This window comes from Talpa occidentalis, unplaced genomic scaffold (genome assembly GCF_014898055.3).
Source record: "Talpa occidentalis isolate TD23 unplaced genomic scaffold, MPIMG_talOcc4v2.1 talOcc4.12, whole genome shotgun sequence".
In the NCBI taxonomy this organism is placed as follows: domain Eukaryota; kingdom Metazoa; phylum Chordata; class Mammalia; order Eulipotyphla; family Talpidae; genus Talpa; species Talpa occidentalis.
Genome location: NW_023601212.1, coordinates 33,434,437 through 33,506,525, shown reverse-complemented (window position 1 = coordinate 33,506,525; position 72,089 = coordinate 33,434,437). Strand labels below are relative to the sequence as shown.

General features: G+C 42.6%; 1 protein-coding gene across 1 annotated transcript; it reads right to left on the bottom strand.

Annotated features, from left to right (window-relative positions):
* Positions 1 to 19,396: 19,396 nt before the first annotated feature.
* On the bottom strand, positions 19,397 to 58,726 carry LOC119239969 (uncharacterized). The gene is made up of 6 exons (XM_054693238.1): positions 54,252 to 58,726; positions 53,699 to 53,758; positions 37,168 to 37,274; positions 35,653 to 35,709; positions 21,256 to 21,382; positions 19,397 to 20,653 (listed from the first exon to the last, which is right to left on the bottom strand). The coding sequence occupies exon 1, from the start codon at positions 58,241 to 58,243 to the stop codon at positions 56,912 to 56,914; it is 1,332 nt and encodes a 443-aa protein (XP_054549213.1). The 5' UTR covers positions 58,244 to 58,726; the 3' UTR covers positions 19,397 to 20,653; positions 21,256 to 21,382; positions 35,653 to 35,709; positions 37,168 to 37,274; positions 53,699 to 53,758; positions 54,252 to 56,911.
* Positions 58,727 to 72,089: the final 13,363 nt, after the last annotated feature.

The window sequence follows — 72,089 nt, the reverse complement described above, 5'->3', positions numbered from 1 at the left end:
AATTGGTGAGGAATTGACCCTTTTCCATTCCCCCAGAAAGAATCCCTGTCTTGCTCTTCCATTACAAAGGGCCATTACTTCTCACAGAAGAGACTGTCCAAGTTCTATATAGGATGATTTTAAATTGTATCCAAAAAAAGCAATGAGATCTTGTGGAATAAAGGTAGAAGGAGTACAGAAAACAAAATTGCTCTAACACTGTAGAAATGAGTTTTGTTAATGGATTCCCTAAGAATTTTTTCAAATGTGGGCCGACAGGGAGGCATGAGTAGAAAAACTCGTTTTCTTTTCATCCTAATACAACAAGGCAAGTTAGGATTTTTCAATAGGAATGGTATAGAGAAAGCGAAAAGCAAAGAAAATACAAAAGGATACAAATTGTTGAGCTTACAGAGCACAGACTTCTCAGCCCAAGAATCACCTGTGTTTTCCCTGTCTGCATCAACTCACAGGTGAGAATGGTGTCCCTATATTGGTATTCCACAGGGCACCTGCAAAAAAGCATTACATATGCATTTCAGGTCTGCTCCCTCAGCAATTCCTACACCAAGGAAAAGGCACTGTTATCACAATTCTAATTACTCATAGAATTTTTTTTTAAACCCAAGTTTGCTTTGTTTGTTTGTTTTTTTTAAATTTATTTACTTATACAAGAACCAGGGTACAGGCCAGATGTGCGGGAGGGTACAAGGATTCACCAGAGACAGAGCTGGGAACAGAACAGGAAGATTGACAAAATACACTGCTGAGGGGAGCAGCGAGCAAGACAGGAGAGGTCTGCCATGCCATGTGGGTTTCTCCCCAGCAGCCCTACTCAGAGAATTTTAAGTGATGTTTCCAAAGAACCCATGAAAGAGGTTAGGCCAGATCTGAAAGTAGGGAGACCCATACCCCTCTGGCTAGTGAGAGGAGAGATAGACAAACCTCTGCGGAAGTGTTTAGAGGTCAAAAACTCTATTCTAGTGCAAGACATGTATGCTATCCATGAAACTTTCATAGAAAAACATCAGTTGTGACACCAGATGTGAAAGGGTGGCTCTCACAAGCCTGGATACAAGGTGTTTACAATAAAAACTCCCATTCTAGCTTCGGGGAAGCCTGAAAGACATGTAGAGTAGTGCCTGCCCAGAGGTAACCCTGTCTTCTGCATCTCAGTGTGTGAGTTGCACTACCCCTGAGGCATTTCCTGTTCCCCTTTCTGTGCCTACACTGTGACCTAGGACAAGACAAAGAAGCAGGCTGAGAAAAGAAAGCACAGAACACAAAGCTTATGGATTGGAACTACAGGATACCATCTCTCATTTTCCCAGGGTTAAGAGTAATGAGCATCATCCGCAGAAACATGGATGGAGCTGGAAGGGATTATGCTCAATGAATTAAGTCAGAAGGAAAGAGAAAAATATTGGATGTTTTCACTTATAGGAGGAATATAGGGGAACAAACAAGGGATCAGAAAAAAAGACAAAAACTAGCAGGCAAACTATAAATCTAAGACATTCACCTGGGGAGGGGGAGAGAGAGGGATCAAAACAGGCGAGAAGAACACAAGGGACTCTGGTGACAATTCATGGGGGTCTGGGTGGTGGTAATTTTATGAGGATTACACCTGAGAGGAGAATGAATTACAACGTATAAAGTATATAAATTTAAAAAAAGAAAGAAATGGGCATCCATCCTCCTGCAGGCTCCATTGACAAAAAAAGAAAAGCAACACCCCATGAGGATTCAATTAACAATAGTATCTTGGACTTTATATTTCCCTTGTCATTCCCTACAATTCAATAAAGTGAACATTCAATCTTCCTCAACCATTTTGTAAAAACTCTTAGGAAGGACTCTGTCTACTCCAGGCAGAGGATGTCAAAGGGGTCAGCGCTGCCTTTGGGCAGCTTTGCTGGCAACGAGAGCCCACACAAGGAAGGCCCTAGAGCAAGTGAAATCAGGCCAGAGGGTCAAAGGTCCACCAGGATATTTTCCTCCCAAAGCAAAATTTGGAATATTTCTGAGTTGTATTTGTTTTGTTTTGTTTTTAAAGATGTATTTTATTTATGCAAGAGCCAGGGTACAGGCCAGATGCGCAGGAAGGTGAGAGGATTCACCAGAGACAGAGCAGGGAGCAGAATAGGCAGACTGATGAAATACACTGCTGAGGGGAGCAGTGGGCGAGAAAGGAAAGGTCTGCTCGCCATGTGGGTTGCTCTGAGGCCGGGGGGGATCAAACCAGCACTGCAGAGGCTGCGGACAGCCACCAGAGAGGGCCATGAGTTGTATTTCTTAATGAAAACAACTCATTTTTATGCCTTATTTCCCAACTTGACACTTTTTTGCAAGACTGAATTAGTTGGGATTAAATGATCTGATAATATTCAAGGTTGCTGAATAAAAAATCAGGTCGTATATGGTTCATACAGAGCTTAGGGCATTAATACTAATAGTGTGCAGATCTGACCCTGAACAAGAATCCATGGAAGGAGTGGGCAGGGAGGGAGGATGTTACACAGGGGCACACATGTCCAGATTGCTGGTAGAGGTGGCCTGGAGTGAGGGCCAACACATAGGTCTGTAGCAGGGACAGCACTGCCTTGAGCCCGGAGCTGGCTATGAGAAGGGCTGGGGGCATGGTGGGCATCTTAGTCTAGTCAATGCAGGCCCTGAGAGCCCATCTCAGAGGAAGCTGTGAGAGAAGGAAAGAGACCAATCCAAGTGTCAGCGGCTGCAGCCTTGCGCTGTGCCTGGCACGACCCACATGTAGAGCAGCTTGCTATCCAGCTCTTCATGACCCTGTAGTGTTAGTCATACTTCCATACCTTCCAAGTCCCAAGACCCCCACCAGTCAGATCTGCAGTAGTTCTGGTGAGTTCCGCCTGCTTCCCTAAGTTCATCTACTGACTTCTCCTGAGTTCTTCTACTTCCCACTTCCACTGCCCTTTCCTCTGGATTTGGCAAAGTGACAGCTCAGTTGATCAAGAATTTGATGGATTTCAGTATATTACTGATTTTCTTTTCCCAGATCACACCCCTGTAACACCTTGGCCTGCCAGACCTTGAGGCCTGCACTCAAGGTCTTTATTTCTGAGAGAATTTTTGGTTCAATGATAACTCTTAGAAGATTGAAAAATGTGGCTGCTCAAGTCAGTCTCAGTTGACTAGGTTTAAATCCTGCAAGAACCGGGAGGCCTTCAGGCTTCTTACCATGATAGAAAAGGTCATTCATCACTGAATACTAGATTCCCCATGCACCTCCAAAACCCTCTGCCTGCCTCTTGCCTCTGGCTTTTGGCTCATTTTCAGCACCCTCTTTTTTCCACAGTGGTGATTATGTTTGTTTTGCTTTTGCTTCTGTGCTTGCAAAAACAAAACAAACACCACCACAAAAATTCAGACATGTTTATTTTACAGTCTACCTTTCCCAAAATATGAGGAGACAAAAGAGTCAGTCATGGCAGATCAGTTAGGAATCTGTTCTTGTGCAGATAAAAGTAGGTTTAGGATTTTAATCACTGATTCATCAGGCAATGTATGCCTGGCCTTTTAAGCCTATTTAAACTGTTACATATTGAGGAATAAATCAGAATGCAGCCAGTTATCAATCCAGATTTTCCTCCATGCAAAACGTGTGTCTTTTGGGAAACACAAAGAGGCAGGGGTACTGGAAGTTGAAACTTAGACTGACATTTTTCACCTGCTGCTCCCCTCAGCAGTGCTTTTGGTCCATCTGCCTATTCTGCTCCCAGCTCTGTCACTGGCGAATCCTCTCACCCTCCCGCACCTCTGGCCTATACCCCAGTTCTTGTATAAATAAATAAATCTTTTTTTAAAATCTGACATTTTTCTGAATGAAAATGATTTCTAGTATGTTCCAACAGAGTAATACTTAAGATTCCAAAATCACTAGCTATAAATTTTTATATTCACATGTGGCCAGGGATGCAGGCCCCAAAGAGAAGTTAGCCTAGAAAGCAAAGAAACAAGCTTGTGTTTGCTCTCTAAGGCAAGATGAGAACGTAAGGTGATGAAGTCAAGACCAAGAGAAGTCCCAGCTCAATCAGGTATTCAACTTTCTTACCAATGAAGAGTCCAAAGAATCAGGGAACATGGTCTCTTTTGAACATGGTCAAAAGAGAAAAGGAACACTCTGTAGTATAAGAAAATATGACAAACGCTATTTATTTTTACTTGCCTCTAGAATGACTGGCCCAATCTGGAAGGTGTGATTTTTACCAATCTAAAATTATCCAATATCCTGCAGCCTGATTTATCTTCCTCAAGAAAAATATCAGATAATGTCAGACATAAAGCAATCTTCTAATTGCATTTAGAAAAATCCACCTTCCCCAAATCCTGTCACAATGTGTCTTTACTGGGAAATGAAGAAAGGAAAACAACCAGCATGAGGAAATGGAGACTTGACATATGTCACACTCATTAAGTCAAAAATTCTCTCAAGATATTTACCAAACACCTCACCTTAACATTTCACCTGGAATTCAACATCTGAGAGAAATGAAATCTTGCAATCAACCAGAACATTTTTGTTCTGAAGAACTGGAGCCTGGTTTGTTGAGACCCAATGCCCATCTCTATAACCAAATATTCTCTGAGTCTTTTAAACATTCCAGACATAAAATTCCAAGATAATCTAACTACAAATACCATTCAAAGGTAAATAAAAGGGAAGCAATTTATAATAAAATAATCCCTTTTAAGATTTAACAATCATCAGGGATGTGGGACAAATCTCTGTTATGCCAGTTCTCCCAGCAGTGAAGGCTATCCAAGATCCCCCTCTCAGGTCTGCAAAGCCAACGGCACTCCCAGTCCAAGGAACACCAAGCCCGCCCACAAATTTCTAAAAGACCATCCCTACCCGCTCTGCAGAGAACCACACCCAGTCTGCAAACACTGCCTGTCTGCTCCTGAGCCTAGGGCTAACCCTGCACCTGTTGATATAGCTCCCCTCCCTCCAAGGAAGAGGCCCTGCCATCCAGCAGCTGCTGGGCCTGCGCTAACTTCTACATCACTCTCCCGTGAACTTAATTAGAATTACGCACGTTGATTTCAACGATGAACACCCGAAACCTAAGAAACATTCCAACACAACGTCCAGTCACTACAAATAAACACATTCTGTACTGCAATCAATCCCACATGTGGGAAAAGTCGGCTTCTGCAGCAGAGGTTTGCATTTTCTTTACGTTTTCTAACTACTTATTCCCCAGAGCAATCTTACGTTCCTTTGAGATAGGATGCATTTTCAAGAGAGCACATCCTCACGTACTTGTTTACATATTCATTCATTAGCATTTATTGGCTACCTCTTACAAACCGGTCACCCTTCCAGTCACACAAAAATTAAGGCTAGGGTGCCTGCCCTCAAGAAGCTCACAGTGCTACCTACGAGTTGGACATGTAAAACTTTAGTCATGTCCAATGTTTCAATAAAATAGGTTACACAGAGGCCAGGACAAGTGGAGGGTTTCTATGAAATCTTTCTGAAACTGAAAAGACGTGGAGAAGCAACTACCCTTTCTCTATATGGAAATTCTTGGAGCGTTCCCATTAAATAACCAATTAAATAACACATCAAAAGTAGTTACACTCGGGGTATGGTAGAAGCAGAAACATCACAATACCTACCAGCCTGGGTGGAGTCGGTCCAGGGAAGGGGCTTGGAGGTGCACCCTCACTTAAGCAAAGGCCACACCCGCACAAAGGTTCAGCTGAGGCAAAGCCTCCGGGACGCAGAGACCACGCCCCATGCACAGCCGCTAATGAAGCAAAGGCGCCCTGCACGCGAAGGCCACGCTGATCCCGTTTGCACTTTACACTCTAAAAGTGGAAAAGACTAATTAATACAAAGTAAAAATCAAAATCAACAAGCAACTACAAACCAGAGACACACTACGGGGGGGGGGGGGATGGAGAGAGGAAGGACTAGGGTCAAAATAAGGGAGGGTGCAATTGTATGGGGAATATAAGCAAAATGATAATGCATACATTGTGCAAAAATGAAAAATTATGTAAGAATTATATAAAATAAAATAATTTAAAAAACAAAAGTGGAAATCCTCTCGGTTTATCTTTCCTGTTACCGCAACCAACTACAAGTTAGGTCTACAGTAAAAGCGAAGTGACTTCATGTGACCTTTCACAAAGCGGGGCAAACCTGTATACCGAGTTCATTGCCAACAAGAGGAGTTTAATGCAAACGTTCTGTTAGAGGGAAATGATGTCCTGAGCAAACACCATACAGGCTTGTGGACTCTACCCCCACTCCTTCAAGATACTGGGAACTACCAATCCCATGACCACCAAAGGGAATTGCGTGTGTCTACAGTTTAGCATTAATAAGTCCCCTTTAAGCAAGCGGGTGAGGACCGTCAGGCAACCCGTTTTATATCCTTAACAGTTCTACAATCAGGCCTCCAGGCTCAAACCCCAGTCCTTCATTTGGTTACTTCATGGTCTTGAGCGATTGGCTGTGCCTCATTTGCCTCAGCTATTAAAGTGAGAACAATGCAAGCAATAATTCTGTCCATTTCCTGGAGTATTTGTGAAGATTAAAGGAAATATATGGGACGTATTTAGACAGCACTCATTAAATGCGTTAAGTGGTAGTTGTTATCGTAAAAGATGCAGAAAAAAAGGATTTTAATGTATTTTTTTTTTAAGATTTATTTATTTGTTTATACAAGCACTGGGTACAGTCAGAAGCGCAGGAGGGTGAGAGAATTCACCAGAGCCAGAGCAGGGAGCAGAGCAGGCAGAAGGACTGAAGTACACTGCTGAGGGGAGCAGCGGGGCGGCAGGGGAGGTCTGCGCGCCATGTGGGACCCTCGTTGGGGCCGGGGATCGAGCCAGCGCTACAGAGGCTGCAAGTAGCTTCGCAGCCCCGTGCTCAACCGCTTCGCCACCGGGGAGGCCCGATTTTAATGTAGTAAAGGACAAAGCAAAGGTTTTTCTGGAGATTTTGCTCATTACCCTAAATAAGGAAAGAGTTTCCAAACATAATGTTACGTTCCTCCCAGTTCTTTTGCCAGTTATTAAGTGTTGTGAACAACAACAAAATTTCATTTAAAGATGGTGAGATAATCTGATTAGTACTTAATAAGAGAACAATTAAATAAGTTTGAGGCCTTTTATTCTTATTCACCACTTTATCTCATGCTAGCAAAGGGAATCAATAATTATTTATTGATTAATGAATTGCTGGATCAATGGAATATTATTTAGCCACAATATACATATATACCCTTATTTAGTATAAAAACCCACTTAGATAGTAAATGAAAAGTGCTTGCAAAACAGAAGAGTACGATCCCTGTTTTTGTCTTTAGAAAGTTTCCTTATATGGGTATATATACATAAATTATGAGAAAATTATATTTAGTGGTAAAAACACTTAGCAATTGGATGATGGTTGGCCTTTGCTTTCCTCTTGGTAATTTACTGAATTTCACTAAATCTTTTTGAAATGGTGTTTCTTTTATAAATAGGAAAAAAGGGAATAATACTTATTTAATGGGTCACATAATCAACTGAATGGCAAAAGGTAACAAGAAAATATAGTAAATAAAGGATTAAAATTATTCACATGAAGGTCACTGACCTAATGCAGAATTGGTTATTATACAAATAAACTTCTGAAAATGAGGATGAAATTATGTATTGTTAACATTTCTGCCTTTTGTAGCTAATTAAATCTCTACCTGCCTGATGTATCCACTTTAGTTCCCTTAAGAGCTGGTCTTTCAACCATCATTACACTATTAAGAATTTAATATTTCAAGTTCATAATAATTGACCATTTTCAATAGATTATCCATCTAGATTTAAAAACAGAATGCTGAAGCTTGAATAATTTTTAGCCCTTGAAGTGACTTCTTTATGTATTTCAGAGCTTCCCTGTAGCATGGATCAATCAATATCTTTATCCTTATTTACATGAAAATTATAAACTAATTGAGCCTACGGGTTTTCTGGCAGTGCTATGGTAAAATTCCCAAGGGTTTGCTGCATCTTCCTAGCAAATAAAAACTGAACTGCATGACCTAGCTTGTAGGTTGAGGACAAAGTATAATTACTATGAAACGACAAGTCAACTAGGAATAAACTGTAGCAGGGGAATTTGCATTTGAAGAACTCTTCTATTAGAAGTTGCATGCAAGGTGTATGAAAAAAAAGGTCTGGATTTAAGTCTTGAATTATTGGCCTGTTGAACACTGCAGTGAAAGACTGAAGTAGAACATTTAAGGAAGAAGCATTTTCTTTGTAAAAAGCAGCATCTTAACAGAAATTTCCAGTGCATCGTGCCACACAAGGACATCCAGCTTGACAGAGCAACAAATGCTTCTCTCCGTATGTCAGCAGAAACAGTGTTTTGACAGTTCATGGCATATTTTGCAGGTCTACTGAGACCTCCAGGAGAGTACTGAAGGAAAGATTTAGTCTTTGTTTCTATGGAAACCATAACCACTCATAAGCCTGTTAAACAAGACAGCTTGCAACATGGTATCTTATTCAAGATGAATAGTCTTTGGAATACATCATTGATAAATTTTTCTACCTGGATTCAACATGTGCCTGAGAAAATTCTTTATCTGTGATGACTGTGCAAGAAAAGAATGTGCTGGCCATGGTGCAAACAACCTCTGTCACATTCAAGTCCATATGCTGGAAATCAGGGTGCCTTTTATTTGAAGGGAAGAGATTCTGCCAGGAAGCCAAAAATAAGGATTTTACTTTGACACTGTGAGGCACTAGCATTTTCTTAACTGGATTTTATTTGTATTTCTTTGAATTTCTCACTTTTTTTCACTATATTTAAAACTCTTCTACTCACAAGCTGTGAATATTTAGGCAAGTCCACAGACGACATCTTTTACTTTCAAATCACCAGCACCTATCAGTGTCTAGCACATAGGTGAAAAAGTTATAAAATATATAGCAATATCAGCCACCATTTTAATTGATCAACAACTATGTTCCAGATAAAGTGCTTGATGTGTTCCATGAGTTATCTCATTTAATTCACACTACAAGTTTGATGAGTACTTTGATTAGCCCTAAAACACAGACTTTTTTAAAAATCCTGAAATTTAGCAGAGCTGTAAAACTTGGCCAGTATAAAAAAAAAAACCCTGTAAAATAGCAGAAATGAAACTAAAAGTTTGGTCTATCTGATTCCAAATCCTGTGATCTTGACATGGTGCTATTTCACATAACGCTAAATGAATAAATAATTCATGATGTAATTCCTCAGAGCCTTTATTCCCTCATCTCTAAAAAATGAGAATGCTCCCTGCCTTACAGGGGACTTGTAAAGATTATATGGTTACTTTAAACCATATAAAACTACACAGATTTTCACACTGATATGTTATTGACTCTCTGCATTTACAAACCAGACACCATCTGGATACAAAAAAGAACAGTGCTTGAACTCCTTATATTTTTTGCATGTGAGTGTTGCTTTTAATAGTAATGTCTTAAATGCTTCAAATATACAGTGAATTGCAAAGAAATATGAGTAAGTTGGATATTAGCCCCAATGAAAAAGTAGTTCTTTTATATATTAGTTACCTTATCTTTAACCAAGTGTCTACACATCTAAAGATTTGGAAAAAACCACCATAAAATTGAGAGCATCCTTTAGCCAGAGCAGGTTACCACTGCAAAGCCAAGTGACACCAATGTTTGATAGTATTCAATGTGGAGGAACAGGGTTTCTGCTGATCAAGAAGCTCAGACAGAGCTGTGAAAAGTAATGAGTTTCACAATGATGCCCAACCAATATTTGTTACTAATGGATGACACGGCTCATGTGACATGTCTGTATGTACACAGCTGTTTGAGTGCCTGAGACTGTCCTTCATTTCTGGGGACAACTGATGTGTAAAAGAGCTTTCACTCTTTGCAGATCATTGTGCTATGAGAGTGGACATCAAGAAGCTATGGTGGAACCAGATGACCCAAGACCTTTACAGTCCCACCTTGACTGTCCTCAACTGCATGGGACTGTGAGCAGCAGAAATTGGGGGACAGGACCCAAAATGTTGAAACAACTATTGAAACAGATCCAATGTCATATCCCACTTCTATCACTAACTAGCTGTGAGGTCATGGACAAACTACTTAATTGTTATACATTTTGTTTGCCTAATTTGTGAAGTAGAAATAGTAAGAAATAAAAGCAGAAATAACAAGCTGTGTTAAACGAGGGCAAGAAGAGTACAAGGGACTATGGTGATGGTGCAGGGGTGATAGTGGTGGAAATTCTATGGGGAATACACCTGAGAAAAGAAGGAAAATGCTGTAAAAAAAAAATGAACAATGATATAAAACATAAAAATAAGTAATTTTTTAAAAAAATAACCTATGTTAAAGATAAAAGACAGTGTCAGAAGTCTATGGGAAAAGAGCTTATTTGACTACTAGTTGCCATTATGGTTATGAATTGCCATATTTTAAGTTCTCAAATGAATTTTTTTTTTAAATGAACACCCTCTTCATTGAGGGTTATTACCAAATACATGAATTAATATTATAAAAACATTCTTTAAAAGGGTGTTTGATTTTCCCATGTCTTTTTTTTTAAAGATTTATTTATTTTTGCATACAAGAGCTACGGTACAGGCCAGAGATGCAGGCGGTGAAAGGATTCACCAGAGACAGAGTGGGGAACAGAATAGGCAGAATGACTGAAATACACTGCTGAGGGGAGCAGCGGGCAAGACAGGAGAGGTCTGCTGCACTGTGTGGGTTGCTCCCTGGCCAGCCAGGGATTGAACTTGTGCTGCAGAGGCTGCGGATTGCTTCATAGTGCGGCGCTTAACTCCTTGCACCACCAGGGAAGCCCGATATTCCCATGTCTTGCCTATTATACATTCTCTAATATTTCTAGGTACTGTGGACATAATGATGAATAAGACTCAACCTCTTCAGGAAACTCATGGCAATACAGAAAAAATAGTAGAGACCTACTCATGTTTATTAGAATGTTTATTAATGCCTATTAAATTTATTTAATCAATGTTTATTAAATAAATGAAGGAAAGCTTTATTGAGTTTTCTTGGACTCACTGGAATAAATACACATTAAGACCTAAAACCAAATTTAATAAAAGATCTTACCATTTGCTAATGTCAAAATGAATTGCTCTGAATGGAGAAGTCCCTCTTTTCACACTCATGGGCAGTATTTCTTATCCATGGGTATAAGAGGGAGCCAGGGTCAGCAGTAATGCAATGCAGAGCTGAGTATTTTGCCACAAAGACCAGTTGACTCAAATTCAGAAATGACTGTTCCCCTGTTTGCAGGTGATGAAAAAGCAATTCATGGCATTCATCACACCAAGAAGCTCAAGTCAATGTCATTAGCACATCATCTTTGGAAAGCTGATATTGTAGAAATTGTTGTTCCTGCATCTTTACTTACATAAATCACAAACGTATAGTGATGAAAGGATCATAAGGATCTGTTTTAACAAGCATCCTCAGTTACAGATGAGCAGTCTGCAGCCAAAGAGCTTAAGAGATTTCTATGATCACTCAACTAGCCCAGAGACACAGCCAGGACTAGAACCTGACAAAACAAATAATGAAACTACTGCAGCACAAACGCCCACGATACTGCAGGCATCACTATTTGAGGAAGCTCTCTCAGCCACAAGATTCTTTTTAAAAATTAGAAGTAAAGATTTAGTGAAAGATCTTGTCTATGTCTGTGGGGATAAAAGAACTATTCTTGATATGACAAGAAAATATCATGGATTTCCTGCAACTGGTTCTTTGTCAATCTGGGCTTCATGGTTCTCACATAGTAGAAACTGCTTTCCCTTAAATATTTGTATGCCCTTTATCAGACAAGAGAATCCAAACAATTCTTGCATAGCACATGCTAATTTAAAGGGAGTGCAGTCTGGGCCTCCCTGGTGCTGCAGCAGGTTGAGCACCGCGCTGTGAAGCTGTCCTCTGCCTCAGCAGTGTGGGTTTGATCTCAGCCGGCCAGGGAGAATCCCACATGATGCAGCAGACCTCTCCTGTCGCACCTGCTGCTCCCCTTCGCAGTATATTTCTGTCGTCTGCCTGTTCTGCTACCTGCTTTGTCTCTGGTGAATCCTCTCACCCTGCTGCGCCTCTGGCCTGTACCCCAGCTCTTGTATAAAAATAAATAAATCTTTAAAAAAATAAAATAAAGGGGGTTCAGTTGTAGAGGATTTCACTGTTTTCAAAGTGGGAAGGACAACATAGAATGTGCTCACACAAGCACATCTGACCAGATAAAGGAAATAAAGCTGGGAAGTCAAAAATCACTCCCTTTCATCTCCTATCCTTATACATGTCCACCCTTCTGAATCTTTACTGAAGTCCACTACATAAGCACTACTCAAGTACAGACTGCAAACCACAACATGCTGTATGACACTAATTGCAAAAGACAAGTAGGATACTATGCACTTTGTTTTAAAATAAAGTTAGTTTTCAGTTAAAAAAAAAAAAAGATGTAAAAAAAGAATGTCCTGGAATGGCTTCAAAAAAAAATTAAGAGAAATGGGGTGAGGAAGGTTTATTCTACACCAAGACTCTGCTACCCTGTGTTGTTGGAGACAGCTTGGAAGATCCTCCATTGCCTCCAAATGTGCTGACGCCTCCTTAAGTGCCCACCTCTGGGAGGCTCTGGTCAGTGTGGTGCTGCTGGCACTCATGGGAAGGAAACTGCCCTGAACAGGGTTGTCCAGTCTAAAAGAGATCGTGTTATAGCAGGTAGACCATCACTGTCTTGCATCAGTCTTCTTTTTTTTTTTTTTTAAAGATTTATTTATTTATCCACACAAGCACTGGGCACAGTCAGAAGCACAGGAGGGAGGGTGAGAGAATTCACCAGAGCCAGAGCGGGGAACAGAACAGGCAGACTGACGAAATACACTGCTGAGGGGAGCAGCGGGCATGGCAGGAGATGTCTGTGTGCCATGTGGGATCCTCACCGGGTGGAATCAGCGCTGTAGAGACTGTGGGCAGCTTCCCAGCCCAGCCCTCAACCGCTGCGCCACCACCACCTAGGGGCCCCACATCAGTCTTCTCAAGCATCTCTCTTCTACAGCCATAAGGAAAGACGGAACTAGAGATGCTTTTCATCTATTCAAATACGGGGGGGGGTTCTTTTTAGATTTATTTATTTATGCATACAAGAACTGGGGTGCAAGCTAGAGGTGTGGAAGGCGAGAGGATTCACCAGAGAGAGTGGGGAGCAGAACAAGCAGATCTACTGAAATACACTGCTGAGGGGAGCAACAGGAGAGTCAGGAGAGGTCTGCTGCACCATGTGGGTTGTTCCCTGGCTGGCCAGGGATTGAATTCATGCTGCAGTGGCTGGTGATAGCTTGATAAGTGCTGTCTTTAACCCTGGAACCACCAGGAAAGCCCTCAAATATATTTTATTGCATCCATTTTCAAAAGCCCAGTGCTGGGTTATTTTTATCTTCACTCCAGTCATCTAAATCTTACTCCTTACCTTCCCAACTACTTTTGGACATCCCTCTGGGGTACAGGCCAGATGTGGGAGGGGTAGTGTGAGAGGATTCACCAGAGACAGTGTGAGGTACAGAACAGGTAGAATGACTGAAATAAACTGCTGAGGGGAGCAGTGGGCGAGACAGGAGAGGTCTGCTGCACCATGTGGGTAGCTCCCTGGCCAGGGATTGAACTTGCGCTACAGTGGCTGCAGATAGCTTCACAGTGCTGTGCTTAACCCCATGTGCCACCAGGGAGGCCCACTCTCAATTTTCTAAAAAACAGGGAGTTCTCTGGTCTCTGTGCTTTACAAAGTTTCCATTTCGAAACATATCGTCAGCACATTTATCCCATCAAAGTCAAAACACAGGCAAGTCTTACAGTCCCACAGGTCATGCGGATGCCATTTCCACATCCCACCGCATCTCATGTCTCAGAGGCAAACAATTTAACTCCTAGCTGTTCACACTCATTAATTACCTCCACTGTCCTAAATAGCTTATATATACTATTCTCTCTTGAATTTTAATTATTATCTACTGATTTACAGACTAGAACACACAGAAACTAAATGATTTTCCCAGGTCATTAAACAGTACGGAATAGAGCTGCTATAGGAAACAAGGCAAGCTGTATCTAGACAGTTGATGCCCTGGACACTTCATGAAGTTTACCCCTTAATTCTTCCCCACTAATCTCTGTGAGGGCAGTCAGTGGCCAGTCTCAGATACCATTTCTTTCCCATGACCTAGCCCAGAGCCTAACACTTAGCAAGTTCCAAAATAATATTTGTGAAATAAGTAAAAAGACAAACAATTTGTCTCATTGCAGTCTTCAGTTGGCCTATGTTATATATGTGACACAGCAAAGCACACAAGTCAGAGAGAGGTTATCACTTGATTTACAGTGTCATCTCTTCTAGTCCCAAAGTGAAGAAGAAAAAATCTCATACATAGAACAAAGAGCATCACCTTGTTTTTGGTAGATCTAAGGCCTAAATCTCCTGGGTCCTTGGCCAGTGTACCATCCAGGCTCCTGGGTGGGAGGTACTGGTCTGAAATTCTATGACAAGCCCTAGGAGTTAGAATACCTGCTTTAAATAGTCATTCACAGGAATGTAAGGGGGAGAATCAGGTACCATGAATTCAGTCTCCTACATGCCTTTCATCTTTTTATCAACTTGGACAGAGAACTGTTAGTTTCACAACAATGTCAACATATAAAACAATTCTTTAAAAATCCTTTCCTGAATACAGTTTCATATCTTACAGCTCTGCTTCCTAAATGTGTCCTCATTGACTTTCTGCTGAGAAACCACAGTGCCTTTATATTCATTGCTGCTCTACATCCTAAAAAAAAACAGGATTGTACTCAATCTTTTGGGAATAAAGCTTCGAGTTGTCTCATTCTCAACCCAGCTGAGATTTTATCGCTTTGGGTCAAAGATCACTGTGAGAGTCGTACCCATTATAGGATCATTTTTTAAAACCCCAGCACATTTTCCCAGATGTGCAAATGTAGATACATATTTGATGAGTTCCTACATTATTTAGAGCAAAGAAGAAAAGTCTAATCATGATTTAATAACAGCCTCTAAGACATCCAATCGCTGCTCTAGAGATATGACCTACAGGCTGGCACCCTGGGATGGGGTGGGGGTTAAACTGGATCAAGGGAGAATTTAAATGAGTTGAAAATAAACTCTGCTTCACTACAATCCTCAACTACCCTTTGCTTGCAGCCCCTCCGCTCCACTTCACGCCTTCACTCAAAGCCTATGTTAACAGGGGTAGTACAAAACACATCTTGAATTTTTTCCCAAGAGATTCTCTATTTCAGCACTTCATTTTATAGTCCAAACTAGCAGAGTATAAGTCTCAAAATGTCAAAGCATGATTAACATACCAATAGAGACCATTAGTGAGGGTAGAAAAAGAATGATAAATTCAAAGAACTTTTAAAAACGAAGATTTGTATTATGAGTGGGAAAAAAGAAAGATTGAAATTAGACTTCGACATTAAGTACAAAACTGGTTACTATCCTTCAGGGCAATAAAATCAGAACCTTTGTTATCATCTGCTCTGTAGAAAAGAAAAAAGGTCATCTAAAAATGTTCATACCTTAGTAAGTTTACAGAATTATTTAATCAATAATACAAAGTTTATTCTCCTAAAGAGTCACAGGATATTTCAGACCCACTAACCACTGCTCTTGGCATGGAATTAAAATGCCGTATAATCAGCCTTTTCTCTCAATTTTGTTGATGACTTTCAATCAAAGTCCACCAAGAATACACTGATAGTTGAACGAGCCATGTTTATTACTCATTGTAGGGAGGGAGGACTCTGGCCATGGGGAACTGTGGAGAGTCTCAGTTAGAGAATATGATAAGGAAACTATTACAGGATTTGAGGTTTTGTTGTGTAGTTACAGTAGAGGTCTAAGACAGCCAGGATTTGCTCTAGATTGGTGCTGTCAGGAAACAGGGCAATTCTAAGACTGGGTGGCTCACTGAGCCTTATCCACAGGAAGGGAGACTAGAACAAGGACAGAAGTGAGACTGGTAAAGAAATGATACTCATTTTAGCCAAAAAAAAAAAAAAAAAGTACTTGGTATTTTCTGAATATCATAGTGTTCTTGGTTTTATGTGTACTTAAAAAACTGCGGTCTTGTTTTTTCCCTTCTTATCAGAGTAATCTTGATATCATTCATCTGTGGGTAACCTTATCTAAAGCTGAAACTCTGTGAGTTTGTTTTTATCTAATAGACTAACTTGTGATGTAAGGCCCTCTGGAATATCAGGAGTTGATTTTTTTTTCTTTCTCATTTTCAACTTGTGAATAATTTTTCTTAGTGCCATAAATGCATGAATAAATGAATGACTTGCAGGAGTAAATTTAATTCAGGAAAATAAAGTAACATTTGATACATCCAGGAATGATGACGTAAAATTCAAATCAACTAATATTATCACATCAAAATCATTATCTATAATAATTGCCTTTTCAACATCTCATCACCTCAGGGAACACCCTAATGTGCAGCAGCAAACAAGGCACAATACAGGGTAGGCTGCTGAAAATTCCTAATAACTCCAGCCAATTGCCATGAAATTTCCTCATCTGTGGGATAGGACATGCCTTCCTGAGTGATGCCAATAGCTAGAGATGGCAAGACAACGTGGGTTAAGGTGATTCTAAAAGTCTCTACCCTGGCTCCAGCAACAGCACAGTGGGCATGCTCAGGGCTCCAAGAGTTCTCAATCGTTAAGTCTCAACACTTTTACTGACCATCACAGTAGAACCTGGAGAGGTGCTCACTACTCCTCCAGCCCCTAGAGGGCGCTCCCTACATCACCATCACTCCTACCCTATTGCAGTTTACTTCATTCACATATGACTTATCACATTGATGTCACTAACAGGAAGAGGCAACTGGGAACCTCTAATGCACTACATAATTTTTGGGATCTTCTTCAAGACTTTTGTGACATTTGGCTGGCTCCCAACTACATGCTTGACTTATGCCACCATTCCCATTATGTTTTAGTTGGTGAACTCTACAATTTATCTTGTTGAGAGTTCTAGGAACTGTGTACCCAAGATCACACAGATAACAGAGTCAGATAACAGATAACATAGCAGAGTCAGGATTTAAATCTTACCAGATTCCCAAAACCACTTCTTCCTCTACCTTACACAATCCCACTTAATTTTTTTTAAAGAGTATCATTGCTTTTCTCATTTATCTTCAGTGATTTCCTCTATATACACTCACTCAAAATACAAAACAAATCCCCAGTTTTCAATACCACCAATGACTCCAGATATTTCAAACAGGAAGAAAAATGTCTGGCTCTGCTCAACATTGGCTTCAGATGTCAACAGTATCTCAATGAGAAAAGATCTGACTTTAAAGAATACATGCTCTCACAGAGACTCTGGAGCTGTCATGAAAGAATGTGAGGTACCATCTACTATGCACATTGGTTTGAGAACTCCATCCTCTACATTAAGTCCCCACCTCATAGAAACACATCCAATTTCACAAAGCTAGGCGGCAGTGAAGCTGAGATTCAAACTCAGGTCCGCATGACTTAAAATCCCATGTTTAATCTACTCCATAATATATATGTTTTCTCTACACATCCACTGTGTTTACTTTACAAGTGTGCATGTTTGCCTGTTTAAGGACAAGCATCTATATACATTTATTATCAGCAGCAGCATCTATCATCATCATCATCATCTATCACATCATCATCATCATTATCATCTATCATCACCACCACCACCACCACCACCACCACCACCATCATGGCCATAACACCAAAAAGCACTGGAGTGTTAGTGTAGAATACAGGTCATAAGCTAAGTGTCTATGCCCAAGTTGCTTGAACTTCAGTCCCAGCTCTACCACTTACTCCTTATCTGGCTACCTATGTGCTGTAATAAGCTATCCTAAAACTGTGATTTGAAGTAATGCTGTATTGCTAGTTTTCATGGTTCTGTGGGTTGACCTGGTTCAGCCAGACGGCTCTTGCTTACAGTCCCTGTTGCAGCTGGGTCATATATTGATTGACTGGGGCTACAGTCTTCTGAAGACTCAACTGGGTTAAACATCCAGCGGGGATTTAGTGACCAATGGATCAGCTAGGGCTGTCAACCAGAGCACTCACACATGGGCCTCCCTTTGAATTCTTGGCTGTTGTTGTTTGTTTGTTTGTTTGTTTTTTACAGGTGACTGGATTCTGCTAGAGAGATTCCAAGAGCAAGTGTTCCAAGAAAACTACTAGAATCTGCACAACTACTTATGAACTATCCCCAGAAGTCACATGGATTGCTGTGCCTTATTTTGAGTGACCTTGCACAATGCATTTCATCTCTCTCCTTCATTTTCCCCAACCATAAAATGAAGATGAGAGAGGTACATACCTGGCAGTTGTGGGAATTAAAATACATGTAGCATGATTAGGAGAACACCTGGTATGTAACTGGCATTTAATGAAAGTTCCACTGCTATTATTATTGTCTCTTAGGGATGCCATGTAGATGCTAGGACACTAGCACGTCATACCCATAGAGTGTCTTAATCATATATTGTACTGCTTCTAGTGACCATCACCAGGGACATGATGGTCCTTGGATCATTCTTGGAAGCTTCACAAAGGATTCCTGGGACTCTTTGTTATGCTCTTTAAGGCTCCTTCCCACCATGAACAAAAGCAGAAATGCTGTTACTTGTCAACATAGACTCTCAAAGAGGATATTTCAAAACCAGGCACACTCAACAGATTCTCAGGCAGGAAATCAAAAAGCACACTTACCCTCTTCAAAGTTTTGAGGATCCATTTAGCCTTAAACTATCTTCCATCCACTCCAGGGACCAAGCTGAGGACATCTGCATTCCTAGAGGTCAGCTTCAAAGACTTGGGGGCAAAAAGAAACTTTGTGGTTCTCAGGAACCTTGACCTCCAGCCTGAGAATTTTCTGCGCAGCAGGTCAACTGTCAGAACTTTCTTTGGAAAAAAAGAAGTTATCGGGGCTCTACTTAGCTGAAGAGCAGCATGGTTCTGAGGAAATCAATGTCATTTCCACTACGACAGTGCAGATTGTTCCCAGGATCCTGCCACATGGATTTTGAACCTCAAAGTTGAAGCAGAGCTGTCAGGGAGATCAGACCCACAGGGCAGAGTGGGGAAGCTCTGCTTAGTGCAGGTTAGTGTCCCCCCCTTCTAGATTCCTTCAGACTCAGGGAGTGGCTAGACATTGCCGTCCACTCTGAAGAGAGACACCAGTTCATCTACCTCTAAATGCTTCAGAAATCCTTGGCAAAGTGCACCGTTAATGAGTGGCACAGAATGGCACTGCTGTGGTGCAAGTTGAGAAGCATCTGGGTGAAGCTTCTGCTGCAAACTGCTACTTCTCCATTTGCAGACTGCCTGAAATGCCACCAGATGTGCATTAGGAGTAGGGAAAGTGCAGGAAGATAAGGGTAGAGCTAGGTCCAAGAGGATACTGAAAGCAGCGGCATGACCGCCATGGCACTCTCTTGAACTCTCAGATGTTAGCTGTTTATCTCAAACAGTCTCTATAGCGGGAGACCTGGATACTGGTAACTGTAGGTTTATGTGCTGTCATCCTCAAATATCAGAGAGGAAAGAGGAAAAGAAAAAAGTGAGGAAAGGAGGTGGGGAGGGAAGGAGGGAGGGAGGGAGTCCTAAGGAAGGGCTCCGATTGGCCAATTTTGATCACCATAGCCAGAGAGGCAGAGTCATTAAAAGATTAAACTCACCTTTCTCATGTGAGTGGGAGGGAGGGTTGTCAAAAGTGATTCATTAAAAGGGATACTTTAAAAAAAAAAAAAGAAAGAAAGAAAGTTGTCCTGGACACACAAAAATAATCACTAAGGTCCATAATAGGTATTAGCAGTCGATCAAAAACCCGGGATATTGTTTTATTGATTCAATTGTCCAGGTGAGATGAGCAAACTGACAGAAAGGAATGTTGGTAGAAAGGCCAAGGAAAAGGGAATAAGGGAGAAGGTCATTTGGAATCAGACTTTAGACATATCTGCAGGTAAATTCATTGTAATCATAATTTGTATGACTTTCATATCAGTACATTTACAAATCTCTTGTCAAGTTACATCATGTGATGTAACTTTTGTCTAGAAAATACAATTTTCATCGTCATGGCCTCTAAGAAGATGAAAATAAATAAGGGAGAAACATTGTCGGTGTAAGGATGTTATGGGGACAGTAAGGGTGGAAAGAGTAGGGAGGACCAGTAAGGAAAAAAAGAACAAGAAAGGCAAAGTGAGAGATGGCAAAAAATGAAAGTCATCGGCATTTTGCCCTTGACAAGCAAATTGTTGCTCAATTTTTATATCGCATTTGCATGCTTTTTCCATCCAGTAGCTTCAGGTTCTCTCCAGGAAACAAATCCAGGCACATTTTGTCAAGCATCAGGTGGACTCACAGTATTCACTCTGTGTCTGGGCTTGTGCATCCAGCACCGCCGGCTTCCAATTCCAGCCTGAAACTCTGGGCAGCACCAGCGGCTCCAATGCAAAGCCAGTCCTCAGCGCTGTGCAACTGATAAGCTATGCAGAGAAGCATCTGTTTTCTTCTTCAATGTCTGCAAAGAAGTTCCATTGAATGAGAATTAGAACTGAAGAGAGTCAGATTTCACTGGCACCTTGCCAAATGAAATTTTAAACTTTCTTTGAAATTTCTTAAAATTCATAACCTCCATGAAAACTTCAACATTTACCTCTCAAACAAAGAGCAAAGGTAATTTGATTTTCTTGCGCTTACCTTTACAGCAGCTACATCAAGTCTTAGAGCAGAAGCTCCTAGTCAGATCCACACCCTCATCTGTACATGGGGGTGAGGGTCGTTGTGGAGCCATCCTAGCTGGGAAAGGTCCTGTGCCCACCCAGAGGAGGCTCCCACCAGGGGGATAGGTGCTATCATTCAAGGTGCCCCTCCCCCTCCCAGCATGGAACACTTTCAGTATTGGAGCATTTATCAAAAGATATTGCTGTGTCTAACTGACCATGCCAAAATGGCCAGATGAACATCTCTGGACTCTTAAATCAACCTCTTAATCTTTACAGATCCACATGGACTCTTATCAAAGGGGCAATTTCCCCTTCCCTCACTCTGGGGTCCTGTGTTTATCTGTGCTCTGGACACCACTCCTTGCATCTCCTAGGCACTCCTCTCCCACCTCCTCACCTCCTTCAAATCTTTTCTCACCAATATCCTCCTTTCTTCTTCATCAGTCTTCAGGCTCCTGCCTCTCACTTCCAAAACATGCTTGGCTCTGTCCCTGGGCTCCCTTTAAGGAGCAAGTTGTCTTTCCCTTTGCAGAGGCAAGTGGCAACAAGGAGGAGGGCAGAGAAAAGGAAGGAGAGCATGAGTATAGCTGCTGATGTGTTTTGTTTTGGGTCAAGGGCTTTTTTCTGAATCTTCTGAACTCTGATTTTAACGCAAGCTGCACCTAGCGCAGGACGGTGCTGGCGTAGAGAAAACAACCTAACTCATGGAATGAAAAACACACACATGAAGACACAGGCGAAACCTAAGCTATTGACAAGTTGCACGCTGTAGAAATATTACTGACACATAATGAAAAAAAATTGATTATAACAAATGTAACCCCTATATAACTACATCCGTCCCAGGCTAATGCCAGTACAGGCATAGGTACGATTATGTGGCAAGTTGGGGTACAGTAGAGATTTCCCTATACTTTTGGATAGCACCTGAAAACAATATGTGCTATTCCAAAAAGGTCACCTTCCTGGCACTCTCTAAGACATGAATTTAAGACGATAATATCGTAAATTGAATTATATTTTCTCAGTGCAATGGCAATTACCAAGAAATTCACTTTCATTTAAGATGAATCTTCAATTGTCTATTTGTCTGTAGTGTTTTAGCTTTTAGTTTGTCTTCTCCCAATCTCTCATCAAGAAACTAATGATCCATAAACAAGAACTTAAGGAAAGAAAAGAACTGCTTTTGTACTGCCAAGAATTATTTTCTAATTCAGATGAGGAACCTTCTTCATTCCTTTGTTCCTATTATTATCTGACTTTTTTTTTTTTTAAGTGTAAAACATTTTTCCAAAAGACAGGTAAATAAAAAAAGATACCCAGGGAAAATTTTTCTACCACAGATTTCTAAATCCCATAAAAACTATTTCTTTCCCCAAAGCCTCAGGATAAAGAAAAGCCAAATTCTGCCTTCATCTTGGCATTCACTCTGAACAAGTAGCCTGACCTAGTTCTTTCATTTAGTGTCACAAAGTCCTCTGAGCCTCTGCAGAAAAAGGACAAGACCAAAGCCCATTCACTGCATAGTCAACACCACACCTATGTAAACACGCAGATTTGAAAGAGAAGATTTTATTGAGTTCAAATTTTACATAATCGTGGACTGATTTGCAAAGCATAATCATTTACTTTTCTCACAACCAGACTTAGCTTTTGAGTTCCCACTTTCAAAAATGACAGAAAACCAAATCTTATGGTTGAATGTGAATTCAATCACTTCTATTTAAAACTCAAAATAGATCTTTCTGGGTTAAGTAGTCAGTGAATTTAAAATTCTCAAGCTCCATCTTAAGCTTCTCTTTTCTTCCCTAGGGAGTAAACTAAGTTAGGGAGTGGGTCCAGGGCTTTTAATCATCCTGACATGGCAGAGGCACCTGGGGCCAGACACTAGTATCTGCCTCAGCTCAGCTGGTCTTGGTTTTCACATCTGTTCCAAACATTTGTGCCAATGTTGCGTACCATCCCCCCCAGCGACATCCCTAGGTTCTCTGTGCCTCTTCTCCCTGATATGAGCTCTCTCTCACTCTCTCTCTGCACCACACCCCCACACCTACCTCTGATTTACAGTTCTCTCTCAGCCTACTTCTTTGCTCATACCACCAAAAAACCAAAGGCGATCATGGAGGCTCAAGATGAGATGGAAGGTGGTGATAAGTCTTCTCTCTACTATGTCTACTCACCACTTCCACTTAACTACAGTCACCCCTTCTTGGGTATGGTCTGCTAAGAGCCTATCTCCGCTCAGAGATTCAGGCAGGAAATGGGACCTTAGTGCTTTCATGTTCTCTAATCCCCAAATCTAGTGTGTCTTCCATTGGATCCATGTCCATCACTCAGACTCTGAACTCCCCTTTTCCTAGCCTTTCTCCCTCCTCCTCTCATTTGGTCAACTTGGTCTCTCAAACTGTCAAGGAGAGGAAAAACAGATTTTACTCCATCGTACCTTTTTTTTGAATCCTTTTTTTTTTTTTTTTTTTGTTAGCATGATCTCCATACTTTGTTTTCCTCAAGACTTTGACTCTTCATATACAAAGCCTAGTTTGGAAGATTCAAGACCATCTTCTTTCTTCATTCCCCCTTGTCATTAAAAGACTTTCCCAGGGCCTCTCTGGTGGCACAGGCGGTTGAGCACCACACTGTGAAGCTGTCTGCAGCCTCTGCAGCGGGGGTTCTATCCCGGCCAGCTGGTGAGAATCCCACATGGCGAAGCAGACCGCTCCTGTCTTGCCCGCTGCTCCCCTCAGCAGTGTATTTCGTCAGTCTGCCTGTTCTGTTCCCCACTCTGTCTCTGGTGAATCCCCTCACCCTCCCATGCATCTGGCCTGTACCCCAGCTCTTGTATAAATAAATAAATCTTTTAAAAAAATGAAATACTTTCCCACTACTATGAATTTTAAAATTTGTAAAAGTGGAAGCATCAGAGGCATCAATTTAGCAGTGCAACTGACTTACACTCATTTTCTGCTTTTTAAAAGATTGCTTGGTTTGGAGAATGGCTTATAAGAGTGAAATATGGTGACCTTCACCAAAGTGTATTATAAAAATTTAAAGAAGTAGATAGACTCAAGATGCTTTTAAGAAATATCCTCTGTGAAAATTCCTCGGTCTTCTGTGGAAGAATAGGAATATCAATTTCCCAGATTATGTATAATTATGTCTATTATGCCATCACGAATACCAACATCACAGTACCAATGAGATAACTCACAAAAGCTCTCAACATTACTCTTGGTTATTATTAAAAACTCTTGACCAGATGCCCAAAGGAAAATCAGGACCACCAGAGGCCAACCTAGAGCCAAGCATCTCACTGCATGTCCATCACCTCTGGTTAACCTGAAGGAACTCAATTCAAAATCTTTATTCACAATAAGGTATGAGAGAAAATGAGCTCTTCTCTAGTCAATATATTTTTTAAAAAAGATTCCTGCTGAGGGTCGTAATTGTATGTGTAGTTATGCTACCAAGCACGAAGTCTGCTGTGCCCTGGAGTATAAAACAGAGGATGCTTCCTTGTCTAAAGGGCTTGAGACTGCCCCGTGAGGGCCAAATTTAACCTGAAGCTTGAAGTTAGGTAGGAGCAGGTGAGGCAAAGAAGGGAAAAAGAAACATTCCAGGGAAGTACCAGGGAAAATGAAAAGTTAACAGTGTGTGTGCATTTTTAAAAGAAATTCTATATGCTAAGATTGTAGAGAGAGAGGAAGATTGCTGTAAGAGAAGGTCTTACATTCAGGCAAGGGAATATGTGATTGAGAAAATGTTCTGGTGTAGAGCTAGCTACTCAGACTGTAAGGCTGATTCCATACTCAATCCAGTATGTTTGGGAGATGATGTAAGTCTTTACTCCGAAAAAGCATCCACTCATTCAATGGACCCACGATCCTCTTGGCCAATAACAGGTCTCTACTCCACCCCTTTCATGTAAGCAGTAATTCATCTTCACAATGTCTCTTCCATATGTATCTTGACATGTTAGTATCTGTGCTTTAAAAATATGGAACAACCTCAAATTGAATTGCCTTTTGAAACCACCAAGGTTTCCCATTCAGAGGTAGACAATACAAGATCAGAAAGTATATCCTCCTGGATAGTTTGTTCCAGCAGAATTAAAAGGGAGACAATACTCAGGCTTTGCTGGCATATTGATAAGCCAAAAAACAAACAAACAAACAGAAAACCAAAAGCCAAAAAACCCTGCATCCTACTGCCTGAAAACCAATGCAGTAAGCACCAGCCTATAATGTTCCCCTTGGGCACCTATAAATGGGTTCTAATTGTATGCCAGGAATTCTGTCCTCCCAGAACTAGTGTACATAAAGCACTTAGCCAAAAAAAAAAAAAATTCTCTTTAGACCCCTAGAGATGTGAGATTGCTGGTTAGGAAGCTTATGCTGCTCTCCTCTGAAAGTTAGCACTCCCCAGGGCATGTTGAAGGAGAGCAGATTGGCCACAGTTGTCAAAGTAACCCAGGCAGAGTTAGAAAAACAACTGTGGTTTCCTACTTTGTGGGCACTGATTAAACCAGAAGGTCAATCACTGTGTTGCTTGCTTAGCAGAGTGAGATTATAAGTAATCTATGCTTTCTTAAATACTTTGCAGAATTTTTAAAGATGTATATACAAATTTCTGCTGGCTATTTTTATACCTGAGGATGGTGCCAACAGTCATATTCCTGTGAGAACAATCAGCATCATTAAGAGTCTGTGAAATAACTATTAATATTCTTATTTTACAGAAGATGAAACCAGCACCCTGCTGGGGATAAATAACCTGCTCAAGGTCACATGTTAGCAGAGTAAGGAGTCTATGCATGTATGATTTCAAAGTCTGTGCTTTTACTGGTAAGCTATTGTGCATTGCCAGATTTAGGTTTGGTGTATAAAAAGATCAGAATCAAGTCAGCAGGGCTGGATTCCATATACATGCTCTACAATGCTTTCAGCTGTAAATAACTCAAACCAGCTCCAACAACAAGGAATTTTATTGAATCATATGACAGGAAGACTAAAAATAGGATGGGTTTTAGACACTCTACATGGGGCTCTGACTTGATTTTCAGTCTTTCTCTTAGTTTGGCCTTTCTCCAAGTGTCAGATGTCTGTCCTGACGATGGTTCCTCAATGTCATAAAGAGCTGCCAAAGCAAGGTTGCCCCTTTCAATCCATCCAGAACCCCCCTGCAATCCTCTCCTATCTCACTGACCTCAGGTGCATCTGGCTCCCCACGCTTGAACTAATCATTGATACAAAAGTTGATTCCCCAAGCCTCCTCACCCAGGTCATGCAACAGGATTTTGAGGAATCAACTACTGTAAATCTTACACCACAAAATGGAACATTTTACTGAAATTAAAAGTGTTCTCCAGGAATAAAAGCCTGTGGGGAATACACTTATAATATAATGTTAATTTCTTCAAAAGATAGGACAAAAATGTATGTATATATAGTGTGATCCTAATATTTTTAGTGTGTTTTCATGTGTGAATGTTCAATGTTTACATTTAAAAAAAAAGGTATAAAGATCAGAAGAACTAAAAAGAAACTTCTCTGAAGAGGAAATGCAAATGGCCAACAGGCATATGAAAAAATGTTCAACATCACTTGTCATCAGGGAAATGCAAATCAAAACTACAATGAGAGACCATCTTACACCAGTGAGAATGGCACATATTAAAAAAACTAGCAACAACAAATGTTGGTGAGGTTGTGGAGAAAAAGGAATTCTCCTGCACTGCTGGTGGGAGTGCAAACTGGTCCAACCACTATGGAGAGCTGTGTGGAGATTTCTGGACCTACTAAACATAGAGCTTCCATATGATCCAGCAATTCCACTCCTAGGTATTTACCCAAAGGACACAGAAACATCAATTCAAAGAACACCTGCACCCCTAGGTTTATAGCAGCACTTTTTACAATAACTAAGCTTTGGAAACAACCCAAATGCCCAAAAATAGATGACTGGATCAAGAAGATGTGGTACATATATACCATGGAATATTACTCAGCATTCAAAAAAGATAAACACAAGCCATTTGCAGCAACATGGATGGAGCTGGAAGGGATCATGCTCAGCGAAATAAGCCAGAAAGAAAAAGAAAAATACCGGATGGTCTCACTCATAGCAGGAATCTAGAAAACTTAAATAAGGGACCAGGAAAAAGAATAACTATAAGAAAGAAAAACTCAAAATCAACAAACAACTATGAACCAGACACTCTGTGGGGGTGGGGGGGTGGGGAAAGGAGGGCTTGGGGTAAAAATAAGGGGGTTGTAATTGTATGGGGAATATAAAAATAAAATTTAAATAAATAAATAATTGGGGAAAAAAAGGTATAAAGGGAGTTAATCCTAGGGTTCTGACGTAAGGGACATTACTCCCCTTTTTCCTTTTCTTTTTGATACTATAAATTGCTCCATTTTCCCCAGAATCTCATGTTTTGCAATGCACAGATGTGAAAATGCCTACTGATACACAGAGCACTCTAGCTGCGTCAAAAGGCTGAGGACAGAATGACACCTAAAGCCAAGCATTAAACATAAGGTTATTACGGGGACAGAGCAACATGGCGGCGAGGAGACCCTGCGAGTAAGATCTCCCACTAAAAAAAGTTAATAGGGAGGAAAAGTGGCAGGTCCCAGTGAGAACTGGGACACGGAAGATAAACGGGTGACTCCAGCAAACTACCCGAAGAAGAAAGTGGCCAAAAGAGGACCAGAAGGGAGGAAAGCCCAGAACCCTGCTCCCCTCCCCCGCCCACAGAGGCGGCACTCTCTGACCCGCAGAGAGGAGGAAAACAACAAACCAAAACGGCCAACAAGAACAAACTACGCAGCAAGCGGGACTGTGAGTGGAAAGGAACTATTGCAGCCACCACACCCCGTGAACGGGAGCTGTGGAGAACCCTGCAGGATCCGCCGCGGCGGTGAGTGAACGGCTCCGGGCGCCATTAGAGAAGAACAAAGACCCGGGGAGACGCGCACACAGCCCGGGCTGCCGGTAAGCTTGCGCGGGGAAGCGGCGCGCTTGGCGTGCTTGAAAAGCAAATGCAGACCTGGATCGCGGCTGCCCAGGTCCCCGCGCCTGCGACCTAGGCTTGTGGGGAGACACGCGGAGGCCCTCCTCACTGAGGTGAAAGTCCCTCCCTGAGTGAGCAGGAACCAGGCGCCCAGGCACGGGAGCGGTGCAAAAGGCGCCATTCCCGCACCACTGAACTGGGCTACAGCCCGCGTCCTGGAACTGAGGGCTTTGAAACTGAGACCCGGGCACGAAATTCGGTGCATGGGTTCTCCACGACGGTGGGGCACAAGGCAGACACAGCACCCCAAAGCCGTTGAGGTGTACCCTACCATTCCCGCTCTGTTCCCTGTCCCACGGGGTGGGGGGAGGCGAAAAACAGCCCCCCCAAGGACAATAGGAGAGATCTCTGGCGCCACCTAGCGACCAGAAAAAAAAAAGTCACTAACACCCCATAGAACAGGAAATTTCTTAAGACTGCTTGAAAAGGGCAGAAGGCTTCTGGAGGACCCGTGGCCAGCTGGGAAGTTAGCCTACACCAGGCCCCTTCCGACCAGCAGTCTGAGCCCACAGAGGGAGCAGGCACCCACGTCCGGGGCAGACCGGGCGCGCAGAAGAGTGTGCCTGAAACCGGAGGCGCAGGGACTGCATCCCGCTTCGCCATTTTAGAACAGGGACATTTCTTCAGTAAAGACTGCCTAAAACCAGCAGAAAGCTCCCCCAGAAGCCAGAGATGGCTCCTGCAGGAGCCAGAGGGGAGCGGAGAAGTTCACCCAAGTAGCCAGCCAGTCCGAGCAACACAGTGTCCCAATGCATACGACAAATTAGAAAACAGACAGTAGGGAGTAGAAGAACCACACGCAACCTAACAACTCCTCAGGAAAGAAGCACACCACAAAAAGAAAACCACTCCCCAGATTGCAACGACATCAACTTGAAGAACTTCTGAGCCTTCCAGAAAGAGAATTTAAAATTGCCATGATTAAAAAAGTGATAGAAGTCATAAAGGAAAACAATGATCAGAAGAAGGAAATTGAGTCCCTAAAGAGGGAAAACAATGGTCAGAAGAATGAAATTGAGTCCCTAAAGAGGGAAGTAAAAGAAATGCAGGAGATCAAAGAATTAATGGAGGAACTAAAGAACTCTGGGAAAAGCAATGAAAGCAGAATAGATGAAATGGAAGAACGAATAAGTAATCTTGAAGACACAGAAATAAAAAGAACCAAAACAGAAAAGGAAAGAGAAGTACGAAGGAAAAAGAATGAAGAAAGACTTCGGGAACTATCTGACTCCATGAGGAAAGGAAATATAAGAGTTATAGGAATTCCAGAAGGAGAGGAGAGAGATGTAGGAACAGAGAAAATATTCCAGGAGATAATTGAAGAGAACTTCCCAAATGAGAAGAAGGAGCTGAAAATTGATATACAAGAAGCAAGAAGAACACCAAACTTCCACGACGAAAGGAAAAACACAGCAAGACACATAATAGTAAAACTCCCAAGAATCCAGGACAAGGAGAAAATAATGAAGCTGACAAGAGGGAAGAAACAGATAACATTCAAAGGAAAACCAATCAGGCTGACATCAGACTTCTCTGAAGAAACACTACGGGCAAGGAGAGAGTGGAGGGACATAGTCAACAGACTCCAAGAAAACAGATGCCAACCAAGAATACTCTATCCCGCAAAGCTCTCCTTCCTCTATGAATGAAGAATAAGGATCTTCCCAGACAAACAGAAACTCCGGAATTTCATTACGACTAAACCCCCCCTCCAAAAAATACTACAAGGAATCCTAAAGCCAGAACCTCAGAGGGACGAATAACAATGAAAGAAGACCAAAAAAAAAAAAAAGTTATTAAAAGAATAAATAAATAAAATCAAAGGAAAGACAAATAATGGCAAATACAGATGCTAACATATCAATATTAACTCTAAATGTAAATGGACTAAACTCTTCAATAAAAAGACACAGAGTTGCAGCCTGGATTAAGAAACAAAACTCAACCTTTTGCTGTCTCCAGGAAACACATTTAGCTACAAAAGATAAAAATAGGCTCAAAGTTAAAGTGTGGAAAATAATCCTACAAGCAAATGGACCAAAAAAGAAAGCAGGAACAGCTATACTTATATCAGATAAAACAGACTTCAAACTCAAAAAAATAAAAAGAGACCCCAATGGTCACTACATTATGATCAAGGGGACAATACTTCAAGAAGAAATAACACTCATTAACATATACTCACCAAACGAAGGAGCACCAAAATATATCAGACAACTGTTGTCCTCTCTGAAAACAGACATCAGAGAAAACACATATGTAGTGGGAGACTTCAACACACCACTATCAACAATGGATAGATCAACAAGACAAAAAATAAGTAAAGAAACTAAAGCTCTAAATAAGGACCTAGAGCATTTGGGCTTAACAGACATCTATAGAACACTGAACCCAAAAAAACCGGAGTACACATTTTTCTCAAGCACACATGGATCATTCTCCAGAATCGATCACATACTGGGGCACAAGACAAACATCAAAAGATACACCAAGATTGAAATCATACCAACCATCTTTTCTGACCACGAAGGCATCAAACTAGAAATAAACCATAAAAAGAAGGCAAGGAACTATTCTACCTCATGGAGATTAAAAACCACACAACTGGAAGACCACTGGACTAACGAGGAGATCAAAGAAGAAATTTAAAAATTCTTTGAGTTGAATGACAAGGAGGACACCAATATCCTAAATGTATGGGATGCAGCAAAAGCAGTAATAAGAGGAAAATACATAGCAATAGAAGCTCACATCAAAAAACAAGAAAGAACTCAAAGAAACAACCTAATCTCAAAGCTCAAAGATCTAGAAAAAGAACAACAAAAAACCCCAAAACCAGTAGAAGAAAAGAAATAATAAAAACCAAAGCAGAAATAAATGAAATTGAAACTAAAAAAACAATCCAAAAGATCAATGAAACCAAGAGCTGGTTCTTTGAAAAAATAAATAAAATAGACAAACCCCTAGCCAGGCTCACAAAGGAAAAAAGGGAGAAAGCACAAATAAACAGGATCATAAATGAAAGAGGAGAAATCACAACGGACACAGCAGAAATCAAAAGAATAATCAGTAACTACTATGAACAGTTATATGGAAACAAGTTCAACAATCTAGAGGAGATGGACAAATTCCTACAACTCGACAATCACCCAAAGCTAGATAAAGAAGAAATAGAACACCTAAACAGACCAATTACAAGCAGCGAAATTGAAATGGTAATCAAAAACCTCCCCAAAAACAAAAGCCCAGGACCTGATGGATTTACAAATGAATTCTACCAAACATTCAGAGACGAATTAGTGCCTATCCTTCACAAACTCTTCCAAAAAATTGAGAAGGAAGGGACAATACCAAACACGTTCTATGAAGCCAATATTATACTAATACCAAAACCGAATAAGGACAACACAAAAAAGGAAAACTACAGGCCAATCTCCCTAATGAACACTGATGCAAAAATCCTCAATAAAATTTTAGCTATCAGAATCCAACAATGTATCCATAAGATAATTCACCACGACCAAGTTGGATTCATTCCAGGGACACAAGGATGGTTTAACATCCGAAAATCAATCAACGTTATCCAACACATCAACAAAAAGAAATATAAAAACCATATGATAATATCAATAGATGCTGAGAAAGCTTTCGACAAAGTGCAACACCCATTCATGATAAAAGCCCTTGAAATTCTTGGGATACAAGGAACATACCTCAACATCATAAAGGCCATCTATGACAAGCCAACAGCCAGTATCATTCTCAATGGTGAAAAGCTGAAAGCAATTCCATTAAGATCTGGAACAAGACAAGGATGTCCACTCTCACCACTGCTTTTCAATATAATACTGGAAGTCCTAGCCAGAGCAATAAGACAAGAGAAAGACATCCAAGGAATCCAAATAGGAAAAGAAGAAGTCAAATTATCACTATTTGCAGATGATATGATAATATACATAGAGAACCCCAAAAACTCCACAGAAAAACTAATTCAACTCATCAATCAGTTCAGTAAAGTGGCAGGATACAAAATCAACACGCAAAAGTCAGTAGCCTTCCTATACACAAACAATAAATCTGAAGAAGAAGAAATCAAAAAAAAAACATCACTTTTATTATAGAAACAAAAAAAATCAAATATTTGGGAATAAATCTAACAAAAGAGGTAAAGGACCTATACAAAGACAACTATAAAACACTGTTAAAAGAAATAGAAGAAGACACAAAGAAATGGAAAGACATCCCCTGCTCATGGATTGGAAGAATAAACATTATTAAAATGGCCATCCTACCAAAAGCAATATACAGATTCAATGCTATTCCAATCAAAATTTCAATGTCATTCTTCAAAGAAATAGAACAATTATTAATGAAATTCATATGGAATCACAAAAAACCCCGAATTGCCAAAGCTCTCCTGAAAAAGAAAGAAGGGAATGGAGGCATCACACTCCCAGACTTCAAACTCTACTACAAAGCCATAATCATCAAAACTGCATGGTATTGGAACAAGAACAGACATACAGACCAATGGAATCCAATAGAAAATCCAGAAATAAACCCACAGATTTATGGTCAACTAATCTTTGACAAAGGAGCAAAGACTATGCATTGGAGCAAAGAAAGTTTGTTCAATAAATGGTGCTGGGAAAACTGGGTCGCTACATGCAAAAGAATGAAGCTTGACCACTACCTCACACCATACACAAAAATCAACTCAAAATGGATTAAAGAACTAGACATAAGACCTGAAACCATAAAATACATAGAAGGAAATATAGGCGAAACACTACGTGATTTGCACATCAAAGACATCTTTACAGACACATCACCCAAAGCAGTGATAGTGAAGGCAAAGATAAACAGCTGGGACTACATCAAATTAAAGAGCTTCTGCACAGCAAAAGAGACAATAACAAAAACAAAGAGAAACCCCACCAACTGGGAGAACATTTTTGCACCCAACACTAATGATAAAGGACTGATCACAAAAATCTGCAAAGAGCTGATGAGACTCAGCAACAACAAAGAAAATAATCCTGTCAAAAAATGGGCAGAAGAGCTAAAAAGAAACTTCTCTGAAGAGGAAATGCAAATGGCCAACAGACATATGAAAAAATGTTCAACATCACTTGTAATCAGGGAAATGCAAATCAAAACTACCATGAGATACCATCTCACACCAGTGAGAATGGCACATATTAAAAAAACTAGCAACAACAAATGTTGGCGAGGGTGTGGAGAAAAAGGAACTCTTCTGCACTGTTGGTGGGAGTGCAAACTGGTCCAACCACTATGGAGAGCTGTGTGGAGATTTCTGGACCTACTAAACATAGAGCTTCCATATGATCCAGCAATTCCACTCCTAGGTATTTACCCAAAGGACACAGAAACATCAATTCCAAAGAACACCTGCACCCCTATGTTTATAGCAGCACTATTTATAATAGCTAAGCTTTGGAAACAGCCCAAATGCCCAAAAATAGATGACTGGATCAAGAAGATGTGGTACATATACACCATGGAATATTACTCAGCATTCAAAAAAGATAAACACATGCAATTTGCAGCAACATGGATGGCGTTGGAAGGGATCATGCTCAGCGAAATAAGCCAAAAAGAAAAAGAAAAATACCGGATGGTCTCACTCATAGCAGGAATCTAGAAAACTTAAATAAGGGACCAGGAAAATGAATAAGTATAAGAAAGTGAAAATAAAAATCAACAAAAAATTATGAACCAGAGACACTTTTTGGGGGGTGGGGGGCAGGAGGGGAGGGATTGGGGTCAGAATGGGGCGTTTGCAATTGTATGGGGGAATATAAAAATAAAATTTATTATTTAAAAAAAAAGAAAAGAAAAAAAATAAAACTGATTTTGCAGGAAAAAAAAAAAAAACATAAGGTTATTAAAGAGCAGGGCCTAGCAAATGCCAGGAGTGTCTTCAAAGCCCCACTGGGGTGTCCTGGGTGGAAAGGTTTTCCTGCAGACATTTTTCCATCCATATCATCACCCTCTCCCCATTTCTGTCTGGTTTTCCTCCCCTCCTCCTGCACCCAACCGTCTTGTCACGTCCTCTTTTCTCCTCACTGCTCAGATGCAGGGAATTGCACAGCCCTCATGTTCCCTGAGGCACTGAGCCACTGAGCCGCCCCTAAGCCGCCCCTGATGGCTTTCTTTTGGCTTCCTGATGAAGCTGCTGTCCTCGGCCTGGGGCATTCCTGCAGCAGGGCCCCGCCTGGCTTTCATTCTCCTTCAGGTTTTCCCTGCTGTCTGGGTCTTCCTCGCTCTCCAGTGTTCCCCGGCTCTCTCGGGCGCTCCTATTTTTGGCCTTGCCTCACTCTCGAGGTTTTTCTTATCCTTTGTCATTTCCTTGCCTCCCATCTTCCTTCATTTTCTACCCTTCCCTTGTCTTCCAAAGTACAACTGCTTCTGGCTTTCCCCATCCCTGGGCTGTTTTCATTTTCCATCTTTCCTTGGTCATCAGGCTTCCCTTTGTTTCCAAGGCAGAGTATTTCCACGTTAAGATTTCTCCTTTTCCTGTGCTGCAGGGACTCTGGTTCCTCCCTGTAAGGGCCAGGAATGGACACTTGTAAGGGCAGGACTGGACACAGAGCAGGTTTTCTGATCCCATGCAGACCGGGTAAAGGAGGAGTCAGAGTCCTCAGTGGTTTTGCAGGTCTTTTATTGGGGTTCAGCGGGTATATGGCAGGCAGGGGTGCTGGCTGGGGGGCTGGGAGGCTGGCAGGCCTCCCAGCCCCCAGCAAGTCTTCACTCTATCTGGGTTCTCGGGTGATCTCGGCTTTTCTTCGGCTTCTACTGCTGCTACTGCTGCTGCTGCTGCTGCTGGCGTCCCTGTGACGCCACCCTTAAAAAGCACAGTCTTAGCTCAGCTGAATCCCATCTACCTATGCCCACACCCTATTCCAGGTGCCCACCATCAGGCATGCATTCAGGACAAGGATCCATCATCTATCCTGATGGCGGAAGGGCAGAAAAGCCTGATATTTTCTTTACCCTACAACACTGAACAGGTTTTCTGATCCCATGCAGACTGGGTAAAGGAGCAGTCAGAGTCCTCAGTGGTTTTTTGCAGGTCTTTTATTGGGGTTCACCAGGCATATGGCAGGCAGGGGTGCTGGGGAGGCCTGCCAGCCTCCCAGCCCCAGCAATTCTTCACTCTATCTGGGCTCTCTGGCGTTCGTTCTGCTGCTTGTCAGCTTCTCTTTCGGCTTCGGCTTCTGCTTCTTTGCTTCTCTCTTGGCTTCTGCTGGCGTCCCCGTGACGCCGCCCTTAAAAGCACAGTCTCAGCCCAGGTGAATCCCATCTACCTATGCCCACACCCTACTCCAGGTGCCCGCCATCAGGCATGCAGTCAGGACCGCAAGGATCCATCCTCTATCGTGATGGTGGGAGGGCAGGAAAGCCTGACATTTTTTCCTTACCCTACACTCCCCCACCTCCCCACTCCAAGCCCCTTTTCCAGCCTCACAGAGTGCTGGAAATAAGAGGCGCAGACCTTCAGACTGACCAGTGGCCAGGGCGGGCTGTGCCTCAGCTGAACCTGATGTGCTCATCACTTCACAACATCTGTATATCAAACCATCACACATACACCTTACCCAGTGAAGTATGTCAATGACTTCTGAATAAAACTGGAAAAAAAGAAAATACAAAAAGGCATAGCAAGGAATAAATCAAAACACTGAGCATACTTACCTTTAGTGCAAACGACAAAGAGGGACTTCAGGGGTATGGATTTATTTCCTAAGTTTTCTGCAATGAAAATAAATTGCTTGTTAAGAATAAGCCACCCCTTCTCCCGAGTTTCCCAGAACCAGCACAGCAGCATGAAGGCTCTCAGTCTCCCCAGGAAAGGGCACTGTAGGGAAAATGGAAGTTATCAGGTTTTTCTGCCCTCTCGCAATTAGCATCAATAATTGACCCCAGTGGTGTCACATGTGCGCCTGATGGCGACACCTGGAGCGTGGTGTGGGCGTGCGTGAGTGGGCAGAGCAGGGTAGAGTACAGTGGAGAGTATCAGAGGACAGCTAAGCGAGTAAAGAGGGTATCGGGGTTTGCAGGGGAGCCCTAGTTACTGTCTCCATGCTGGCTTGCCTCCCCTAACCTGAGAGGATGATGCCAAGGGCTCCAAGATTCTCTTTCAAGCTGCCTGAACCGATGATGAACCTACCTGTCCTGGGATGATTGCTGAATAGTTACCCATTCTCAATAACAGAAGCGCCCTATAGGGTAAGGTAAAAAGAATCAGGCTTTTCTGCCCTCCCGCCATTAGGATTGATGATGGATCTGCGGTCCTGAATGCATGCCTGATGGTGGGCACCTGAAGTAGGGTGTGGGCATATGTAGATGGGATTCACCTGGGCTGAGACTGGGCTTATAAGGGCAGCGTCATGGGGACTCCAGGAGAACAGAGCAAGAGGAACAGCAGCAGAAGAGCAGAGAGACCAGAACAAGTGAGAAGCAGAGGCCACGAGAGAATGCCAGTGAGCCCAGAAAGAGGCACTTCTGTCTGCCGTGTACCTAGTAAATCCCAATAAAAGCCTGTAAAAGCCACTGAGGGCTCCAGGACTCCTTTACCCACCTTGAATTGTAGCGATCATGCTCTGTCCCATCCTGCCACTACATGCCCCCGTCTCAATGCTTGCCATTATCCGGGTTTACATCACTCCCTCTCCCAGGCTTGCTCTCCCAGCCCTTCCTGGGATGAATGACTAGGCCCTGAAGCACCTTCAGTGAAAAATCCCTTGTCAAAACTAGCAGAAACAACCTAAATGTCCAAAAATAGATGAATGGATCAAGAAGATGTGGTATTTATATACAATGGAATAATACCAGCAATCAAAAAAGAAAAAAATCATGCCATTTACAGCAACATGGATGGAGCTGGAAGGGATTATGTTCAGTGAAATAAGTTAGAAGGAAGAAAAATATTGGATGATTTCACTTATCGGAAAGAACCCAAAGGGTAGAATAAAAGACAAAACTAGGTAAATTATAGATCTGAGACACACAGCAGGGGAGAAGGGAGGGGGCCAAAACAGGGAAGGAAAGAGCACAAGGGATTATGGTGACAGATCACGGGGTGATGTGGTGTTGGGAGATTTATGGGGTTTATACCTGAGGGGAGAAATCAAATATTGTACAAAAATGAAAAATGATGTAAGAAGAAGAAAAACAAAACTAGCAGGGCTGTCATTTCTCCAGTCAGACCTTGCAGACATGTGCCCCCAGGCTTGATCCAGTTGCTGAGCTGGGAGGTGGAGGTAGATCCTGAGGAAGACAGCAGTTTCTGGCAAGGCATCTGCTTTCGTTGAGACCTGGTGGTGAGCAAAAAGGAGAAGCTGCAATCTTCTGTAAAGGGTGGAAGACCACTTCTGCAGGCCTACAAGTTCCTATCCAGAAAACCCCAACTGTGGTCCCAGAATCTCCTTTCTACTGCTTTGTTGTGGAGGAGATTTTTGCAGAGTGGCTAATTTATCTTCCTATGAAATTATACCAGTTTTAGAGTGATCTTGGGCCTGGTCTTTAGCAGAACTGGTCTCAGTGCATGAAATGAGGGTGCTCTTGAAATGGGCTCACAGAGGCCTCTGGCTTTCATATGTGCCTTAAATTGGTGATCCATTAACCCAAGCTTATTATCTTCTCTCCTTGATGTACAATGGCACCCTGCATCAATGAGTCAATTCCAGATAATTCAATAAAATAGAACATTTATATAAAAAGGTAATATATGATAAAGGTGGAGTTATAGATAAGGTGGACAATTCTACAATTATACAATTAGTAGTATTGGAATACCTGTGAAGCAATGAGCCAGATGTAATTAAATTTTTTGAAAAGCACAAAAAAAAAATTTAAATTAGAAAGCACTCTTCAACAGAACTAAGAAAATAAAGGAGAGGTGAATATTTACATAGACTTAATAAAGATGGCTTTTGAAGTATTTCACAAAAGGAAAAAAATGATACAAGCAATAATAACTTGAAAATTTATTTCTCAAACACATCTCAAAAAGCTGAAATCACATTGGCAGTTTAACCTAATTTTAGGGTTTTTTAGGTAGTTTTAAAAAAATCTCTCAAATAAAATTTAAAATCAAAGTATAATTTGCACTATTTGTAATAGATATGATGTGCAAGTATATGTGTATTTGTGTGGGATACTATATCTTTGTCAGAGCATAAATCTCTTCAGAAATCAATTAGAGGGCCTCCCCTGGTGGCGCAGCGGTTGAGAGCTGGGCTGCAAGGCTGCCCGCAGCCTCTGCAGCGCCAGTTCATTCCTCCGCCGCCAGCGAGGGTCCCACAAAAAAAAAAAAGAAAGAAAGAAAGAAAGAAAGAAATCAATTAGAAAAAAGACATCAATAAAAATATACTAAATGGGAAAATCACAAAAGGAAAAATTCTAGTAGCTAAGAAACTGTAACTAATCTATATAACCTCATGACTTTAGAAAATTTTAAATAAAGAATATGCTCCTGGGCCTCCCGGGTGGCGCAGCGGTTGAGCGCTGGGTTGCGAAGCTGCCGGTGGCCTCTGCAGCACCTGTTCAATCCCCGGCCACCGGGCGAGAGGCCCACATGGCGCGCAGACCACTCCTGCCGCCGGCTGCTCCCCTCAGCAGTGTACTTCGTCACTCTGCCTGTTCTGTGCTCCGCTTTGGCTCTGGTGAATTCTCTCACCCTCCCGCACCTCTGACTGTACCCAGTGCTTGTATTAAAATAATTATTTCCAGTACACTGAATTTTAAAACAATCTAAATGCTTAATAATAGGGTATTTCCAAGCTATATAATTGTATTATTTTAAAATTGGAATATTTTCACATTCATTACAATTTTTTTATTCCAAATAATAGGAAATGTGTTAATGCTATATCATATGAAATAAGTTTTCCAAAATATGTAAGTGCTACCATCCTATGTTCTCAAACCCACCATGTGCTTGTCCACAGAGTACAGAGCTCAAAGACAAGGTAACAATGTTTGCTGTGGTGCTAGAATAACTTGATGACTTTGTCATCTTTCTGCTTTTATCTATTGAGTAAATACCCTACAGTAAACATTCATTACTTTTTAAAAAATTAATTTTTAACTGAGGTACTATTTGTGTATCCCCATCAGGTATTTCTGTTACAGACCAACCCCTATATAAAACGGGTTGCCTGTGGGTCCTCACCCGCATGCTTAAAGGGGGCTTATTAATACTAAACTGCAGACACACACAAAAGGTTGATAAAAGGTTTATTTACAAGGGAAGGGGTAATGGGAAATGAATAACTCAGGGAGAAAAAGGGAGATAAGAACATAAATGTGTCCTACCCATTCTGCTGACCTGGAATCCCAATGACCTGCCAAGCTGGTGAAAAGCCAAGCAGTCAGAGTGGCCAAGAGAGTGACCCCCAGCCACATGGCCAGTTAAATACTCAAATGGAGACTGTAGTTGCTTAACTCCGCCCTCAGGCCCTCGCAACGTTCCCATTGGTGATCATGGGATTTGTAGTTCCCAGTGTCTTGATGGAGTCGGGTGGAGTCCACAAAGGATGTCAGGACATCCTTTCCCCCTAACATTACTACCATAGTTCACCCACCAACTCAGCCATATTCCATCACCACAGATCATTGTACTTCCCTCTCTCCCAGTCCTCGACCTTCCTCAAGCCCCTCCCCCATGGTAGCAGCTCTCAAGAGCTAGTGTGGGGCCTCAGCTACAAGCTTGCTTGGTTCTTAAGGGCAGCAGATGAGAAAAGAGGTCATGAAGCCCATATGTAGAGAGCAGGAACAAGTCTTTATTATGAGACACCTGGAGATACACAGTAGCTGCAGCATCCAGCAGTGGCAGCGCCTCAGTCTCCAACCACCCAGGAGAGGCGGTGAGAGGCCCGTGAGAAGCCCCTCCCAGAGGAGTCCTATTAGTTTTTATATGATTTATAGACAAAGCCAGAACAGGGCCAAGTTTAGGCCTGGTTTATAGAATGTTTTGCGCATGCAAACTATACATCAAGGTTACATATTATTTACTGCTCTCCACACATGCGGACCACATCTCAAGGCTAAATGTCATGTACTAGGCCACCTGTGCTGGAAGGTCACAGCCAAAAACAGCCTGAGAAACTCTGAGAAAATTGTTCTCCCTTGGGTCCTACAGTTAGTTTTTCAGCTTGTTTATATGTAACTATTAATTTATTTACTTTATGTTACACATATTAGTGACACTGTAGTGCCAGCAAGGCACAGGGCAGGTTTTCTGTGATCTGGGCAGATGGGTAAAGGAAGAGCCCTCGAGCCCTTTTTCAGGCTTTTAATGATCTTTCAATACCATCTGTAGTGAGGCAACCAGGTACAGGGCAGGCGGCGGCAGGGGGCGGGGGCTGGGGGCCAGGAGGCTGGCAGGCCTCCTAGTCCCTGGTGAATCTTCACTCTTTCTGGGCTCTCTGGCATTTGCATTCTCTCCTGGTCTCTCCGCTGGTCTCTTTGCTGGTCTCTACTGCTGCATCCTGTTCTTTCTGCTGCACCTCTGTCTCTGCCGCACCTCTGTCGCTCTGCCCTTATATGCTGTCTCTCAGCTCAGGGGTGCCACTTACGCATGCCCACACCATGCTCCAGGTGCTGCCATCAAGCACACGTGTAAGACTACAGGTGTAGATCATTGATGCTAATGGTGGGAGGGCATGAAAAACCCAATAATTTCCATTTACCTTACAGACACCATCTGGTATTTATCTCTCTCCTGACTTATTTCACTCAGCATTAGCCAAGTTCCATCCCTGTAGCCACATATGGCATGAGTTTATCTTTTTGGATTGCTGAGTAGTATTCCATTGTGTATATACACCACATCTTCTTGAACAACTCATCTGTTTTGTTGTACTTAGGTTGTTTACATAGTTTATAATAAATACTGCAACAAACATTGTATTAACTTTTCAAGCTTCCATTTTCTAGACTCCCATAATTAACATTCACTGGGGGATTCAAACCCACTTGTGATGAAACTTGGGGACAAGGCGAGGAGACAAGTTTGGGGATTGGAGGGTTTGTGATATCCTGAGAGGTTGGCCCCAACTTCCTTCCCCTCCCTGCCTCACTCTGATCTTGGGCACGCGCTGCGGACCTCCCCACAGGAACAGTGGTCTCTGCTTGCTGGAGCTGACATCAGTGTGGCTGTCACTCACAGCCTCTTTATCAGGATATCAGCCCTACATTATCCCATCAGACTGTATCCTCAGGTGTAAGCTGATTCCCTGGTGATGACAGGTTTATTGCATTTGAAAGTGAAGGTTCTATAAACTTCAATTAGGACCAGACAGAATTCTACCAAAAAGCTTTATAATCATTAGGCAGGAATATGAGTCATTCAAGCTCGATATTATGGAAGTTTCACCAGGGATTTCTTTCTTCTCTGAATGACAAGTATAACAAAGGCCTATAAAATAAATGACAGTCATCTGCAAAGCTTTACTCCTCTTTGACTAATAGAACTGGTCAGATTGATCCTTAAGAGACCTGAAGAAGGGCCTCCCTGATGGCACAAGGGGTTAAGACACAACCTATGAAGCTATCTGCAGCCACTGCAGCACAAGTTCGATCCCCAGGCAGGGAGATACCCACATGGTGCAGTAGACTTCTCCTGACTCACTCTCCTGCTGCTCCCCTCAGCAGTGTATTTCAGTCAATCCACGTATTCTGTTCCCCATTCTGTCTCTGGTGAATCCTCTCACCCCCCTCCAGACCTCTGGCTGTACCCCAGTTCTTGTATGCATAAATAAATAAATCTTTAAAAAAAAGAGAGAGAGATCTGAAGAACCTGTGTCAGACACACTGCCATTCAAGGGTTAATGATGCTCTGTCTCTGTCTCTGGAGATGAGGTGAATACAGTCAGGACATTTTTCAGTCAAGCTCCATGCAAGACCAGAAAAGAAGACTGTTTTCTAGAGAAACAAATAGAAGCTCCTTTCTGGACCATGGTCTTGCCCAGTGAGGCACAGAGTTCCAGAGAGGAAAGAAAACACAGAGGATGTGGGGTCCCAAACCCACTTCCTGAGCCTCAAGTCACCAGGAACTCACACTGTGGTCTGGCCATTCATGATGTGTGTGTGCATGTGTGTGTGTGTTTTGTGCAACCATCCCAGGCCGGGTAGGTTCATTGTTGATTCTCACAGATGAAAAGAAATTTTAGAGACTTTGGTATCTCTAACATGCCTCTAATCCTGAAGCAGGGGCCAGGCACAGGCAGACTAAGAGGCACGGAGTTAGCAACTGAGCCCCTAGCCTCAGAGTGACGCAGCCATCACCAACGCCTGAGATGAGGAGCCCCTTTCATCCCTTGCTCCTCGACCCAGGCATCTGTATTTTCATGTGCGTGTGCCCCATGCTCACTAGGTCCAAGTGTCCATAATCATAGACATGCATGCCCCACTCCCACGTCTCTCAGCCCCAACTGTCCGTGCATGCCCCCCAGCTCCCAAGTGCCTCTTGGCACCAACACAGTATCACATGTGGGCAATGAAACCTGGAAGGAAAGCAAGACTACAGGTGACTGCCAAGAGGTTGGCATCGGGAAGGCAGAAAAAAAGCCTGATTAACTCTTTTCCCTGCAGTATGTTAGGCTGCTTCTAAGAGAGAAGCTCAAGAAATAGGCGGTCAGGTCCCAGCTTGTCTGGGTTCTTGGTTTGCAGCCTAGTGATCGAGAGTGGAATAAACGGATCATGAAAGAGTTTGTATAAGTTATTACAGGCAATATCGGAAGGTAATATGTTTTTCTCTATTTCTCTCTCTTGTGCATATTTATCTGACAAACCATTAGCCACACACTCATAAGCTGAAGTGCTAAACAAGGAAAGTAATGGAAGGAAGCCATCGGACCAGGCAGTTGGTGCAACATGTTTGACCAGCCAACATTCCTGCAGAATGAGTCAAAAAGTATCAGGCTTTTCTGCCCTCCTGCCATTAACATTAATGACCCTGTGGTCCTGAATGCATGCCTGATGGCGGGCACCTGGAGTGGGGTGTGGGCATAAATAGGTGGGGTATACCTGGGCTGAGACTGGGCTTATAAGGGCAGTGTCACAGAATGGAACCACCAGAACAAGAAAGAGAGAATGAAAGGACAAGAATGCTGGAGAGCCCAAAAAGAGTGAAGACTTGCTGTGGGCTGGGAGGCCTGCCAGCCTCCTGGCCCCCCAGCCCCGCTGCCTGCCATGTACCTGGTAAACTCAATAAAAGCCACCGAGGCTCTCCAGGACTCCTCCTTTACCCATCTGCTCGGGTCATAGAGATCCTGCACTGTGCCTTCCTGCCTCTACAATTCCCAAGACCCTCAAGAGGTAAATTTCAAGCTTTATAATAATTACATTTAGATATTTATATACATAAATATTTATATACATAAATATCTAAATTTAATTTGTATATGGTCCTATATTTTCCAAGTAAAAATAAAGGGGGGAGGGAATTCTGAGAGATTAAATGACTTGCCTGGTCAGCAAAGAGGTAAGCCTAGAAGGCCAGCAGGCTTCCTTCCAGTCCACACCCTTCAGTGAGTAAGAGAGATACTGTGGGGCTTACTCGCTTTTGAGGGAGAAACACATCTGTGAAAGATAGCATGATGTGAGGTTTCAAAATCAAAATGCATAATTTTTGATGAGCAACAACTATACACAAGGCATGCAAAAAGCTTTAATAGTTGCAAGTACAAATATGATGTAACCCCCATCTCTCAGAGGGAATTAACAGACAGGACAGAGACCCCAAGGCCACTGGTGTATTATAACAAATGTACAAACAGTTTAAAATGCATTTGATTTTTTCAATGTGGTCTCTGAACCGTGTGGAAGGTTTGAACAGACATGAGAAAAGGGCATAGTCTCCAGGTAAAAGGAAAAGGCTTAGAGGCAGGACTGGGAAATTGAGAAAAATTTACATGGAGGTCAGGGTGCTCTGCTTAGCCTCTCAGACCCAAAGCAGAAATCCACCTATATTTTCTCTATAGGAGGCCCCCCAGCAGAGATGGGGGCCTCCAAGTTGCTGTTGGGTTGTAACCCTGGCCAGATTACCTGCTGGCAGCAGGCAAGTAACTTCACCATTCTCAGTCCTGGGGTTCTCATTGATATATGGGAACAGTAACACTGATCTCATGGGAGCATGCCGAAGATTCACTTATTTGACCCCCTAATGTAGACTGTCTGCTGGGGTCAGCGCTGTCCTATGCACCATGAATAATGCAATGAATCAACCAAGGCTGGCCCTTGCCTCCTAGACCTCTGACTTGCAAGAGAATCAGATTTAAGCAAATGAGAGCTGATCATCCTTCATTTCTCAGTTTGGAAGGTCTACCTATCTCCTCCCTCATATAAATTAGGTCTGCTTATTTTCCCATAGCTCTATATACTTTTCCTTTAAGACACTTGTTGTGGCGGCTCCTGAGAGTAATGTTACTATTGCCACAATTTCGCATTAATATTGGGTGGCTGTGCTGTTCTGGCACAATTATCCCTGTGCCCCTGCGTGCTGGACTGGACAGTCAATGACGGGTAAGATCAGAAAGCAAGTTCTGACAACCTAAGACAGGCGCAGTCCCCGAGGGGATTTAATGGTTCCCACCTTTTCATCTATGGAAAATAACTGGAACAAACAGGCCTGGGAGTTGCTGAGGCACCACCAAGACATGTTGTTAATCATTACCAGTTACTAGGCACATAGTGAAGGAATGCAATTATGGGAAACAGGTTCTATTACTTGTAGTAAACAATGTAGCTTAATAGAATTGTGAGAATAATAAGTAAAAGTAGGACATACAAAAATAGGATTATGATAAAGTATAATCATGACAATGAATCAGAAGATCTAGAACAAGCCTCCATCGAGGGGGGTAAAATATGAAATGTTCTTGATTTGTTCTTGATTTCTTGATAAATAATAAGCAAAATGTAATGTTATGTGTCACTGCATTCACGTATACCTTGATAAATGATTAACCACATACTGTGCGAAATATAATGAAGTAATTACTGTAAAACTGTATAAAAGGAGAAGACTGATTCCAATAAATCGCACTCAGATTTTCACTCTCTCTTGAGTGTGTCTGTGTGTCATTTCTTTGTCCCTCGCCTTAATTCCTTCGACCACTCTTTGCTCATTCTCGCTCAAACCCTGAGATTGTCTCAATCTCCCCGCCGCCGCTGGGTTGGTCCGCGGCAACTTGTCTTCATTTTAAATAACAATCTTGGTTCACTGACAGCCAGATGAAAAGTGGATGAAGAAAGTTCCAAGCAGAGCATGTTCCAGCAGTGAGTATAATGACCTTGAGGTGGGAAAGATTTAGGACCTTTTGAGGAATTAAAATTCCAATGTGGATTTGTGCAAAGGGAAGAGAAGAGAGAGGGATTCAAGACATGGTTGGGAACACATACAGGCCAGGCTGTGTAGGACCCCCAGGGCAAGAGGAAAACCTTTTTCTATTCCTTGCCACAGAAAGACACTGATGGTTTTCAGTATGTAAAAGTCTGTAATGAATAAGGGTGGAATAAAGGTCCCAGCTTCTTCCTCAGAAGCTATTTCATAGCCCCTACAGCAAAGGTGTGACTGGTTGTTCCCCAACAGTCACTTGTTCATGACCCAAGTTGGCAAATCAGATTGAACTCCAGAATTCATTTCAGAAGCTAGGACAGAGACATTCTTTCTCCTGCACACAAAGCATGCAGCCCCAGGAATTTCTGTCAGCCATATTACCAACAGAGGTGAGTCCTGCTAAGGATGAAGGTAGCCCACAGAGAGGGTCCAGTGAGAGATTAGCTGAGATGGTGCAGCTCACATTGAAAACTCCCAATGATGCTGTCCCGCCTATGGGCTCACTGGGTACCTGAGCCAGTATATTCCATTCATGATTTAGAATAAACAAATCCGGGCCCAAGTAGTGACCTTAAATCCAGGGTTCTGTAACATGGAACTAGGAGACTGAAATCTAGCAATAAAAGTGAACAGATTCTAAGCAAAGGAGGTTCTCTAGCAGAGGCAAGGGGCATCTTGAAGTATGAAAATGGAAGATAATTTGGAACCAAAGGCCATGATATTCAAGAATCTTTACGGTCATGTCCCACCCTTAACATAATTCTACTCTTCTTCACAAGTTCCTTTCCCACTCCCAACTGATTTCTTGCCCTGAATCCTGTATAGCTTTTGCTATGAACAATTTTTATTACTTATTTGCAAGCTTGGCTACTACTACTCATAATCCTTTAATTGACTCTTTCTGTCATATTTCTCACCAGCCTCAATTTCCGCTACTGACTGCCTGATGAGCTCTGTGAGCCCCCATTTGAGTTCCAGAGAGAATGTGACCAGCCCGACTCCTTCCTCTGTGCAGGTTTCATCACGCCTGTGATTGACAGCCCTTGGGTTCTAGTTGACCACTGGAGAGACCTCCAGGCCCCCCATCCATTTTCCTGAGAGGCACATGACCAATGAATCTATATACCTGGATTGGTTTTTTCTGTTTGTTTTTTTTTTTTTAAGATTTATTTTTATTTATTTATTTATACAAGCACTGGGTGCAGTCAGAAGTGCGGGAGGGTGAGAGAATTTACCAGAGCCAGAGCGGGGAGCAGAGCAGGCAGAAGGACCGAAGTACACTGCTGAGGGGAGCAGCGGGCGGCAGGAGAGGTCTGCGCACCATGCGGGACCCTCCTCCGGTGGCCGGGGAGCAGCCGGGGATCGAACCGGCACTGCAGAGGCTGCGGGCAGCTTCGCAACCCAGAGCTCAACCGCTGTGCTACCGGGGAGGCCCTACACCTGGATTATTAAGGAAAATAAACACATACCTTGGAATCTCAGTCCAAAATGTAGATTTTATTACTAGAAAAAAAAGTTCTTCATTTTTAAAGGATTGGACTGCTATCCATCTCTGGTGTCCTTGAAAAGACTTTCTTTGAACCAAGAAATAATCATTTACTTCATTGGGAAACAAAACGAACCATGCAAATGGAAATTGTGAGTTCCTCATTTGGAGACTAATTGGGGGAGAAAACAAAGTCTGCGATCGAATGTGCATCTGCTTCCAAGTAGAGTGGCTGTTTCAGAGCCAAGTGCGTTTGCTTTCCTTTTTTTATATATTTCTCCCCAGGCTTTTTAAGTAGATGAAAAGTAACTATAAATCCAAGAACATTTTCCTTATTGCTACTAGGGCTCCACTGAATGAAGGCATCTAAGCTTCTTAAAGAAAATTTAAGAGATCCTGCGGCTCATGCTGGCATAAATGCTCATTTGTGAGTCTCGCATCTGTGTTGCATTATTGTCTCTAGTCTGATTTATTTGCAGATAATCTCCAGGTCTTTAGCAGAAGGATGTACAATCATCAAGCAACATTGGAAAACAGCCCCCAAAATTTTGCCATGTAAAATACTGTGTCCTCTCCTGATATGCTTCTCTCTCCTTCCTTGGACTTGACAACTCCTTTCTCAGCAGCCGAGTAAATTTTGAAAGCTAGATCTTATGAAAGAGCGGTTACTTCCTCTAGCTGCCTTGCTACCCAAGCACTCTCATAAAAGAAATGCTCAGGGGTAGATACAAAAGAGATGGCCATCTAAGACCAAGCCTGCTCACAGAAGGACAACCAAGAGAATTAGGATCTAATCTGGCAAGTTATGCTCATTTTCCTTGTTCACCTGGGGATCAGTGATATTCCAGGTGTTTGGCTCTTCCTATCCAAGCTCATAGGACACTGCTGTGATTCAGCTCAGACAGCACACAGCCCTTACTGGCATGCTCGAGTCTACTGTGCATGGCCTCCCTCCACCCTGTCACTTCACCTGGGACTGTCAAATTACCTGAGGAACCAGCTTGTCACCAGAAGATTGGTGGCAAGCAAATGACCCAAAGAACTCAGGTGACGTTTGAGGTCTTATCCCTACTCCACTGGTTAGTGCAACTGTAATGTAACTAGAAAGCTATGGTCAGCCAGACATCCTGTCTCTGTGCCTCTGACAATGACAAATTAGTAATCACAAATTCTTCCCAAACACTTGCTTTTTCAACGTTCCTTCCTAGCTACCAAAGATTTCTGTCATTACAACATACCCGCAAGATGAACATGTCACTATTTCCAAGATGACAGCCTATCTTTCATTAGTTACATTTTAAATTGATGTCTTCTTTTATAGGGGGAGGTGAGCGCCATGGGTCTATGGCTAGGAGCTATGAAATTCCCTAATCTTATCAGGAACACTCATCCAAATTATTTCCTCCTGAAAATATTTCCACAGATGAGCAATTTCATATATTTATTGTGCTTTCTTCATTTTAGTTTCAAAAATGGTCATTTTCATACTCCAAAAGTGGGTGGAATGGACATGATTCTGAACCTGTAGCTGAGTGCAGGTGTGTTGAAACCATATATTGTGTGGGGACACTGGAGGTGGGGGCAGGAAGCAAAAATGACAGAGAAAAAGTCCTTGCATACTCTGGAAATGCAAAACATCTCTGAAAACAGTGAAACAAAGATACAAATAGCATGAGGCATGTTATAGGAATGATACATAGAAGGGCTACTTAGAGGTTTGGGGGAGACAACCTCAAGGACTTGGGACTGTTAGTCCCTACAGTGAGTTGAATGTTGACCCCCAAAAGGATATGTCCATGCCCAAGCCTCTGTTACCTATGAAAGTGACCTTGGAAAAAAGGGTCTTTTCCAAAGTAATTAAGCTCAGGATCTTGAGATCATACTGGAATTACCTAGGGGAGTCCTGCACCTATGATAAGAATCCTTAAAGTAACAAGGAAGTGACAAGATGATATGAAGACATAAGCAGAGATAGGGGAGATGTAGCCACAAGCCAAGGAACATCTGGAGTCACCAGAAGCTGGAAAAGAGAAAGGATTTTCTTCAGGACCTTCTGAGGGAGCAAGCATGGCCCTGCCCACAACTTGATTTTAGAATTTTGTTTGTTTTTTGAGAAATAATTTTACTGATAGCAAATAAATGCATGCAAATTGTTGGGGGAAAATGAAGTAAAAAAAATAATTGTGCACAGTTTCCTCACAATATCACATCTAAAAGAAATTGCTATTTTTCATTTTACATGTTTCAATCTTACTATTTAATTTTGGTTTCTGCTGTTGTATTTACTGTTGCATTATAGCAATCATTAATATCATCCCCTATTTCTATATCAATGCACCACTCCTTCTTCATCAGACAATAGTTACAGTAAAGAGGGGCTTCAAGGGCTCCTCACACTTCTACATGTGGAACGGGACCACTCCATTTACTCCCCAACTCACTAAAATAATTGACCAGGATTCCAGCCCCAGTAAGTGGACAACAAGTAGAACACACACCTTTCTATAGAAAATTCTCTGGGCACACCACAGCACACCCTATGTCCCAGCTGACTTCAGGCATCTCAACCCGCCCAAGCCTCATCTTCTCATTAGACTTCACCCCCACCACGCCCACCCTGAAGGTGGAGCCAGCCCCCAGCTTCCATCTGCCTAAATTTAGTCCTCAAACATTCACCCTTTTGAACTAATTCTTTCTTATGTGAGGTTAAATGGCCCCACTGACTGTCTCCAATGACAGCCCATTTTCCCATGTCTTTGCCCAGCTCGCTGGTGTCACAGCTCTGTATTATTTCTCTGTGGCAAGAAATGTGAGAAAACCACAGGGGTGTATTGCTTCATTACAGCTTTCCAAGGTTCATGAAATAAAAATAGCTCTAAATGAAGTTACATTAGAAAGCACTTGCATTAAATATCAACTGCTAATGAGTACCTTTTCAAGACTGCCCCTGAAAAGCTGAGCTTGTCACCCATGAGCAATTGTTTTTAAGATCAGTGAGGGGAAGAAAGGGCTTCCGCCCTGGAAACCAGGGCGGCTTCCTTTGGAGATGGATGTCAAAGGGTGCAACCAGGTTAGTGGGGAGCTTCAATTATTGGTATAAAAAAGGAACTTATTTCCCAATAACTATCACCCAGAGATAGTACGTCAAACCCATCTGCCTCTTCACTAAGTTCCATAATGTTTTAGTCACTTTCGATTTTTAAAAATGTCTTAGTTGAGACATTTCCCAAGTGTCGACATCAGGCCTGTTCGTGTTTAAACTTTAATTTCATGTATGATGCAAAGCCCTTTCTTTACCCCATCCCCCCAATCTCTCCTCAGTGCTAACTTGGGATGACCTCTGTTTCTAGAAACTTGGGTTGGGGTGGGGTAGAGTGGGGTGGGCTGGGGCATCGTGGCCCTCACACATTGCCTTACACTTCCCTGTCAAGGTAGGAAAGAAGAAGAGGAGAACAGCTACCTTCTTTCTTGACTGAGCAAAGTGACAGTGAATTCCAGGGACATCCAGGGCTTACACTGTGGGATGCCCATGAGCTAGTGGTCACTGCAACCTGCTCTGTTATGAGGGCCTCTCCCAGCACCCCGAGCAGGTGCCACCATTATGGGGAAATGTGGTGACCACCAGTGCATGTGGGATTCATCCTCGGCACCTCCAGGGAGTGGACGAGCTTGGCTCCCATCTTTGCCTGGGTTCCATCAGTCCCCCGAACACAGTGATGCCATTCCTGATTCTCTTTCCCTCATGCTGTGGCCATACAAAGGCAGAGCAGGGGCTCACCTTGTAGGCAAAGATCCAACTAGGGGACGATACGCCACTTACTCTCCCCCAACTCCTCCCTCATCCTCATCAGTGGTTCTCCTGAGAACATCTACCCTCATAGCAGGACCAGACGACACCCTCTATATCTCTTTACATTAGATGGTCTCATCAGACAGACACTGCATCATACCACCCAAAGGCAGCCTCTCCTCTCCTAGATCTCTCCTTATATCAAGTCCAGAGGAGTAAGAGAGGAAAAAAAAAAGACTGGGAGGAACTCTGAGTCAATGTTACGACAACTCGATAAACCAACATGTTTTCAGTCATCCGTGTGGATAAATGGCTGCTTCCCGCTTTGGCATCTAGATTTAGTACATGGGTATAAGTAGACTTGAATTCTTAACATTGACATCCTGAGACAAGAGAAAAGACAGAGCATTTGAATTTATGCAGAGAACCAAAGAGCAAAAGGATAAAAGAAGCCTACAGGGCTTATAGGACCAGCAAGAGAAACGCAACAAAAGACTCCCAGAGGAGAAGAGAAAGACAATGGGACAGAAAGTCCATTTAAAACAATAATGGTTCAAAACTTCCCAAGCTAGGGGAGAAGCTTTCCTTTTCTCCTCCTGCTGTCATCAAGCGACTCAGTTCAATTTTTCTTTCCTGCGCCTTAATTACAGATCAGGCAGACCTCAGAGCTCCTCAACCTACTTGATGGCCAGGCATGGGGAAAAAAGGGCAAGACATAAATGATGAGGGCTGTCATATCTGCTTACTGGTGACCTGGGTTATGATAGATCTGGAGAAAGAAGCCGTTTTGTTGTTGTTTTTTCATGGGGCCACACTTGCAGGTTCTCCCTGAGAAAGCACTCTCTGGGCAATTTGGCCTGTCCCTGTCCCTGATATGGATTGTCTCTATCACTCAACCCTGACCAATGTCCCCAACCTCCTCAAACCCAGCCAGCCCAGATAGCTAAAGACCCTTTCTGCCGGGACACCTCACCCCAGCTGGCAGCCAGTATGAGCAGGATAGGGTCTCCCATGACAGCCACCTGAGCTAGACTGTCACTCTTCCCTCACACCTTCTTTCTTCCAGAACAGGTGGCTTTCGTGTTCTGCTGCCCTAGTGCAGGCAGTTCCAGCCACTTTCTCTCTTCCAGATTTTCCAGGCAGGAGACAATCACTAGTCTCAAATTAAAATGTGTCCTCAAATTCATAGGGTTCATGACTGGCATTTTCCAAGTGCTCTCACCATGCCCCAAGTCAACACTCATGCCAGGACAGACATAGGAGTTTCTGCAGCTAATTAAGCCTGTAGCCAGTGAGTGAGATACTGGTTTCCTTTTGGCATTTTCCAATGTTCCTTCTTGCAAGTTCAATCTCTGTGAGCTATTGTATTTCCTTGAAACCTTCTATCACTTGGTTAGAAGGGGGAAAAGATGAAGACAAAACCTTCTCTGTCCTTACAACTCCCTTTTGAGACACTCCCACTCACCTCCTATGCAGACTGGAGGTTAGTGACCGATACCTTTCTGCTATCTTTGCATAGGTCCTGCCTGGATGAGTCTAGTATGTCCTCTCAGAAAGTGTGGGTACAGCTCCCCTATCATCCTTAGTTTTGAGATTTTAGCTGAAATTCAGAGGCAACAGCATATGCCCAACTCAACTGCTTATTATATTTGGAAAATAAATTGATGGTTCATTCCAAGAGTAAAGAGACATTTCACTCTGTTTTGTTTGATCTTAGCTACCAGGTGTCCAGAAGTCCTTTAGGATTGTCTTTTTTGTTTTTTAGAGATTTTTTTTTTTAAGATTTATTTACACAAGAGCCAGGGTACAGGCCAGATGCATGGGAGGGTAAGAGAATTCACTAGAGACAGAGTGGGGAACAGAACAGGCAGACTGACAAAATACACTGCTGAGGGGAGCAGCAGGTGGGACAGGAGAGGTCTGCTGCGCCATGTGGGACCCTCGCCAGCCCACCGGGATCAAACCAATGCTGCACTCAACCACCTGTGCCACCAGGGGAGGCCCTCCTTTAGGATTTTCATAATTCTTCTTAGAGAATAGAGAAGAAAGAGCCAGAAATGGAGTCTCAGCATTAAGATTCCTTTTTATCTTTGCTCTGTGTGAGTAACCAACTTGAACTTATAAACTAAGTACAGACACTGCAAGGTAAATTAACCTATTGTTTTTCTCCTTTATTAATCTTTGGCTAGTTAGATGCTCCAAGAAACTAAAATTGGATAGCATAACAAAGGCCATGAAAATGATGCTCAAGTGCATTCATTTTTTCTTAAGTAAAAAATCTGGTGTGTGTGTTGGGAATCAGAGATGGGAAATAAAGCAAGCAAGGTGTACCATCCATTGACTGAAAAGTAGTTCTTTACCAAGCATCTGTCATATGCCAGGTACAGTGCTAAGTTCTGAGTCCAACTTACCTAATTAAGACTGGACTATTGCCTTCATATTTGTTCCTTAAAATAGTAGCATCCTTCACTTTGTGAGACAGCAAAATTTGCCTCTGTTGTTAAAGATGTAGCTTTCCTACATTTCCTGGCATTGAATGGAAATCAGGATGCAAACCATGTTGCCCAATAAGATCTGTGAACATGCTTGGTCAATTAATATTCTTTGTCTGCATGTGCAGCTTATGAAGATTCTGAGTGCAGTTTGAAGGCAGCTGTGAAGTAAGGAACCAAGAGGTGCTTTTACTTCCTGAGTGCTCAAGCACCTCCATTCCAACTAGGGTTTCTGCTTCATTAGCTGTCTGAACTCGCGTTCTGTTTGCTCAGTGTGGGCAGGCCAGAAGGCTGACAGGTGACCAGCCAACTATAGATGGGAGTATTTGTCACGAGGCTGAGGCCAGAAGAAGGGCTTCTTCTGAGTTATGCTTAGGGCTTAGAGCTTCTTTTATGAGTTATGCTCTCATAAAAAATTACAAACTTCCATGGACTCCACTTAAGGGTTTTTGAATATTAGATTCATTTCCTCCTAATATGCAGTGATGCAAAGGGGTGGGTGGAGATTGGGATAGACTGGCTAGAACTGCATGCAAAAAGGGGGGAGCAATTCTTAGCATTGCCAGGTTCCTACTGCATAAAGGCATTAAACAACTGCTTACAAAATAAACAAAGCTCATAAATACCTATTTGATTTGCACCTGTGTCTCCTACCAGGCTCAGATGTAACTGGATAGTAAATCCAACTGTCAGGCCAAAAAAAAAAAAATTGAAGTGAAACACTAATTTTTGTGGTTGTTTTTTCCTAGATACATCATATGCAGCATAGCTCTTTAGCCAACAACCCCTTGGAGGCAGCTTTCCTTAAAGCTTGTCACTACTGCTTCTATTAGTAAGCTTTAGTTCAACTCAAAAACTGCAGTTAAGTTACTAAAGAAATATAGTATGGAATGAAATAAATCAGCAGTTATTCAATGGCATGATTATATGCTAAACAAGCAGTAAGAATTAACTCATAACATTTATTATTCTAAGAGATATAATGAATATAATATATAATGATATTATTAGGAAAAAATATATATAAGACAGGATTTCTACTCTTAACAACCTAAAACCTTTCAAAAAAGGCCATTCTTTAACATACTTTTTCTTACAGAAAAACCAGCTACAAGAGGAATAGATATTTGGATGCAGTAATTATGACAAAAAGGCCATCTTTACATCAGGTTTACCCACCTGCTGTATGTAGGTATGCAATTGCACTCTGCTTCATCCTTAATGAGGTGGACAGACACGTTTCCCAGGTGACCTTTGTCTCCAAGCACTACAAAGGTCCTTAGGAAGGAGAGCCAGTGTTGTCGACCCAGGATGAGCACCTGAGCTGGAAGCAGGACTGGCTTCCTCGTGTCTGCATGGTAGGTTCATTTTCCCATGAAAGGAAAGGACATTACATAATCCTCATCAGTGCAGATGGCTGTTCTGCCTCCAACAGCATGTGCATCGTTGTGAGAGCAGTGGCTTTAATCTCTAAAGAATACACCAAATAAAATGCATTTCTTTAATGAAGAAAGACAGTTTCTATGTGATGCATGCTCCAAATGACAAGCTATATTTGGCAGTTAAGGAGCTGGCCTGTAATATGAATATGCCTGAGAATGCAATTTACTTTTTATCATCCTTGTCCAGGTCATGAATTGAAATCACAGTAGGAGCACAAGGCTGCCAGGACTACAGCTAAGGAGGAAAACCTGAATTGACTGCCAGAACATTCATACCCAGCCAAGAAAACATGCCAAGTGAGTCTTACAATGAAGCTTTCCTGTCCACATAGCATACATTCAGTCTAACAGAGAAAATAATTCTGCCCCATTCCCCACCATCCCTCCATCATAACATTTGAGCCTTTGGAAAAAATAAACCACAGTTACATTTACATAAAGTGATTGTGATGATGTCCACTGAACTGGTTGATCCTTCATTTTTCTCAGGTGGCAGGTAGAAGGGAGTCTGAGACCAGGAATTTTATTTTGGTTCTGCTGACCAGTGGTTGATGTTGAACAAATTACCACCTTTTAGAGCTTCAGTTTTATCAGCTGATAAAGGAGGAAAAGACATGACCTGCCCATTTTACCCAGGTAGTATAAATCGTCTTTGCTTTTCCTTCTAGAAAAATGGGATTGCCAGACTCCTCTGTCACTTCTCATTTATTCCCCAACTCAGAACTGACCCTCCACTGCAAGGCTCTCCAGAGGCCATGCTATGAAATCTAATGATACTTTTCAGGCCTTCACTTCCTCCCACTTATTTCTGGCAATATTTGAACACGCCTGCTGTCCCGACCCGCGGGGTTCAGAGGCACGAAAAGAGAAGGGCTGAGGATTGAAATGAGGGGCTTGACGACTTGACGCTAGCGTTTACTTCTTTATTTTTCCTTTTACTACTTTTACATATCTTTCTTTTCCCTGACTTTCTTACTTCCCTGACCTTCTCTCTGCTCCTCTCGCAATAACCTCTCTCGCAATAACCTCTCGCAATGACCTCCTGACCTTCTCGTGGTTCTCCTCTTATATCCTGGTAGCTCCTCCCATCGTACCTCCCAATCTCATTTGATTAATAGGAAACACCTGTGGTTTCTCAGCAGGCAAAACGGTAAAGCGAAAACTAATTAATGGCACGTGTGTTGCGCAACACGGCGCATGCTCCAGGCGGCTCCGGACATCTCCCCCTTTTTTCTTTTAAATGAGACACCTGGCCTGTCTTAGGTTGGCATATTCCGTGACCAGCCTTACCCGTCATCGCTAATCCGGCGCACTTGGTCCGGACCGCTGTCTTAGGTTGGTCTGGACGGCTACACTCTTACCCGTCTTTGGCTCTCAGGTTCTCTAGGGCTAAGTTGACCCATCCGGATGCCACTGGGGAGTCCTGGTCAAGTACCATGGAGCCAAGTACTTGCCTGACCGCAATAGCACGTTTTTTGTTTCGCCTCCGTAGCCGACGGAGAAACCATATGCCGAATGCACAAATAGCAACTCTGGGAGGAGTCCTCTAAACCAGGCAATGAGATCCTCACTTGTAACAGGGTAACCCGAGTGTTGTTAACAGTTATGAGCTGTCTCGCCAATTGAGAGGTCAGGTTCAGGAGCTGGTGGTTCTAAGGTCCTCTGATTACACTATTTAACCTATTTTCTTCCATAAACATATTTTTCACCATAACAGGAATTACACAAATAAAACTGTACAAAAAGTTACAATGCATGTGAGCAGTTAACAAAAGTGTGTATCTCTTTTTACATCAGCTATCTGCTAATTAAGCATCAAAAGTCCATTTCATAAATGTTCATTCATATCTTGCTATGTTGGTAACGCAAAAACAAACATTGGCAACTAGATTGTTTATAGTGTCAGCATTTGCAGCAGTTTGAGTGACGAATGGTGGCGGCAGCCGCGGCCACCACTATTGAAACAGCGACAACAGCTGCAGTGATGCCAAAATCACGTCTCCTCCTAGGTAGAACAGGAGAAAGATGTGCAGAAACATCCACGGGTATGACTAAAATAGAAGGTAGACAGCGATCATCGCTCTCTCCGCACTCCGGGCCCAGGAGGCAGAGAGGGGGCAAGTCTCCGCTGAACAGCTCAACCCAGTGGCATCTCCTGCATTATTGGGGAGGACAGAAAAGAAAGGAGGGGACAGACAGACAGCAGCAGACAAACTCTATAATCTATTATTCTGAATACTAACAAATTATTCAATGGTAGAACTAATGTTTACAGAATAAATGCCATTAAATAATTTCACCTCATCCTGGCCCAACGGGGCACTATCCAATGGCTTGGAAGCCAGACCAATAGTAAGATTAGTGGCAAATACTTGCGGAAAAGTGGAATCATGATGATCAATGAGGAGCAAAAACGGCAGCTGATGCACAATCGCCCATTGTACTAACATCTGGGACGCTTGTGTCATCAATGTTAGCAGGGTCAGGTATATTGACAAACTGAACCAATCGAGCAGGAACCCATCGGGGCGCTTCCACATCCTGTGGGAAAAGACAAATGCTGCCGGGCAGCTGTATTAGTACTGGTGCGGGTGGTTGCCACTCATTATTAACTGGGTCCTTCCATCTCGCTTGCAGCATCGTGACCTGCCGAGGGTCTGGCGACCAGTGCCGATCAGCAGCTGACCGCCCCTGGGTATCTAGGGTCAAAAAATTAAGGGTAAAGAGAGCTGTAGTCAAACAGTCCCTGGGGGAGTGTTCTCCCCCTGTTTGTTTTAAAAGCATAGTTTTCAGAGAACCATGAGCACGTTCAACTATACCCTGCCCCTGCGGATTGTATGGAATTCCTGTTTTGTGCACAATGCGATGGACCGCACAAAAGGAGGCAAAGGCCTTACTGGTATAACCAGGACCGTTATCTGTGTTAATGACACGTGGGCGGCCCATTACCGCAAACGCATGTAGCAAATGTGAGCGGACATCAGAAGTCTTTTCACCGCAATGTGGAGAGGCGAAAAGAAAACCAGAGAATGTGTCGATGGAGACATGTTCTCTAGTAAGCACCCCTTGAGGATCTGTCCCTTCCACGACTGGGTAAGCATAATTAGGAGCCTGGGAAACCAGGACTCTTTCCATCATAGAGCACAGTCTTTCCATTAATGGAAGATCAACCCTGTCGAGTGTTCTAGGAGGTGGCGCAGGAGGTGGCTCCCCAGGTGTTTTCCATCTCCTTTTACGCTTCCTTGGCTTATAACAACTGAAGCCTTTCTCATCCTGTTCCTCGTCTCCTCCCGACTCATCAGTAGAATAATCTAGGGGAGGGGCTGTTGGTATTTTTTGAGTAGAGGAAGGGGGACTTACCGATGTAGAACTCACAATGGAACTTCTATCTTCTTCCTCCGTTTGTCTCGCTGTCCTGACAGCCTCAGTGGCTAACTGAATGGCAGCAGTACCACAGGCATTAAGAGCATCTCCCACCACTCCCCAGACCGTCAAAGTAGTGCAAGGAAGAGACTCACGGCCATATAATTGCTGATGCAAGACAATATCTCCTTTCACCTTATTCCAATTTTCACTATCGACCTGATCCTGCTTCAGAAACCATTTACTAGTAATACTAAGGGTCTCTACAAATCCTTTAAGAATTTTTCTACTGAGAGGAACCCCAAACTCTTTTAGAAGAGCTTCCAGGGAAATAACTAACTGCCCCTTGGACATTGAATTGCCCATGAATCCCAGCTACCTTACCTTACTTTACTTTACTTGCCGGCTCACCACAGCTGGTCCTTCAGCGGTTCCTTCGTTCTTCTTCGTGCCCCGCGCTGGGCGCCACCTGTCCCGACCCGCGGGGTTCAGAGGCACGGGAAGAGAAGGGCTGAGGATTGAAATGAGGGGCTTGACGACTTGACGCTAGCGTTTACTTCTTTATTTTTCCTTTTACTACTTTTACATATCTTTCTTTTCCCTGACTTTCTTACTTCCCTGACCTTCTCTCTGCTCCTCTCGCAATAACCTCTCTCGCAGTAACCTCTCGCAATAATCTCCGACCTTCTCGTGGTTCTCCTCTTATATCCTGGTAGCTCCTCCCATCGTACCTCCCAGTCTCATTTGATTAATAGGAAACACCTGTGGTTTCTCAGCAGGCAAAACGGTAAAGCGAAAACTAATTAATGGCACGTGTGTTGCGCAACACGGCGCATGCTCCAGGCGGCTCCGGACAGCCTGCCATCAAATTTCCTCAGCTCCTGGCTTTCATGACAATATCCTCTCCATTATCACCTTTAATGTTAGATCTCTTTGCCCTTTATTTTTTATTGATTTTTTTCCAGTTGTATAGGGAATAACAAAATGACCTGACATATGTTACAGATTGTAAAATGTTTGCTACAGTATCTCTAGTCACTCTTTTCCACCATGCAGTTACAAAAACCTTTTTTTCTTAGGATGATAACTTTTTTTTTTTTTGAAGTGGGGGGAATGGGAATTTTTAAGATGTACCCTCTTTGTAACTTCAAATATTGACAATTCAAAACATTGTTATTAATTATAGTAATCAAGCTGTACATTACCTCCAGAACTTAGGTCCCATCAATTTAATTAAACTCATCCAGCTTTGGATTCAACTATTATCCATAAATTGATAACACTCAGACTTACCTCTTGGATCACCACTATCCTGAATTCCATTCTGCTTTTCAAAATATTCTCGTGAATGTCCCTAGAGTTCTCAAAATACCAAAAATCTAAAACCAAATTCGGTTGGTTTATCTTCCCTGACCTCTCTCCAAACTGTTTCTCTTTCACAGGTCCCTCCACCCATCCAAAATATACACCATCCTTCAAAATCCTACTTCCAAAATATTTCTCAAATTTATCTCTTACCTACTATTGCCACTCCCTGGGTCCAGGTCCCTTTAACCTGTTGAATAGACTATCTTAACAAATGCTGATTAACAAATTTCCTTTTCTCTTATATCAGATCCTTCTGCACATCCTCCACCTGTATGACAAAGTCATCTTTCTAAACAGCAAATCTCAACACCTCTCTAACTTAAAATCTTTAGTATTTCCCATTGCCCACACATAAAGTCCAATTTCTAAGTATGTAACAGGTGGCCCTTTATGACCTGGCTCTTTCTCACCTCACAGGTATCATTTCTTGAATCTTCTGCAATCTTGTCCTGGTCTTCTGAAATCTTTGTCATCTCCATTTGCTATATGACAACTTGATGAAGTTGCACTAGGATGCCCTTTTCTAGAAAGTTCCCCCTTATTTTCTAATGATTTAAATCCCATTCATCCTTCAAGGTTCATTTCCCAAAACTTCTTCCCTGCTACATGGTCCCTGGCCTTCCTTCTATTCCCATCTAATGCCCCCAAACCTGGGACACACCTCTAGTCTAACATATTATCCACCCATATTGTAGTTTTCTTATTATCTGAGCTTTTTTGAGGAAAGGAATTACAATTTGCCTATCATTACAACACAATGCCTATCAGTAATACATGGATCTGGCTCTGACCACTTGCTTCAAATTCAATAGCATCTGCCTGGTTTTTCAACCTATTACCTTCCACCTAGATTCTCCCTCTCTGCTTAGTGTAACTGGCTTGACAATCCAATTAGATGGTCTACCCATTTTGGTAAAGGCTAGGCCAAGATGGCAGCCTGTGAATTCCTCTATTCAGCTCCACACTGAGATGGGGATGTCATGGGGCCCCGGGTTCCCAGGTGAGAAATCCAGACCAGCACCATGAGTGCCCCCTCTTAGGATGAGAGAGAAAGGAGAGGGAGGGAGAGGCTGGGCATTCTTTTCTCATTATCTCATGTCCTAATAGCAATGTTTTAGAAAATAACTCTCAATCAAGGTAGCAGGTACATTGCTGACAAGCGTTATCACACTGCTGACAGCGTGGAAAATCATGGAGTGAATTGGAGGAGCTATTGGGAAATAGAGAAGTATGGTTTGAAGAAAAATTAACTAAATTGCTCTCACCCAGCATTCCTCTGTGTCTAATGTGATGCAATTGGAGGAATGGGCTGTATGAAGTCAGATCAAACTGTCATCTATTATTCAGTTTTGCTAGATTGTTGCTGAAATGCACATGAAGGCAAGTATCTAATTAAATACTAGACTATCATCTATTCTTGTCTTTGAAACAGAATGAATGCTGTTGTAGTTTTTGCAGATTATTTGTTTAATGTGAAAGTCAAATAACTAAATACTTAGTTAAACAGGGTATGTAATGGAATAAAGTATAAGAACACACTGCATGCTTCCAGTCAAGGTTCAGTAGTCTAATATCAAATATGCTAAAATGAAGCATGTAAATTAAAAATTTGTCATTGTTAGAAAAACAATCATTAAATATTCTCTAGACTTTGTCCCTAAACAATAATGTAGAATTAAGCATCTGTCGGGTTTGTCATGAACTCAGAGAGAATGTGTTTAAGGAACTCATAACTATTACACCTAGATTACAGGCCTTTTTCTGATTACATGGTTGAGGCTGCCAGAATATTTACCAGCACCCTGCAACATAGAAAAGGGTGGGTGTGATTATTATTGCTCCCAAATCAGAAAAAAAAAAAACTTTAAAGATTTATTTTTTATTTATACAATAGCTGGGGTACAGGCCAGAGATGTGGGAGTGTGAGAGGATTCACCAGAGACAGAGATGGGAGCAGAACAAGCAGACAGACCGAAAGCACTGCTGAGGGGAGCAGCAGGCACAACAGGAGAGGTCTGCCGCACCATGTGGGAATCTGCCTGGCCCGCCAGGAATCAAACCCATGCTGCAGAGGCTGCGGACAGCTTCACAGCGCAAAATTGAGATAATATAAGTTCCCTTCCAATTCTAGTTTGAGACCTGTTAACAGAACTCATTTTCTGTTCTTTTTTTAAAAAGATTTATTTTATTTATACAAGAACCAGGATACAGGCCAGAAGCGCGGGAGGGTGAGAGGATTCACCAGAGACAGAGCAGGGAACAGAACAGGTTCTGTTGAAATACACTGGAACTGATGAAATACACTGCTGAGGAGAGCAGCAGGCGAGACAGGAGAGATCTGTCGCATCATGTGGGAGTCTCATTGGCCAGCCGGGATCGAACCAGTGCTGCAGAGGCTGTGGACAGCTTCACAGTGTGGCACTCAACCCACTGCGCCACAGGGGAGGCCCCATTATCTGTTCTCTATGATTAATCATTGTACTTGTTCCTTCCACCTCGACTCACAAGTCCAATTATATATAGTACAGAAAGCACGTGGATTCTGAAGTCAGAGGACTTGAGAACTTGAGTCAGAGAACTTGAGAGTTAGCCCTGTAACCCTTGATGACTGTGCAAGGCAGGAGCTGCTCAGGATGAGACGGTGCCCCTGGAACTGGGCAGTGTGCCACCGTGGTGCACTTGACTTACCTACTCTCTCCAAGATTCAGTTTCTTCATCTGTAGAAATGGGGCACTAACAGGGGCATCCAGCGTTATCTCCCTAAATGGATCATTGTGATACTACATGAGATAAAGCTTGGAAATGTTTAGCATTGGACATGGTGCTAAGTGCTTGCAAGTGTTAAGAATTATGATGATGTCTCTATTTCAGCTGGGTTAGTCTCAAGTCTAGCTTTGTATGACAATATGCCGCCACAGCTTTTGCACTTTGGCCAGTCACCTGAGTATTTATTTTATTTTTTTTTAATTTAATTTTATTTTTTTTAATAGAGGCATGTTTTATTTATTTATTTGTTTGTTTTGTTTATACATGCACTGGGTACAGTCAGAAGCGCGGGAGGGTGAGAGAATTCACCAGAGCCAGAGCGGGGAGCAGAGCAGGCAGAAGGACCAAAGTACACTGCTGAGGGGAGCAGCGGGCGGCAGGAGAGGTCTGCGCGCCATGTGGGACCCTCCTCTGGTGGCCGGGGAGCAGCCGGGGATTGAACCAGCGCCGCAGAGGCCGCGGGCAGCTTCGCAACCCAGGGCTCTACCGCTGCACCACCGGGGAGGCCCCACCTGAGTATTTATGGACAGAGCATAAGCATTTGAAACAGCAGTGATCCCTTGTAAAAATCCTTATTATCTGGGTTGGGAAACCATCTGAGAAGTGAAGTGAGAGAAGAATAAAAGTCTTTCCAGAGATCTAGAGTCACCTAATTTTGGAAGCCCAAGGTTAGGTTAGTTTTAATTCATGCATTTATGAGGTTTTTTTACTTTTGATTATGATGTATATGATTTCCTGTGTTCCTTTGATAGGAATGTAGAGAGAACTCATTTGAAAATTCTGTAAAATTAAGAGGTTGGCTGCTTTTCTAAGAATGAAGAAAGGTGAAGACGTAGCATGAGACAAATGTGGCAATGATAATTTGAACTCCACACTGACACTGCTCATTCTGCTAAGATTTCATAAAACTATAACTCATGTATTCTTAGAAAAGCTTTCCCACTAAGGGGAATTAATTTATTGGGTCTTACTGTCCTCTCCCTCCAAAGGCAGAATCACTGAATGAAAGTGTAAACTTGTATACTCAAGAGTTCTATAGCAGGTAGACTTTGTTAAAGAATTTTATATTTTATGATTCTTTATAACTATAAAATGCCATATTGCAACAGGGTGGTCCCCAGGAAAGGGGGAGGTTCCCTGCCCCACCCAAGGGAGGGTGGAACTGAGCAGGAAGGGGAGAAGCTGAAGAGGAGACTGAGGAAGGAAGCAGGATGGAGCCAGGAGACCTGGAGGAGGCGCATGGAGCCTAGAGACACGTGAAGAAACTGTGCTTGTCTTTTGGTCGTGGACTGGGTGACACAGATGTGGGTGAGACCCATGGGGAGGTGACAATGGCAGCTTTTATCTTGATGTTGATTTTGCTCTTTTCCTTCCGGGCTTGTCCGGTTGTTTGTGACCCTTTTCTGTGGGTCCCCACTGGAAGATGCTTTAGACTTGTGGCAGGCTTTGGGGCCTTATTCTGGGCCATACCCATATGGATGGACTTTTACCCACGAGGGGACGGGTAACTTTGGGTGCTTCACTTAGAAACTAGACTCTTTGCCTTACCTGTATTGTTTCCTAGTTTTATTAAAGTTCCTTCCCATTAAAGTCTCATGTGTTTTGTGTTGATGCGGCGGATGGCAGAACCCATTTAGAATAGGCAGGTTTGCGGGGTTTGGGCTGCCCCTCTCCCTGTCCTATAACAATATTACTAAGAACAAAGCCATTTCTTCATCATGAGACTACTAAGTTTTCTGTTATTTACTGTGATGCATACACATCTTATATCCTATTTGATCATTACCTCTGTCTCCCTTGTGTTGCTCCTATTACCAGGCAGGAATAATAGAAAATATCTTAAAAGTGGGCCACCCTGGTGGCACAGGGGATAAAGACAGCATTATCAAGCTATCCCCAGCCACTGCAGCACGAGTTCGATCCCCAGCCTGCCAGGGAGCAACCCACGTGGCACAGCAGACCTCTCCTTTCCCCATTGCTCCCCTCAGCAGTGTATTTCAGTAGATCTGCTTGTCCTGGTCCCCACTCTCTCTGGTGAATCCTCTCACCACCTGTACTTCTGGCTTACACCCCAGTTCTTGTATGCATAAATACATAAATCTTTAAAAAAAAAAACAAACTATCCAATTAAAAAAAAAAAAGGAAATATCTCAAAGGAACTCCAGTTTCAAGATGAATCAGGCACATGCTATAGACTTTATAGCCTTAAACCTTAAAAATGAAAGAATACTATACATATGCATACTCATATATGGTCTATGTCTAACACACATTTCAGGTATGGTTTAGCTACGTAGACAGATATGTCTACAGCTCAGGGAAGAACTTGTGTTATTATTTAATTTATCCTTCTCCATCTGCCTCAGTTTTCCCTTCTGATTCCAGATGCTTTCTTTTCAAAGTTTCTATCTGTATTTCTATAAATTCTGGAAGAATTTCTGAAACTTGCCCAGATTTGTCTTTGGAAGTATCAGAATGATGTTGACACCCAAATGAAAGTGATGGTATCTGTGCCCGACTCTGTGGACCAATACAACACTGGCTCAAGGCCCTCCCCACCAGCCTAACTCCACCACAGAGGTTTTCCAAATCTCCATTAGGAATGGTGGTTCGGCCTTCTGAAACCATTCCAAGGGAACATGAAGCAGGCAGAGGTTGGGGGAAGGGGAGTAAGCTCTCTGAAACCTTAGCTTCCTTGCTAAAAGGCTAGATGAGACTGATAATGATGGAGGACAAGAACAGAAAAAAACTTTTTAAAAAAAAGGAGGTGCCATGAGACCAGAAACCTGGCTCACACAAGGAGATGGGGACAGAAGAGATTAGCATAACCATCAACACAGTTGCAGAAACTAGTATCCTGAGGTGCAGACCACACTAGTATCCTGAGGTGCAGACACTTAGATTACAAAGCATAACATCCAAGCAGGTATCAGACTGCTGTCTAGAGCACAGGCCCAAGGGTAAAAGATATGGAGATTGAGCCCAACAGACCCCAAAGGTAAAGATATGGAGATTGAGCCCATTGTAAAATCTCCAGTCCCTTTCAAATTCTACATAGTTATCCAAAATTATCAACCAACTGACAGCTCACAAGGAGTGACCCCTCCCAAACAGAAGAAGACTATATCAGTGCAGTCTCTGCACTGGCTGGGGCAGCAATCCCGCTGCCCACCTGTGACTATGCAGGAGCTTCTTTTCACCAACTCTCTCCCTCTGCAGGGCAGCAGCCTTCCTGCCTGCCCGTGACCTGTCAAGGACGCCCGCCTGCAACCATGCAGACCTCTCTTAGCAAACCTATCCCTTCTGGGGCAGCTCTTCCTGCCCGCTTGTGTCTACGCAACTGTTTTATCCCTTCCCTAATAAATCTGCCCTTTCAATATAATGTCTCTATCTCATGGAGAAACTCACCTAGGAAACTCACCACATGTTGCTAAAACGGGAGCTCTGGGGAAACCTTTCCCAGAGTGAACCTAAGGACCCCGCACTCCAAACCCACAGACTCCAAAAAACGACAACAATACCAACACCTCCCACTTCTTCCTACTTTCAACAAAGCCCTGATTCCTGGAAAAGCAAAGGAAATGCCTTAAGAAATCTGTTAAGTATGTTCCTTACTTTGGATCACTTGGTGAATGGTTCACTGTATCAGTAATAACAGATTTCACTGCTACTTCCCACAAAAACACCAAGCAGGATTTGGGCTCCTTCAAAATCTCACCAGGCTGTACTGGGGGTCTCTGGGGTATCTCACAGGTGCTTACAGTCCAGCATAGCCTCTTCTACTCCAGTGCCCTGGTGGTGCACTGGGTAAAAGTCCACCAAAGCAGGATTGGCCCAGAGTAAGGCCCCAAAGCCTGCCACAAGTCTAAAGCATCTTCCAGTGGGGACCCACAGAAATGGGTCAGAAACAACCAGACAAGTCTGGAGGGAAAAGAGCAAAATCAAAATCAAGACAAAAACCACCATTGTCACCTCCCCATGGGTCTCTCACCCACATCTGTGTCACCCAGTCCACGACCAAAAGGCAAGCACAGTTTCTTCATGTGTCCCTCGGCTCCATGCGCCTCCTCCGTCTCCTTCTGGCTCCATCCTGCTTCCTTCCTTCCTCAGTCTCCTCTGCAGCTTCTTCTCTCCCTGCTCAGCTCCACCCTATGAAGCTACGGAAATGCCTCATCATGGCCAGTTTGGGATGCCTACCTTAAGCATGCTGAGGCACGTTTCAAGAAAACATCTCACATTCGCAAATCTGCAAACTCTGAAAGTATTGGAGCAGCATGTGGTTCTATACAGAAACAGAAGAGAAAATAGTAACACTCCAAGTTACTGAGCCTTCCCAAGTTCCGGCCTAAAAGATTTACTTTTGGCAATAATCCTTTTTACGCATGCAACCTTTGGTTTTACAAATCGGTTAAGAACCATGCCCCAGGACAGGTGGTGGAGTGCAAAGTCAAATTTATATAACCTCCTTGCCTCCCAGGCATTGTTACCTAAGAAACTTAAGGAGAATAGAAAGTTGGGTGATTCCACTGAGCTTCTATCCAAAAGCTAGAAAATTTCAACATGAGATTTTTTTTAACAAGATGGTCCCCAGGAAAGGGGGAGATTCCAGGTTCCCTGCCCCACCCAAAAAGGAGGGTGGAGCTGAGAAGGGAGAGAAGAAGCTGCAGAGGAGACTGAGGAAGGAAGGAAGCAGGATGGAGAGCCAGAAGGAGACCTAGAGGAGGCACATGGAGCCAAGAGACATGTGAAGAAACTTGCTTGCCTATTGGTCGTGGACTGGGTGACACAGATGTGGGTGAGAGACCTGTGGGGAGGTGACAATGGTGGTTTTTGTCTTGATTTTGATTTTGCTCTTTTCCCTCCAGACTTGTCTGGTTGTTTCTGACCCTTTTCTGTGGGTCCCCACTGGAAGATGCTTTAGACTTGTGGCAGGCTTTGGGGTCTTGCTCTGGGCCAATCCTGCTTGGGTGGGCTTTTACTCATGAGGGACAGGTAACTTTGGGTGCTTGATTTAGAAACTAGATTCTTTGCTTTTCCTGTATTGTTTCCTAATTGTATTAAAGTTCCTTCCCATTAAAGTCTCACATATTTTGTGTTGATGAGGCGGATGGCAGAACCCATTTAGAGTAGGCAGGTTTGCAGGGTCTGGGGTGCTCCTCTCCCTGCCCTATAACAATTTCAGAACAAGGTTCAGATTTTGAAACTCTAAAGTCAAATCAAGATGATTAAAAAAAAAAAATCAAGGTAATAGGGAATCAGAGAGGATTTGTGAAAATACTTAATTGGGGAGAGCCACTGATTATGGTGAGAAGCACCCCTTCCCCAAAGGGAAGGGCCAAAGCATAGTTCCACTTCCCTGGCAAAGAGGACTTCTGTGGCATGGAAAACCTGTCTTCTGAGTAGTTTGGAAGAAGAGTATATGAGAGCCTGGTGCTGGCCTGAGAAATTGCATGGGTTCTCAGCCATTACAATGGCAAGAGCTACACATAGGCAGGCATGGGATTGATGGGTGTTTCCCATGGACCAAATGTGGGGCCAGTGAGAGAGAGTGTCAGCCTGGGGCCTGACGGCAAACTAGGGCTGAAAGGGAAGTGATGTCATCGCGCACATACAGTCAGCACAGTCCAGGAGGGGAACCCCTAAATTCCAGGAATGCACTCTCCCCGTCTGTCAGACCCAGAGTCACTGAAAGTCCCTTTAAGACCTATTGGGTGACACTCTCTGACCTCCTTTCCCCTTTTCAACTCCCAATTCCCAGCTCTTTTTGATGGAATCAGTAATGAGGGGAGCTAGTGAAGGAAGGGGAAAGATCTAGGAGAAAAGAAGTCAACCACACCCTCTTGGAGAGGGCAGGGCCCCACTCACTACAGCCCTAACTGGAGATAAGGAAATCTGTACCTTGGAATGCAGTTTTCTAATATATGGACAAAACATTTTAAGAGTTACCTACTGCTAGTTAACACCTGTCACATACTAGTAATAAGAAAATGCATGAGCCTACCCAAGATTCATCCAAGGGCATGAGGAAAACTCCCTCCATGGTATAAATTTTAAGAAACAGAGAGACAAATAGCACTCAGCAGTGTTATTAGGGTATCACTGCCCAAACATACATTGATGTTCACATCTCCCTCAGAGACCCTGCAGAAAGCTGAGCCTCTTCAACTTATTCCTCCAAGGAGCTAAAACAAAATCTGTGACCAGGTGAAAGACAGACACACTATAACACCTGCCATTCCTCACCTATAATTCTCCTTCATGACACAGCCCAAACTCAAACCTTCAGGTGAATTAATGCATACAGACTGACATCATGGGGGCCTCTCACCTATTTAGCAAAAACACATCTTCATGTTTTTACCCCAGTGATGTCTCAGGGTAATAGCCCTGCTACACTAGCAAATCATTAACCCAGTTGTTCTCAAGGGCAGTACCAACCCCAAGGGGAAATTCTGGAAATCTGCAAGGACATTATTGTAATAGAGTAGTTGTATCCAAGAATTGACCCACTAGAGAACACAATCATGGTATCTATTTTTAAAAATGATGCCATAAGTAGGTCATATACTGTGCAAATTTCATCCAGAGAGCAAAAGGGCATTGTGATTATTATGAAAATGGAGTGTGATATAACTGGTAACAACTGGATTCATTCTACTTTATATAGTTTACCCAATCTAAATTTCTGGTTTGTAATATGCATTTCCCAATGTTTTATTTTGTAAGAGTCCACACATTTAAGAGTTGCAAGAATAATACATTGAATGTTTGGATTCTGTTGATTCACCAATTTAAACAGTTTGCCTCATTTGCTTTATTTAATTCACTATATACAAGTTTTTCCTCCACAGCCACTTGAGGGCTACTTGCAGGCTTTGACACTTCAACTCTAAATAACTTCAGCACACATCTCCAAAGAACAAAAACATTCTCCTGCAAACAATGCTGCCATCACACTCGGGAATTTACGTTGATTGAAAAACCTCAGGATCTAAGATACAGACCCTATTCAAATTGCCAGTTGTTCTAATGATGTCCTTTAGAATTGTTTCTGTTCATTTTTTTTTTTTTCTTATTCAGGAGTTAACCAGGAAGCAGACATTGCATTTAGTTGTCACATTTCCTCCATCTCCTCTAATCTAATCAGCTCATTCACTCCTCTGTGCCTTTTATGTCACTGATTTGCTGAAGAGTGCAGACCACTTGTTTCACAGAAAGTCTTGCAAATTGGATTGTTTCCTAATGAGAAGATTTGATAAAAATTTTTTCTGCAATAAAACATATGCAATGTTGTAAGCTTCTCAATGCATCACATTGGAGGCAAAGGAAGCCATTTTATTCTATCATGCCAGAAACACTAAGTTTGATTATTTAGTTAAGGAAATACCCATCTGATTTTCCTTTTAAAAAGGTATGGTTTAGATGTGTATATAAAACAACTTTTTTTTTTTTTTTATTATGGCTCCTAGTGATAACCTTCTAAAGAAAAAACCCAAATGCTCAGTAGAGAAATGCAGGCAATCACACCTTTCATTACTTATTACTTTCTGTTATAAAGATCACAGAATCTTAGTACTTAAGATATTGCTAGTAAGTTACCTCGACAGTATTTCATGACTGCGTTCAATTTTCCCACATTTAAAAGATATTTGTTCAAAAAGGAAGTATTTAAGTAGAAGTTAAATATGTCCTTACATTTATTTCATGTTTTCTTGTACTCTGAATAAGCCCCATTCTTTACCACAAGTTGCATTTTTACATATGACCATATTGACCATAATTTAATATGAATAATACAACCATACTGAGCAATATGATGATGTATGTTAATTTGACCATGACCATGGTCATACTTTGTACTTCTCCATATCTTGATCATTTTGGGCCAAGACATACCTAAAGCCAAGTGCCAGATAAGTAAGAAGCTAAAAGAATAGTCTACCACTACTATTGAAGTTGTTTTGGAGTTGTTGGGTTTGCTAGGGCGACAGGATGTCCTGAGCAACCCCATTTTATATTGGGGTTTGCCCTGTAACAGGTTCAGAGAGCAGGGTCCTTAGGTTCACTCTGGGAAAAGTTTCACCAGAGCTCCTCTTTCAGCAGCACACAGCGAGTTTCCCAGGCAAGTTTCTCCACGAGACAGAGACGTTAGATATCCAAAGAGCAAGTTTATTATAAAAAGGGAGAGAAGAATAAAGGACACTTGCATAGACACAAGTGGACAGAAAGCTGCCTTGAAAAGGTCAGGTTTGCTAAGAGAGAGGCCTGCCCTTCACAGGCAGGCGGCCTTAAGGAGAGCTGCCTCGGCTGAGGGAGGTGAGTGAAGAGAAGCCCCGGCATGGTGTAGGTCACCAGTAGGCAGGAAGGCTGCTGCCCTGCAGAGGGAGAGAGTTGGTGACAAGAAGCACCTGCATAGTCACAAGTGGGCAGAAGGACTGCTGCCCAGGGCTAGTGCAGAGTCTGCACTGATAGAGTCTCCTTTGGGAGGGGCTCAATCTGTTACAAGTCAGGGAGAGGGGCAGCTGATATCCCGCAAACCTGCCTGCTCTAAATAGGTTCTGCCATCCACCACATCAACACAAAACAAATGAGACTTTAGTGGGAAGGAACTTTAATACAATTAGTGAACAATACAGAAAAGACAAAAAATATAGTTTCTAAATCAAGCACCCAAAGTTACCCGTCCCCTCGTGGGTAAAAGTCTACCAAGCGGGATGGCCCAGAGCAAAATCCCAAAGCCTGCCACAAGTCTAAAGCATCTTCCAGTGGGGACCCACAGAAAAGGGTCAGAAACAACCAGACAAGTCTGGAGGGAAAAGAGCAAAAACCAAAATCAAGACAAAAAACACCATTGTCACCTCCCCATGGGTCTCTCACCCACATCTGTGTCACCCAGTCCACGACCAAAAGGCAAGTGCAGTTTCTTCACGTGTCTCTCTGCTCCATGTGCCTCCTCCATGTCTCCTTCTGGCTCTCCATCTTGCCTCCTTTCTTCCTCCATCTCCTCTGCAGCTGCTTTCTCTCCCTGCTCAGCTCCACCCTCCTTTTTGGTGGGGCTAAAATCCTGGAACCTCACCCTTTCCTGGGGACCACCCTGTTACAATTCCTTTGTGAAGTGGCCAGTTTGCTGTTGATTTTGGTTAACTGTAAAATTTGAAAGGGACCAGCAATTCTACAGTGCCCTTAATCTCCTTATCTTTACCTCAAACATCCTATTACACTAACAGCATCTGACACTTTGCTGGGGTCTATGCCTTGGGGCCTAAGGAGTTTTAGTTCCTAATCCTGTTTTAATGATTGTTAATCACTTCTCCCCCTACCTCCAGCTCCAGGCATTATGTGAGCCAGGTTTCTGGTCTTGTGGCACCTCCTTTCCAACTTTTCTATGCTCATCCTCCATCACTGTGACTATGAAATCTGGGATAAACAGAATCAGCATTCTGAGCACAGAAAAAAGGCAAGAGGCCAGAGGCCAGAGCCAGCTAGGACGGAGCAGTGTGGCTGTGAAAACATCCTGGGTTGCTCCTAAAACCCAGACCTCATAATTCCAAACTCCTATACTATGTTGCCACAGTCTGAAGGATACCAACACTGGAATGTTTGACCAGACCCACACATCCACAAAAGACATCTTTTAAGATAAAAATTTTATGATCTAATTCTTTCCTTTCCAATGCATAGACTGTGCTGTACTGTATGGGGGAGAAAACACCCCCATAAGTGTACACAATGCACTCCCGGACCTCTTATCTTTACCTAAGAATGTTAGGAAATTACAAGATGTCTGCTTCTAAAACAAATAATTGATAAGCTCTTTATTGTGTGCTGCCCACTTTTTACAATAGTATATAAGCTGAAATCTCAGGAGAATGGGTACAGCTGACCCATTCTCTGAGTACAGAACTCTTTCTGGTACTGCTTCCCAGATTAGCACTGTTTGACTCTCAAAATAAAGCTCCTTTATCAATCTTTTCTCATCACAGTAGTGATTATTTCAGTCAACTGCACAAATATGTCTTACTAGGGCCAGGACTTAGAATTCAAAGAATAGTTCATAAAATTAAATTATTGTAAAACC

Bases quoted from the DNA above. Each gene is read 5' to 3' on its own strand.
- LOC119239969 (XM_054693238.1), bottom strand. From the start codon at position 58,243: ATGGGCAATTCAATGTCCAAGGGGCAGTTAGTTATTTCCCTGGAAGCT.